Raw genomic sequence first — 72089 nt, forward strand, 5'->3', positions numbered from 1 at the left:
CCCTTAGTTTCAAGGTTCTAAACTCTTTAGGTAACCTTGTTGAGTGTAACCAATCAAAATGTAAAATTTGTTTTACCCCCACTCCCCTAAGATATAATATGACACCCTGCTTTGGCATGACCCATCACAAATATCGAAGGTTTCATCGGGTTTTTGATCAGAAAAGCAACCTCAATATTACCGGGACCTAGATTCATTATGTTGTGATTAAATAGTGAACTCTAGCACATCATCACAAAACATCAATAAAATCTAACATGCATAAAATACTGAATGCATAAACAAGACATAGCATGACCCCTAATCCTAAGAAAACTAATAAAGTAAATGCTCCTAGTTGAATCATCATGGATCTCATCCACCTTACTCCTTTGAGCCTTCACTTCATGGGCTTCTTGGATTAACTGCAACCTGTAATTTAACTCTATTCTATCTACTACTTAAATAAAATGAAATAAAATTACAAAAATACTTTATCGGTACATAGACTGTACTAAGATTACAAAAATACATCACGATGCGCAAATCGAATTTAGCAATCTACTGGGCCATACTAGTCATTATATAGCAATAAATAACATCATATATTATAAAATTGCCACATAATAAATCACTCATCATGCTTTCCTAAACTACAACATCGAATGTTCACAATTAAGAAAACATGACATCTAAATATCTCATATTTTAATTAATGCAATTAGATAATATCATATATTATTCATGATTATCAATAAAATATCGTATATTTTAAATTAGTCATGAGATAGAATCAAATCTTATTTTAATCTTAAAAGATAAATCATATTTATCCTCAAAGATTATCCTAACAAATTAGGAAATTCTACCCTAATTACTAACCAATCAAAAAATTTTAAATCAATTAAATCCAAAAATAATTATGGGATAATCACATTATTTAAATCAATCTTTATCTTTTTGGAATATGCTCAAAAATTCTAACAAATCCTATCCAAAATTAATAACTTTAATTTAGGATAATTATCAAAAACCAACTTTTGAAATTTGATTTTATCTCAAAATAAAATCAGATTTTATTTTGAAAATCTTTAAAACAAAATAATTTAATTAAAAGACTTTTTTTTTTTTTTTTTGAAATCTGCTGCCACGTCAGCCAGGGGAAGCCCAGCCAACGCAGCAGCTAGCAGAACCGCAGGTAGGCATTTCAGCCCACCCGCAGTTATCGGCAGCCGAGGAAACCGCCTGAACACCATCCGACCAGAGACGGTTCCTTGCGCCGCCGACAACACGAAATCACCCCTACTACGGAAGGTTGCCGCGCCACTGTGGCCAGGCGAAGCCCAGCTGTAGGGAATAATTTTAAGCTTTAACCCCTAGCTTGAACCCCACTGTGATCATACACTAAAGTACGGTGGCGTCCAAAAAGGAAGAAGATAGAGCAAAAGAGTCGCCAAAAAGTTTTTAAGGAACTTGTAAACCGTTCATAGGATGAAGGTTACACCCCTTAACGATCCAAGAGATCGTCAACTCCATAAGGTCTAGAACCAAATAAGGGTTCGGGGATGATGGTACAAATCCAACCTAAAAGAGATTGAACCTGCCCTAATAATAGGCCTCTACTTTATTCTGATCGTATTCATGTGCGCTTTCTGATTAACATGCAATCATTAGGATTAACCCTAAACCTGTTTAATCTATGTTGGTTGAATTTAATGCACAAATAAATCTATTATTGGTGATCACTTGAATTATAATCACAATTAACCCTAAACAAGATTATTAATTATCTTATTAAGCATGATTACAAGTACCAATTCCCTTTAACATGCATAAAAGGTGATCAAGCAATAACAATAACGTATCAAGCAACATAATAAATAACCATAACAATAATTATAATCGTTATCAAAATAATAATAATAATAATAATATTCATAATCATCATAAATTATAACAATTATAATCATAATTATGTTCATGTTAATATTAAAGCATAATAAAAGCAAGATCCTAGGCATGATACTAACAAGATTAATAACAAACCCTAGCATGTCACTAAGCAATAAAAATCAAGTCTTTAACCCTAACATGATACTAAAAATCATAAATATTAGGAAGAACATAGGAAGCATCATACTTTTAATCATACTTAATATTAAAGTTACCCTAGACATGATACTAGGAATCAAAATAACAATCTAAGCATGATTTCTATATCATAATATCAATTAAACCATTAAAGTACTTACTTTGACGCTTCGTACCTCTTTCTAATAACAAAATACACACGTTAGTAACTTCAAGGAAAAATAATAATCAAAGCAATTAAATTAAATAATTGAAAGAGAGATTTGGGACCAAACCCTCAGAAATTAAAACCTTTCACGTCTAGGGCGAAGGCAACTTCGAATATGGCTAGGTGTATCTAGATCTTGCGAATGCAGAATTTTGTATGAAAACAAAGTAAGGAAGAATTGAATTTTTTAGGAGATGAATGAATTAGAGAATGCTAAAGAATTAATGATTGTTGATGAAAGCTTGCGAATGAAGAGAATTGGTGAATGAAAACGGAGTTTTTGATACGATATTTATAGAGAAAATCAGCCAAAAAAGATAATTTAACAAAACAGAGTCTGACGCTCAGGAAACAGAACTGGCGCCAACCCTGGCTAGCTGGCGCCAGGCACCAATGGCTAGCGCCAAGCGCCAAGCCTGGTTCCAGGCGCCAAGGCCTGGGGTTGGACGCCAAGCTTGATTTCAACGCGTTTTCGAATATCTGATAAATTTCCCGTATTGGAGGATAAAATAATATAATTTCTTCGAAAATGCTATTTGATTTTGATTAAAACTCTGAAAAGTCAACAAAGTCAACTTATCAATGCTAATTGAATTAGGAATGAAAAGAACCTTCTAGAAGATTCTAGAAGACTAAAACCATTCCTAATTGCATTAGGAATGATAAATCATATTAGGCCCTCCCCTAGATCATTGGGCCGCACATAAAGCTCAAACCGGGCCCAGTTTAGTAAATTGGCCATAACTTCCCCAATATTCATCGGAATTGGGCATATAATATATCATTGGAAAGGTCTTTGCAAGCCCCATCCAACTACACCATTATTGGACCCATATCATGGACCAACCAAACTGGATTGGCTGTTTTCTTAAAATAAAGTTTTCAAAAAAACAGAGAGAAAAGAAAAGAAAATAAAAAACTTTCCGCAACACTAGACCTTCCACACTTTCGTTTCATTCGATTATGATTTGACGTGAAAGGTACTCATCACTGGGTTTGGTTTTGGGGAGACACAAATGGGTGTCTACAGAAGCCCCCACTTTGACTGAGTTTGGAGAAACGTAAATTTCGAAAACAAAAGTCAAAGTATTGATAGGGATGGAGAATGATTCAGAACGTTCTGCGATCCTAAATCAATCTTGTAACGCCGATACCTGCAAAACTAGCGTTAGTTAAACAGATAGAAGAGTTAAGAAACGCGTATCTTCCACCGTCGAGCACACGTCTCTTAAAGTAACCGATTGTTTTGATGACCTCCTGCAAGCTAGAGAATGTCATCCCGCTTGAAAACCGCTACGCCTGTAACTGCTTCCAAATTAGAAGATTGCTTCGCCTGAAACTATCCTCTCTGCAATGATAGTACTCCACATCCTAGGGAACACTATCGAAGATTATTTCTCTTGAAACAATCCTCATCCGCCTTGATAATATTCCACATCCTAGGAAATACCATCGAAGATTATTTCGCTTGAAATAATCCTCAGCCGCATTGATAATATTCCACATCCTAGGGAATACTATCGAAGATTATTTCGCTTGAAATAATCCTCATGTTGTTCGTGACAACTCTCCGCAAGCTAGGGAACGCTGTCGAAGATATCTTCTCTTGAAGTCATCCTCTTTTGATACGATAATTTTCCAAAGGAAATTACCGAAGATCCACGCTTGTCGATCTTTTAAAAGTTCGCCTGAATTTTGCTTCCGCTATGCCTGTACGTCGGCGCTCTTTTTCTTTGAACCTGTATGTCGGTGCCTTTTACTCTTGAACCTATATGTTGGTGCCTTTTGCTCTTGAACCTATATGTCAGTGCCCTTTGCTAATGAGCCAATGCTTAGACGCTTTAAGCTAAGTGAGACGATCTCTTATCAGGTCGATCACTTTATGTAATCAAGCCGATTACTTAAATCATGTCAAATTGCTTAGAGGGGCTAACTGGCGTACCAAGGAACCCGAAATTGCTGTATGAGGTCGAAATAACTGCTCTGAGATGCTTTGAGCTCTGTCGCTGCTAAGATGTTTCTGGCGCCAAGAATTGGAGTAGGGTCCTCCCTATTATGCTGCACCTGTATTTATTTTGACTATAGAACTTTGCCAATCTTTTTAATTATCTTAGGGTTGACCTAAGGCTTAGCATTGCTTGACTCGTTTACTTGACACAACTCAAGGTATAAACTTGACTCGATGTGATTGACTGACTCAAGGTTGACTCGACTCAAAGTGAAATGACATGTGTGACTCAAATCAAAGTGATATGACATGACATGACTCAATTTGTACATGACTCGTGTGTGCATTGTAATGTGATCGTGCGACTCGAAAATGCAAAAAAAAAAAAATTTCCGTCATTTTTGTGGAGGGTACCGACTTTCTCCCGAAAAAGAAAGACGCGAAAAAGAATCGAAAGTTTGAAGATGCATGTTGAATGAGCTTAGTCAAATGTTGTTTGATACTATCTCTCAAGGTTCAAGGATTAATTCATCCTAGGCTATCTCAACTGTTGACTCCATGATGAAAGTATTTGGGTAACTTAGGCACGGAGGCTAAGCACTTCATACTTCGTGATGCAATGACAATTATGAGTGATTTTGACGAAGCATGCTTCAGCGTTAAGATTTCATGACAAAGGGTTCCTAAGGGAAGGTATATTTGGTCATGTATCTGTGTAGTGTGTGAAAGTGACACTAAAGTTAGGCCGCAAGGGCTAAGTGTGTGGAAAAATATATTGAAAAGAGTCAAATGGTGGTGACTCTTAGGCTAGGTAAGCTAATGATGTAGGGATCAAGCCCCCAAGTCTAGCTCTAAGTGAATAGGGATGAGCATTGGAGATCCCTTGATATGATCATGGTGTAAGTGTGTGAATGTGAATATGAATGCATGTTTATTACGGCCGCACCTCGATGTGAGGTTGCCTACGTATCCGTTAGGAATCAGGTCGAACGTAGCTCTAGCCAAACCTCGCACAAGTGTGTGTATACCTCAAAAAGGTCTTTTAAGGGTTGTAACGTGGTTAGGCTAAAGGTTATAGAAGAAGAAGGGGATAAAGGCTCAAGACCCTAGATAAGCCCCCAGGGTGTGCAACTTCGCTTTTGAATCTTTGTATTTTCATGCTTGAATTTCTATTCTTTTTTAGCTCTTTTTGCTTTAGCATTTATTTTACTTTTGCAAGTGTGGGCAATCCCGATCATGCGGTCTATCACTCAGTTGGCATTCATGTTTCTCAGGCACGGTACCGAGCACACAATAAGAGACGCAATCTGAGACGTGTTCTTATCGAAGATATTTTCATATCAAAGACATTGGAACACTTGCCCTTTTGTACACTTTTATTTATTTATTTTGCTTTTATTTTTATTTTGATCTTTTGAAATCACTCAAGCTTTTTTTTAGAATTGCGTGAGTTGCACACCATCCCATCCCAAGGTTAGGTAGATGTAGGTTGAAAAAAGAAGGGTCTATCATTAGACGAGGCTCAAATTGGTTTATGAAGAAAGGATTGTAAATTTGAAAGGTGAAAGGAGATATGACGTGGCTACAAGGGGTGTCTCAAATCATTGGTATACCTTGTGCTTAATTCGACATTTTTTTTATTATTTTTTTTTTAAATGCAATATAATGAAATGATCATATGCAAGGAAATAAGTGCTCATTTTATTAAAGGAAAAGAAAGAAAATAATCTACAAAATTAATCTAAGGAGAATAAAAAGGTACCTATGCTAGACTTATTGGGGAAAGGGTAAATAAAAAAGAAATAGAAAAAAGGAGGTCGCGAAATCTTATCGTTGAAGCTCGCCTCTTGTCTTGTGTTGTTTCCTTTATCATCACTCGCTCTTCTTGTTAACTGGAGGCATGGGAAGCTTGTTATTATCAATCAAATGTTGGATAGCCTCCTTTAGCTTCCAACAGCTCTCAGTAGCATGACCCCTACCTTGGTGGTACTTGCAGTGTTTGTTTGGATTCCAACTAGGCAATCTCTTTTCAGGTGCGGGATCTTGAATAGGTCCAATGGGAGTAATGAGTCCTTTGGCATGGAGTCGATCGAAGGCAGTATCGTAGCTCATCCCAATGGGGGTGAAGTCTTTCCTTAGTTGCTTCTTATATCCTTGGTTATTCATGGCTAAAACTTCACTGAGATCAAAGGTACTAACATTGTTACTAGAGTGGGCGTTTTCGGAAGAAGAAGGATTGTCGCTCTTCTTTCCTTTCCAGCCACCGTGGTTACTATTGTTAGTAGCTTTTTGCTTTGCGAGGTCGTCTTCGATTTCAATTCCGATGTCATAAACGACCTTGAAAGTATTCAAGTTGTGTTGATATTTTAAATGCTTCGAATACTTTTCTTGGAGATTCTTGATAAACATCCTCACAGACTCCTTTTCGGTGGGGACCTCAATCATCTTGGCGGAAGTTTCCCTCCATTTATTAAAGAAAGAAGTAAAGCCTTCATTCTCTTTTTGTCTTAGCATCTCAAGTTGTCTATGGTCGGTTTCAACTTGAATATTACACTTGTACCTATCAATGAAAGCGTTTACTATCGATTCCCAGGTAGAAGTTTTCTTCTTGTCAAGGGAGAAGTACCATTGTTGGCAAACGGTTTCAAGAGATAGTGGGAACAGAGAGGGGAAAACCTTCTTATCGATACCCTTAATGTTCATTATAGTTTCGAAAGCTCTTAAATGGAAGTAAGGGTTATCTGTTGCCTTGAATTTAGGGATGTCAGTGGCGTTGAACTTATGTGGAAGAAGTTCCTTGTCCAGCGAGACTCCTTGTGAACTCATGCCCTGAAATTTGTAGTCACTAGATAGCTTGCTCAAGCTTTCTTGCATGAGGTTCATTTGTTGTTGCTTCACGGGATCATCAACCTTGAGGGTGAGTAGCTTCAGTGTTTCAGTCATGGTAACCAATTGGTTCCTAAGCTCATTGACTTCTTCTTGAGTTGCCATTATCTTTTTAGCCTTCCTCTTTTGACGAATTAGTTTATCAAAAAGTGAGACTTGAATAAAGAGGTTGTCCTTGATTAATCGCCCTTCTCTCCTCGACCAAGTACTGTGGAAAAGGAATTTGGGGATATTCATTATTAGTTATTTGACTCAAACTCTATTCAACATGCAATGGAAGGAGGATGTGAAGAAAGATTGGAATAGAATGTGATGTGTCTATTTTATATAGTATTTTACCCCCGTCCCTTGGTCATAATTAGTAGTGCTTTTGGATCTTTAGAGCCACTTTTATTACTAATTGGTGTTTTCTAGTGTTTTCGTAGATTTGGTTGACTTTTGCAGGGATTTATGCTTTTGGAGTATTTTCCCGAGATATTTTGAAGCAATCACGAGCATTGGAGAAACACGACCAGATTTTATAGCCCAGGGCTGGTTAGAGCCATCGAACCGGTGATTAAGGGCTCGGTATAGGTGATACCGGGGCATTTGGACCGAGTATTCAAGACCTAAAGAGGAAACCCAGATTGGCCCGAAGAATTGGAGCCCAATCGTAGTCCAAATAGTGGCCCAAGAGAGCCGCCCGGCCAAAAAGGCTGGCGCCCGGAGGCGCGCCCGGCCGGGCGGGAGAAGCAAAGGTCGGCGCCCGGCCAAAAAGGCTGGCGCCCGGAGGCGCGCCCGGCCAGGCGAGAGAAGCAAAGGCTGGCGCCCAAAGGCGCGCCCGATCGGGCGGTGCCTCGCCCGATCGGGCGCGTATATTTCTTAGGAGATGTTTAACGTAGTTTTAATTTGTTTTAATTTAGGATTTTGTACGGAGTATAAATACTCCTCCGTAATACGATTTTAGTATCATCTCTTCTTCTTCTCTTTACTCTTTCTTTACTCTCTTAATTATTTTCTTAGAATCCTTTCTCTCAACTTTTGTTCTTAATTCTACTCTTAATTCCAGATTACTTTTTGGTAACAATTTCTTCCCCTTTAACTTCAGTTATTTTATTTGCTTCCTTGATTATGCTTTTATTTATTTATTTGATTAATTTAGTTTTAATTATGTGTGAGTAGTTTTATTTCTAGGGTTTATGGGGATCCATAAATAATATGAAGGGGTAATTTATTGTTGTTGATTGTCAATGCTAGATTAATTTCCTATTGATTGATTTAATGCTCTGTGACTAGATTAGGCCTATCTTTTATGCATGAGTTTGACAATATTGATTCGAGAATCGAGAGATGAGAATTAATGTTTAGGTCTAGTTTCAATAGGCAAGTTAATTTATAAATGGTTAAGTCAAGATTCGAGAGATGAGATTTAATACCGGTAAATTAATTGTGTGATTGTAATACGTAGCGAGAGCCCTTTACAATCTGGTTAATTGATGCATTGATGATTGACTATTATTGATTATTGGTATTGCATGATAATTTCTTATTGGATTGTTTTAATGTTTTACAATTGCGGCTTGTAAAAGTATAGCAATATTAAATTGATGAATCGAGCAGATGTTAATTTGATATTAAAGGCTAATTTCAATAAGAACTTAGATCTAGTAAATTGCGAGAGCCTGTTAGATCTATGTTGATTAATAAATTGCGAGAGCCTGTTAATCATGTTATTTATGCAATGTCATTATTTATGCAATGTCAATGATTGGTTACTATGTTTTACCCTGGAGTATTATTTATTGGTGAACCTATGCCCTATATCCTTTCATATATTGTTTTCTTCCTATTCTCAACCTTAGTAGTTTAGTTTCTTACTTAATTATAAATATTGGTTACTTCATAATCTAGATTAATTTAGTTAATTAGGAATAGAAAGACTTGTTTCCCTGTGGAGATCGACTCTACTTCCCTATCTGCTTTAGTTAGAGGACTTAGGAATTATTTTTGATTAGGGGATACAACTTTACCCTGTCAGAATGTGAAGAAAAATGATGTAGATGGAGGGATATGAAGAATTAGGAATAAAATGTACCCCTAACTTAAACGACGGAAAAGACCGACTCATGCATGAACCTAAGACATGGCCATGGTGATGTGTACTCAAAGTGTGTGCTAAGACTAGTGAGTGTAGGTGACATGTTAAGACTCGTGTCATGACCATGTGGCTAGACTATGTAACTAGACTCAAGCAAAGACTAAGTTAAGACTTCACGTATATGCATTAAACTGGACAAACTGTGGTATTTTAGTCATAACTTTTGATCTGCGACTCTGATTGGGATGAAACCAACTCCAAATTAAAGAAAAACCTCGGGGCTACAGATCCATAGGTTGTACGACTAGTATTTCTTTCTAGAACTCCAGCTATGACCAAAACAAGTTGACGTTTGTGCAGTATACGGGAATAAAAATCCGGGTTGACTTAAAGGAACTATGACTCGATTTTATGTTTATTTATTAGCTCAAAATAATTAATTAATTAAACAAATTCCTTTAGTCATTAATTAGTTTATTTAGTCTTAACACAAGTCAAACGAACGGTTAGGAAAAATCACATAGAGTATGCACAACAAATAATGCACAATTAGTCAAGTAGGCACCATATGATGCAATGAGTTTGGAACCTAACCATGGCTCTAGTTCTCTAAAATTCGGGATATGGTTTAGTCGAAGAGGGTCCATGGTTAATTGTCCGGATGAACCGCGCGGAAGCCTAACCATGAAGGGTTGGCGCGAGTGGATGGGACACCGCGAGTTTAGAAAAACTCGCTTCCATGGTTTGGTGAATTCAACATTCTCGGATGTACCCTTTGTTGCATAGAGCGTTCAATCAGGTAGATGGAGCATGAATTCCTAGAGGGTTATGTCCATATGTAGAACACATATGGGTTTCAGAAAAGTGAGAAAAAATTCAATCAGGAAGTAGGATCGAGCAAACAATACGAAAAACCGGTCGAAATTAGAACGCATATTTCTGGCTCGGTATTGGGGGAAATTGGCGCCAGCAATCAGAGACTGGCGCCAGATTTTAACTGTAGCGCCTGGCGCCAATACTGGCGTCTGACGCTACGGCTAAAATTCTGGCGCCAAGCTCTGGCCCCTGACGCTACGTCCCACATGCCTCAGCAGCTTTTTGTGCTCGATAAAATTTTCCAGTTTCGCGCGGTGTTATTTCGGTCCTAGTTGTGAAAGATATTCTCAAATTTCCTACGTGTAAAATCCTATGTTTTTAACTCATTACGGATGGTCTTTCCAATGAGATCTGTTTTATGCATATGACAATAATGTTAATCAAAATTACGCACATGAAATACTTAGAACTTTTCGAGTCTCATCCACTCATTCTAAATCATTGCCGAAAAAAATTCAGGAATTAAAATAGAAATCCTCCCCAGTGGAGTCGCCAAAAAACTGTAGGGAATAATTTCAAGCTTTAACCCCTAGCTTGAACCCCATTGTGATCATACACTAAAGTACGGTGGCGTCCAAAAGGGAAGAAGATAGAGCAAAAGAGTCGCCAACAAGTTTTTAAGGAACTTGTAAACCGTTCATAGGATGAAGGTTACACCCCTTAACGATCCAAGAGATCGTCAACTCCATAAGGTCTAGAACCAAATAAGGGTTCGGGGATGATGGTACAAATCCAACCTAAAAGAGATTGAACCTGCCCTAATAATAGGCCTCTACTTTATTCTGATCGTATTCATGTGCGCTTTCTGATTAACATGCAATCATTAGGATTAACCCTAAACCTGTTTAATCTATGTTGGTTGAATTTAATGCACAAATAAATTTATTATTGGTGATCACTTGAATTATAATCACAATTAACCCTAAACAAGATTATTAATTATCTTATTAAGCATGATTACAAGTATCAATTCCCTTTAACATGCATAAAAGGTGATCAAGCAATAACAATAACGTATCAAGCAACATAATAAATAACCATAACAATAATTATAATCATTATCAAAATAATAATAATAATAATATTCATAATCATCATAAATTATAACAATTATAATCATAATCATGTTCATGTTAATATTAAAGCATAATAAAAGCAAGATCCTAGGCATGATACTAACAAGATTAATAACAAACCCTAGCATGTCACTAAGCAATAAAAATCAAGTCTTTAACCCTAACATGATACTAAAAATCATAAATATTAGGAAGAACATAGGAAGCATCGTACTTTTAATCATACTTAATATTAAAGTTACCCTAGACATGATACTAGGAATCAAAATAACAATCTAAGCATGATTTCTATATCATAATATCAATTAAACCATTAAAGTACTTACTTTGACGCTTCGTACCTCTTTCTAATAACAAAATACACACGTTAGTAACTTCAAGGAAAAATAATAATCAAAGCAGTTAAATTAAATAATTGAAAGAGAGATTTGGGACCAAACCCTCAGAAATTAAAACCTTTCACGTCTAGGGCGAAGGCAACTTCGAATATGGCTAGGTGTATCTAGATCTTGCGAATGCGGAATTTTGTATGAAAACAAAGTAAGAAAGAATTGAATGTTTTAGGAGATGAATGAATTAGAGAATGCTAAAGAATTAATGATTGTTGATGAAAGCTTGCGAATGAAGAGAATTGGTGAATGAAAACGGAGTTTTTGATACGATATTTATAGAGAAAATCAGCCAAAAAAGATAATTTAACAAAACAGAGTCTGACGCTCAGGAAACAGAGCTGGCGCCAACCCTGGCTAGCTGGCGCCAGGCACCAATGGCTAGCGCCAGGCGCCAAGCCTGGTTCCAGGCGCCAAGGCCTGGGGTTGGACGCCAAGCTTGATTTCAACGCGTTTTCGAAAATCTGATAAATTTCCCGTACTGGAGGATAAAATAATATAATTTCTTCGAAAATGCTATTTGATTTTGATTAAAACTCTGAAAAGTCAACAAAGTCAACTTATCAATGCTAATTGAATTAGGAATGAAAAGAACCTTTTAGAAGATTCTAGAAGACTAAAACCATTCCTAATTGCATTAGGAATGATAAATCATATTAGGCCCTCCCCTAGATCATTGGGCCGCACATAAAGCTCAAACCGGACCCAGTTTAGTAAATTGGCCATAACTTCCTCAATATTCATCGGAATTGGGCTTATAATATATCATTGGAAAGGTCTTTGCAAGCCCCATCCAAATACACCATTATTGGACCCATATCATGGACCAACCAAACTGGATTTGCTGTTTTCTTAAAATAAAGTTTTCAAAAAAACAGAGAGAAAAGAAAAGAAAATAAAAAACTTTCCGCAACACTAGACCTTCCACACTTTCGTTTCATTCGATTATGATTCGACGTGAAAGTTACTCATCACTGGGTTTGGTTTTGGGGAGACACAAATGGGTGTCTACACCAGCCATACGCGTTGCCCTCCCTTCTGGTGGCAGAACACTCGGCTGCAGTGATAGTGGCGCAACAGTTGCGCCCCTATCCCGCTGCCATCTGCGCCCTCCCACCCTTCCCTTTGACCACATGGGCAACCGCCGAGGCCACCTGACGGTGGTTCGTCCACCCAGCCACGGCTGCCCCCTCCCAAAACAAATCTTTTCTTTTTTTTTTTTTGAGAGTTTAATTTAATTAAACAACTTTTGCAAAATTAAATTAAATTAGGTCTATTGAATTAAAACATACATTTATGCCTAATTCAATTTTGAAATCAAATTCATAATTCAATTTCAAATCTAGGGTTCTTCAAAAAATTAATTCAATTTTAATCTAACTCCTAAATTAAAATATTGATCATATAAAATCATATTTTATGTATCAAATGAATCTAATTTAAATTATGAAGCATAAATTATTCGAAAAACATTAAAATTAAGCACAAAAATCAAAATTTAGGGCTTTATTTCAATTAAAAATTTTCGAAAAAACTAGGGATAAATTCGGATTTTGCTAGAACAATTGAGCAATTAAATCATATTTAATCATATCCCAAAAATTAAATCTCCATTTAATGTAAAGATTGAACCATAATTAATTATTCTCCATCCTAATTGAATTAAAATTGTGGACTATCAAAGAATTATAGTCGATATGCGTAAATGCAATAGGCTAATTGATACCACTGTAGGAGTTTATAGGTACTACGCAGCGGAAATAAACATGAATCATATTCATACAGTACCTAATCCCAAGATCTAATGCGTAACACATAAAGATCATATAATCGTACCTTTGAAGCGTGATTCCACGTGCGATCGAGCAAGAACAATGGGAGATAAAGAACCCTAAGCGTGATTCCTCTACTTGGTCCACAGGCACAGATTAAGACCTCCACTAATGCTAGTTAGTTGCAATTGAACCCTTCAATTGACCTTCAACGGAGAAGTGCGAGCAACTAACCACCATGAACCACCACACGCGCCACCAAGGGTGGCCGGCCGTACGGACAAGGGGAGGAGAGAGATAGCCGTGAGATAGAGGAATTAGGGTTTTTGGGATTGGTTGCCTTGGTGTCAAAATACACTGTGTGTGAATTATGACTGCTTTCTTGCAACCCTAGGCATGGATCTTATTTATAGATCTCATCTCTAAATAAGAGCCCATGTCAAAAGCCCAAAACTTAATTCCAATCTAACTATGCTAGCCCAATCCATTTCATGATTAGTTAAATGCTCATGAGGCCCATTAATTGGCCTCTAACTTGCTTAACCCGATACCCTTGTGTGTGATCTCATAGGATCCATTCTAGCGGGCTTTGGACTATTTGACCAGTCCAAAGATCATCTCTCATAGTCTAGCAACAGATGATGACGCCCCAAGAGAACGAACTTATTATCTCCATAATAGTGATCCTTGATATATCTAGTAATTGCACTTATCGAAGACACAACTCCTTCAGATTTGTGGGGCACATCAAGAGACTATTATTCATAAGCTTTTTTATTGCAAGGCTGCTGCTGAAATTTGGGGATATAGTGGCTTGATTGATCAGTTGGCTGATGCTCCAACTGAATCTTTTGTCGCAAAATGGGAGTGGCTACACAGGAAGGTCAAGACCAGTGTGCTGCTGCGTATGGTAGCCTTGATGTGGGCTTTATGGCGCTGTCGTAATCTGTAGATTTTTTATGGTGAAGTTCCTGATGTGGTGATGCTAGCTGCGGAGTATTGCAAATTAGTGTAAGATTATGAGGAATATGCATCAAAGGTTTTCAAACCTTTGGTGCAGCAGGTGTAGGCCAGCAGCGTAGTATGGAAATGCCCACCTCTAGGGTGCATTAAGGCAATTGTTGATGCCCATGTTCCGAGTGGGGGTTGGCTGGTCTAGGGGTTGTCTTTAGGGATGATAAGGGATGCCTTATTATGACAGCAACGAAGAAGGTGGAACGATCAACCCCCGAGTGTGTGGAGGCACAAGCTGTGTGATATGCGCTAAGGTTGGCTCTTCGATTTGGTTACATTAATTTGTGGGTGGAGTCGGATGCTATAACTGTAATCAAAGCTATTTCCTCTCATGAAGTTGGTCTTTCTCCTATTCACTTAGTCTACGATGATATTAGAGTTGATAGAGCAAGTTTTAATGTTTGTTTATTTTCACATACTAAGAGGAGTTGTAATACCGTAGCTCATCTCATAGCTAGGGGTGATACGAGTGGAAATGCAGAGTATATTCGCTTTAGCAATATCCCACAAAGTATTGTAACATTGTCCGATATGGTCCTTTCCTCTTAATATATGATGCTCTATGTTTCCTTTCAAAAAAAAAATACTAAAACAGAAGTTGTTGACATCATCATTGCCCACGTGCCGATTTCTCAGTAAAAAAATTCCCACCTAAATGCAATGATGATGTCATCTCATATATATATATGAAAGCTACCATATTTAACACTTTTGAAATTTAAATATTGGAATCTTCTAAATTACAACTAAAATCTATCAATTTATCGTAGAAAATTGAAACAATTTTAAATAGCACACTAATAAATGACCTCCTACATTGAAATATGAATTAGACAACATTGATCCGATACTATATTATAAGTTTGATTAAAATAAAAAAATTTAAAATTACAAAATATACGTAATTCTTATTTATATTCATGTATAATAGCGATTTATTTTTTAAATGTATAAATTAAAAATAGGCTTTATATAAACCGTGCATTGCACGGGTTCTAATGTAGTTAATACTAAAGTAACAACTGCTGACATCATCTTTTTTTAAAATTGTACTCGTGTCAGCTTCTCCTTAAATTTTTTCCCGCCTAAACTTTTTTTATCTTCCAATTTTCTTTATTTATTTTATTTTTTATTTATTTTTTATTTATTTTAGAAAAGCTAAATATTGACTGCAAAAATACTTTTATCTTAAGTTAATTACATATAGCTAATCTTAAGGAAAACAAATATTTACCCTGTATATATGTGATTACTCCGTCTGATTACAAATTCCACTGAATTATGTTGTAAACATGATTTTTTTTTTTTCATTATACAGAGTACTATTTAAATTTTTTTAGTTTGATGTTGGTTAATACAAAGGTTTTACATATTTTGAGTGATAATATGACTTGAAAATGCATGTATACAATTACAAATTCTTTTTATTATATTCGTGCATCGCACGGGAGCTAATCTAGTTAGACTTATTATTTTAATCCGTGTGGGATTTTATGCTAATTTATTGACTTTTTTGTATTATTTTGTATATGTTTTTTATAGTAGGATATTTTCAGGGGAAGCCCCAGTTAATCTCTGATATAAACAAAATTTGTTTATCACATGACATTTTGGTAAATAAATCAATAACTTTATCCAGTCATCATCACTATGGAACCCACTTTTATTCAAAAAGTTGATTATTTACAAAATTGTCATGTAATAAACAAATTTTGTGTATCTCAGAGATTAATTTGTATCTATCCATATTTTGATTGTTGTGAATTACTTTACTATTTAATTATTTTTTGAAATAACTTAACTATTTAATTTGTTGAAGCAAAAAGATGGTAGAAGTTAAATTATTTTAGGAAAAATTGCAAAAAAATAATACTGCCTCCGATATTTTTTTAGTTGCAACTTTAGGGTATTATTTGAGAGATATAAAATATTCTAATGAAGTTGTAGCAAAAAAAAAATCCGAGGTTGTACAACCTTTGACCCGTTCTTTTTTAATAATACAACCTTTGGATTAAACATTAGGAAAAATTGCGCGGAATAATCCGACCTTTGGCTCATCCGCTCAAAATAATCCCACCTATTGATTATTTTTAAATAATCCGACTTTTATACCCAATCCGCTTAAAATGGTCCCAACCGGTCATGTAACCTGTAATAACAAGTTACTTGACACGTGTCACCCTATGATTTGTCAAAAAAATAAAAATAAAATAAAATAAATTTTAAAAAAAGTTAAATGTTTTTTTTTATTTCAGTTAAATGTTTTTTTTTTAAAAAAAATAAATAAAATTAATAGTTATTTAAATACCACCAGTCCACCACCAGCCCAAGTGGCTCTGGTCACTCCGGTCACCCAGCCAAGTGGCTCCGGTCACCTAGACCATCGGCGCCGGCAGCGCGCCTAAACCCCCTTCCCTGAACCCCGCCTCCCTCCCTCACGTCTCACGAAACCACCGTCTCCCTCCCTCCCTCCCTCACAAAACCACCAACCAAACCTCTAACTCTAGTGCTGGCGTCGCAACGACCACCACCCTCCCTTCCGGCAAGCCCACGAAATCCAGGAATAGGCGAGGTTTCCGTCCCCTGATCCCATCACGATCCCAGCCCCCTCCCCGTCCCCGTCTTTACGGCCACGCCCCCCGTTCCCTGCCCCTTTTAAGGTCGCGCCGTCCTCCCCGACCTCAATTCAGGCCGCCTGAAACTGATTGATATCCCAACCCAACCCCAAAACCCTTTCAAAAATCGAAACCCACCACGCGAACGCAATTCAGGCCGCGCAACCTCAATTCATCCAGCGTGGTGGGTGGTTTCGATTTTCGAAAGGGTTTTGGGGTTGGGTTGAGATATTAGTCGGTTTCAGCCGGCGGGGGATTTGGGTCTGGGTGGAGCGGTGATTTCCGGTCTGGGTAGGGTGGTAGCTCTAGGGTATGGGTTTGGGTGGTGGTGGGGATGGTGGTGGTTGTGGTGTGGCTTAGGTGGTTGTTTTTTTTATTTTTAACTTTTGTATATTCTTTTACTTTTTTTATTGTTATTTTTTTTTTATTATTTTGGACGAATCAAGTTATGACACGTGTATATTGAACTTTTAAAAAAAATGTACCTCTTCAACCGGTTACTGGTCACCCAGGACTATTTTGAGCGGATTGGATATAAAGGTCGGATTATTAAAAAATAATCCAAAGGTGGGATTATTTTAAGCGGATGAGCCAAAGGTCAGATTATTCCGGGCAATTTTTCCTAAACATTAATATTACAACCTTTTGAAGTGATCATTTTAAACAGGCAAAAACCGATTGATAACCTATTTTTACAACTTACCTTCACACGTGTCATCGTTTTATTGGTTTTGTAAATTTAATTTGATTTTCAAAAATTTATTCAATTTTTTAAAACTTTTATAAGATATTATATAATTAAAAATTAATAATTATTATTATAATTAAAATAAATAAAAAAAACCACCAACCTACCACCACCTTCCTGCCACCTTTCCCTCCCCCCCTCCCCTGCACGCAACTCCCTTCGCCCAACCTAAAAAGGGAACAGTCGGCGTCCAGCTCACCAGGGCAAAACTCCCACACACAGCCCCAATTCCACCCCTTTACAACCACCACAGCAAAGTTCCACCACCAAAAACTCCCACTAACCACAGCCGACGAACTGCAACCAACACTATCCTTCACGAACAGCAGCCTTGCTGTCGTTCCCGTTCCTCACACCGACAATAAAAGCCCCGCCGCATCACCAATTCCTTAATTGCACTTCAAACCACAGTCAACGCTTCTCTCCATTTAGGGTGCAATTTTGGGCGCGATTTTAGGCGAAAATTTGGGCTGATTCTCAAGCGGGTTATTCAGGCGAAATGGTGCAGTTTTAGGCGAAAATTTGGGCTGATTCTCAAGCGGGTTATTCAGGCAAAATGGTGCAGTTTTTGGGTGTTTCTGGTGCGATTTATTAGGCGCTCTTCTAGGGGTTTAGACTTTGGTTTTCAGGCAGCCGACCAGTTCCTTGGTGGGGGAGATGGGCTGCATGCAGGGAAGGAGGAGAGGTGGTGGCGGCAGGGTGGTAAGAGGTGTTGGCAGCTTGGAATTTTTTTTTATTATTATTATTGTTAATTATTTTATCAAACAATTAAAAGGTTAATTAAATGTTAAACAATTTCAATTTAAATTTCAAAATCTTTTTTTCAAAAAAAAAAAAATTTTCTTAAATTTAAAACCAATTACATGACTACATATGTCATGGTAATTGGTTCAGCAGGTTATAAGTTTTGTTTAAATTCAACACCCTCAAAGATTTTAATATTAATGAATCCGAAAATTGGATTCTAATAATCCAATCTTTGCATGGTCTTAGTTTATTAATCCAACCTTTTGATTATTCGACAATAATCCAAGCTTTTGGAGACATTCTATTCTATTAGGTCCAGCAGGTTACTTAACTTATAACAACTAGCCTTCTGACCTGTGCAATGCACGGTTTGTTAATAGAAAATTGCATTGAGAGATGAGTGAGGAAATACTAATAAATAATTGTGAGTGTAATATGTAAATGAAAACATAATTAAAGAAATAAAAATTTTGGGACTATAATTTGAAATGAATTAATAGAAAGAAGTTGGAGGGACTAAAATCAAAGAGAGAAAATACAAAGGTTAAATTAAAGAGGGGAGATGAAGATGAAGTGTTTAATGAAAGAGTTAAGAAAAATTGTATAATTAAAAATAAAAAATGTAAAACGACATGTGGCACATTGAGTTGAAAAGGAAGATAGGGAAGTGTAATTAGAATGATGACATATGTCTTTTTTGGTTATCATTTTTAAATACTAACTAAGTATAGATAAGTCACTCGCCATGTGTCGCATTATCATTTGTCCAAAAATAATTGATTTTTCTTTTAAAAAACTTTAATTTAAAAATTATAAAAAATAAATAAAAAAAAAAAAAAAAAAAAAAAAAAAAAAAAAACCTTTTTTTTCCCCTTTTTTCTCTTCACCTTCCTCCCTTTCCTATTTCCACACCTCCATGGCTCCATGAATGCTCCCATTTCCAGCCAGACCTTTGCCCACCACACTACCACCTCCGGCAATAAGGAACCCCACCCTAACAACCACATCAGATCACTATTCCCGCAACATCACCATCCACACCTCTCGCAACTCATCACAAACCCATAGACGGCCCTGCTACAGTGCTACAACTCCAAACAACAGCCTAACACCGCAACAACCCAGTCGCACCAGCCACCATAACAACCCAGCCGCACCTCATGCACCAGCCTAACACTACAACTCTTAGCGCACCACCAGCTTCGCCCACCACCAACTCCATAAATTGCTCCAATTTACCACCTGTAAACATAAATTCGACACTAATTACAACAATTTCGGCCTTTAATTGTGGTAATTTGGCAAGGAGAATCTTTAATCTTCCAGAAAAGGGACGTTAGGGGAGGGGGAGGGAGTGGCCGAAAAGGGGAGGGGTTGCCGGATGGGGATTCAGGCTGCCAGAATCAATGGGGGATATTTAGTTCAATATTTTTTTTAAGTTAAAAAACTGAAAAATGTACTACCTCTGTTTCATATTATTTGTAACGATTTGATATTTTTATGTCAAATCGTTGCAAATAAAATGAAACAGAGGAAGTATTAAAATTTTATTAAAAAAAAAATTTACCTGAAGAATAGGTAGCAGGTCACCTTGGCCTAATAAAATAGAGCACCCCCAAAGCTTGGATTATTCTAGAATAATCGAAAGGTTGGATAAATAAGATAAGACCGACCAAAGGTTGGATTATTAGAATCAAATTATCTAAAGGTTGTATTATTAAAAAAGAATGGACCAAAGATTGTCTTATTTTTTTTGCAATTTTCCATTATTTTATTACATTTAATAGGTAAAGGAACTTATATTATACATAGTGAATACACATAGTTACATATGTGGCTGGTCATACCGTGTAACCAAAGTTACATGGTCTGCGATTACTCGATTAGGGGTTACGTGGTGTGTGTTTGCTGGTCACACCGTGTGACGTGTAATATTGGTTTCAAAGTAAAGTGATAAAATAAAAATGCTTCGTGTGATGACTCAAGCTCGAAGTAGACCCAACCCATTAACCCGACCCAAATCAACCAACCCACCGACCCGAGCACAACCTAGTGTAATGTACTTTATAGTCCTATCTATATCTATTATTAGACGAACCGTACCTGGAATAATGCACTTTGGGCCCCAAGTTGAGTTGACTCCTAAGAAAGTCCAAAGGACACGGTCACTTGCAATATGAGCTGTGATTCAATATCACCGCCATTTTCTCTACTCAATCCTCACCTTCACCTATATATACTTACATTCGTAACACATCTAGCTCATACCATTTCTAAATTCTAATCATATTTAATCAATTAGGTGCTTGTATCTTCCCATTATTCTAGCTGTTCTTCAACAAATTTTAAGGTAGGTTTTTACTTATGTCCGTGCATGCAAATCATCATATTCCTCTACTATACGTATAGTAAATCATGTATTTTATTACGGTCTTACGAGAAGATATCCTTAATCAAATTCATATATTTTACTTCTTCAAAAATAAAAAATACTTACATAAAATTTAAAACTCATATTTTATTTATATACTATTATTTTGTTTTATATTATCTTGGTTTCTTAACAATTTTCGTTTTTACTTGTTTTTATCATTTTCACTTTATTCTATTTTTAAAAATCTTCCCATCTTTGTCTCTTTTACTCTACAATATTCTTATATGTCTTTCCACTCACTCTTTTTCACTTTTTATGGGTATTTTTTTTTCTTTTTAACCAATCTCTTCCTATATATTTCTCTTATTTTATCAACCTTTTCCGTACAATTATTTACTACACACTTCCTCTTCAATAGCTTTCAGAAACATAGGTAGAATTTACAATCAAGTTATAAACTTTTGCAATTTATATGCTCTTTATGAAACTAATTAAATTACGTGTGAGTAAAAAGTTTCTGCATTCAACAATTTCTTATACACTATGTTCATATGTCACTAAATTAAATTCTTATAAAAATAAATAATTAAATTAATTAACTAATTATAATAAAATAAATACTTGTATATATTTTACGATTTGAACCCCCACTAGTGATGTAGGACCAAGTACGTTGCTCTTACTACTTTATTCTCCTTTTCAATTTTAAATAAGACAACGTTTTTTTGTCTCAATTTTAACACTTGATAAATTATAAATACTTGTGCATGCAACGTCTACTATACTACTAATATGCATATGTTTTATGATGAAACCTTTAATTTACAAATTGTAATTAATCAATTATTGATAAACAAGTTGTTGTATTGACATACATATTTATTGGAACAGGCTGGAAACTATGAGATCACTTCCCATGCAAATGTTGAAACAAGCACAACCATTACTAAAAATGCCAACAAGGTTGTTACGAAAAGAAGTGCTAAACCCGTGGAAGCATCAAAGGGACAAGGTTGTGTTCGTAATGGGGGCTACCGGCACAGGAAAGTCTCGTCTCTCAATCGACCTAGCCAATGCTTTTCCTGCAGAAATAATAAATTCAGATAAGATCCAGGTTTACAAAGGGTTGGACGTAATAACCAACAAGATGACAAAAGAAGAACAATGTGGAATCCCTCACCACTTGCTAGGCATAGTAGATCAACATGTTGACTACACGGCTAAAGACTTCTCCCTCATGGCCACACATGCAGTGGAATCAATTCTCCATAAAGACAAACTCCCAATCATCGTTGGCGGATCCAACTCATACATCGAGTCATTGATTTCAAGCCCTAAATTCGGGTTTAAATCAAAGTATGATTGTTGTTTCCTATGGGTGGACGTGTGTGCACCAATTCTATATAAATACGTGTCACATAGAGTCGATAAAATGGTTAAATCAGGTTTAGTAGATGAGGTCCGAGAAATATTTGACCCATGCAACACGGATTACACTAGAGGAATACGACGGGCAATTGGAGTGCCCGAATTAGACACATATTTCAGGACCAAGCATTATTTAGATGAATCGAGTCGGGTCGAACAGCTTCATTCTGCCATAAATGAGATAAAGGGTAACACGTGCATATTAGCAAACAAACAATTGCAAAATATCAACAAATTGAAGTACGTGAAAGGGTGGAATATAAATCGAATTGATGCAACTGAGGTATTCAAGAAGTGTGACAAAGAAGTTGCTGATGAAACTTGGATGAAAACGGTGACCCGACCATCAATCAAAGTTTTGACCCGTTTTCTTAATAATAACATTGATTTGGAGTCCAATTTCTCTACAAGAGTAGTAACAAGGAGTATGATTGGAAATAATAATCATGTGATTGTTACAAACTGATTAATTAATTAATTAAGCTAGTATAGTACGTGCATATATGTCCAAAATAATTTGTTTATTGCTTAATTGGTTGGTTATTTAATTAGCTATGATATTAAATGACTCTTGTAGCTGTGCCTTTGTGGGAAGAGAAAATAGCTCTCCAATATGAAAATACAGAAAAAGATGTATTGTTGCTGTTGTTTTGTTAGTACTACACATATAATCATTGTATTGAAAATAATTGTATTTAGTCTAATACAGAGAAATGATATAACACATTCGTACAAAGTACTTAGCTTAATGAATTCCAATAAAATAATTTTAAAAAATAAATGTTATCGTGTGATATGTTGTTTAGTACTCTGTATACTTTGATAAAGTATATTTAATTCGCCACGAACTACCTAGCAAGCTAAGCACAAACTTTTATAAAATGGAATTGTAGGCATCATATATTGAAACAGTCTGCCCTAACATGTGTTAATATGCTTGGCAAATCATAGGATAGAATTGGTGAATTGAACTTGACTTTATATTAATTAGGGAAGGGATAAAGTACGAAGCTGCCAACAAGTATTTTACGAAACTTGTAGATTGTTCATGAATCATTAAATACAACTACGAAAGAAACAAAACCGAAGGCAACTACAATTTAGGCCCTGTTTGATTCACCTTAATTTTGCTGAACTGAAATTATTTTTACTAAACTTAACTTATTTTTACTGAACTGAACTTAATTTTACTGAACTAAAATTATTTTTACTGAACTGAAATTATTTTTACTGATTTTCTATTATAATTCTTGTTTAAGAAAACTGAATTTTACTGAACTAAACTTATTTTTACTGAACTGAAATTATTTTTACTGAACTGAAATTAATTTTACTGAACTGAACTTATTTTTACTGAATTGAAATTATTTTTACTTAATATTATTTTTTTAAGGTAAATCAAACAGGGCCTTAGTCCATAAAGATTACACCTCATTTACAATGCATGAGGTTGTTAAATCCATGTGGTCATGATACACAATAGGAGGAGTCGGGATGATGGTATTATTATTTATTATTTATTTATTTATTTATTTTTTTGAATAGTGATGGTACTAAATTGAATCAAAAAGACAATGTTGAAATATATGGGCTTCAGTAAATATAAGGGGCGAAAGAAAATTAATTCGACTAAAATAAATAAAGGAAGGCCCAATTAAAAGGTTTGGGCTAAAATTAAAATGGCTAATGGACTTTAAAATAAAAAAGGATTGGGCTAACAATAAAATTTCAAGCAATTTATTAATCCAACACGCAATCCGGTCCAAATGGGGTGAAGAATAATTATCATATGTTTTGGGAGACACATTTAGTAGGTGTGTACAAAGGTGTACAATAAATTTTGTACATTACTTGTAATTTTGTAAAGTTAGTTCTAAAATAAACAAAAGTTACCTGAGTATAAATGAAAGTTACCTAAATTTAAATAAAAGTAATCTATGCTTTACTAATAAAGTTTACCCTCTTAATTAAAAGAAATAAACACCAGGCCCTAAAATTCGCCTAAAGTTGCAGATGAGGTAAGAGCTGTCAAAAGCTTACCCGGCCTGAAAAATTTACCCGAATCTGATTATCAATCGACCTGTTTGAACCTGGAAAAATGGTGACTTGAACTCGATATGACCCAACTTGAAATCAATCCTAGACCCGAGGTAACCCGAGTATTTTAGACACAAACTCAAACATGAACCTGGAAATGACCAGACCTGGATATAACCCGTAAACTATTGATTTGAACCAAACCCGATCTGAACCGAAATTGACCCAAATCTGTTTTAACCCATCAAAACCCAAATATAACCCGACCCGAATTCAACCCGACCTGCAACTAACCTGACCATAATTCAACCCGATCTATCACTAACTCGACCCGAAATCAACTCGACTTGTTATTGACCCGAAATTAATTCAACCTGACCAGTTCTTACCCATTTCGATCTCACCTGACCTATTATTAACTTGACCCGATTCCAAATCACCTTAAATTCAATTTAGACCTCCTTATTAAAATATAGTTACATAGTTACATATACTTCTTTCTAAAGTATATCTACTAAAAATATGATGTTCACATCACAAATAAGAATATAAGATTATATTATATGAAATTCATGACAATTTGTGTGTGTCATTTGTGTTGCTGCTGCTTGTGCAAACGAGTTACTATGAGAAGTTTAATAGTCAAATAGTTCAATACATGCCACTCCTTACATAGACTAATTATAGCAATTTGCTCATTTTTAAGTGTTAGCAGAATATATTTAGCATTGAATCCCTAAAATTATTGTACTGTATATATCTATATTATTGTAAATATTGACTAGCTAAATAAAGATATATACAATAACTATTGTTATTATAAAGATTACTTAGGGGTTACTTTGTCCCGCTAAAGCTTCCCTCCTCTTTTTTCATTTTCCCTCTATTAGAAGATGAGTTGGCATGATTTCATTGGTGGTGTACAAAATGTTTTTGTACACTATGTGTACCCCTGTCCTTTCTCGATTTAGATGGTTGTATGATTATCTAAAATTTACAAATGTCAATATGTGAATCATTTGTCGTTTTTTCTCTCTCCTTTAACCATTTGTTCTCTCCATGTGATTTATAATTTTTTGTCATTTTCACATTATTTTAAAAATCACTATTCACTCACTTAATATTTCACGTGGATCATTTTCTCTCTCCTCTACATTCAATGTGAAATTACATACTAAATATTGCCTAATAAATGTATAAATGTCTGTGCGTGAACTGTTTGTCCTTTTTTTTTTTCTCCTCTGTGTCCCACTACTTTCTTATAGTTTCATATAAATCACTAGTCATTTTTGTATTTCTTTTAAATATAAAGTTGAATAATTTTTCCATTTTTCCATTATTAATTTTTTTTAGTAGTAGAATTGGACACAATAGCGGTCTATTAGGTCACCATGTTCTAAATGATATTTTATAAATGGTTGCCACATCATTTATATGTATATAATGTGGTGAAAATCAAAACTTATAATGAGAACCTATAATTAAATTAAACCTTTATATTTTCATTAATGATCAATCTAAATCTTACTCGTGCCATTAATGACAATATCATAATATTGCAATCTTTTTTTTTTTTGATATACAAAGTAATTAACTTAAATATTATTTTTCTTACTTTTCAAACCAAATTAACATAAACTAATCTCACACTATTATAGCTGAAGATATTGAGGAATTAAATTATTTATTGTTAATGCTCCTTAGTTACTTAATGATTGTCAATGTGTTTTGTTCAATAAAAAAAAAATCATGTACATAGATTTATAAAATTGGATTTTTAGTTTTTAATCATGATCTATTTTAACATTATTTTACTTTATATATAACACATTAGTTATCGATTATCAATTTATAGGCGGTTAGTTACTATCATCCCTTTGTTAGTTTTGGTGATGACAAAGTCATCATTGTTAATTTTAGTCTTGAAGGAGGCTCCCCATTTTTAATGTTTGGGGTAAGCAAAATCCTCCATCTTGCACTCTCTGTTGGTAGAGTTGCAAGAAGGGAACTTGCATTTGGTTGCCAGGTTTCCCATAGGGTCGTGAAAAAGCACGACTCTCTTTGTTTGCACCGAGACACTTAGGAAGTAGCTTTGATTTTCGATCCCTAAGAGTGGAGTTGTGTCAGAGGTCCTTTTATCGACAATAGGGTGCTTACAATTTTCGGTTGTTTCGTCTCTCTTCAACGTCCACCACAAATTGGTTTCCGGCTCAATGCAAGTTCCGATCTCCTTCTTTGAGTTCAACCTGCGGTTATGGTCCTTCTCGAGCTCTTCAGTTAATTTGGCGACTCTAGGTCCACTTTTTCGTATTGGTAGGATTTCTGTGGTTGTCCAAGCTCCACAGCGAATGTTATGGTGTAAAGCACTTGTGGTTTTCTCATTCACTTCGATTCTCCAGTGATAAGTGGCAAGGCTTGTATGGGGTTTGTTTTGGTGTGCTACCTCAGCTTTAGTACTCAAGTTTTTCTTTTGTTGTTTAAGTGTGTCTGATTGTTCTTTAGTTCTCTTAGGTTGTAATTTGCTTTTATTTATATAGTTCTCATTGTAAAAAAAAAATTATAATAAAAAAATTATAAGCTATCAACGAGTTGTCACAATTCTTGGAGGAAGTAGTGATTAATGAAGTCTTGATATGCATGGGGCCCATGTGAAAAAGTTACCGCTTAGAAGACTAATAATCCTGCCCAAGTACACACAACCCACTAATTGGTGTGATTATTTTCATTTATTGAATGCATAATTATGATGAACTTGTAGTAGAAGAGTGCATGTCATAAATTTCTTAAATATTAATAATTCCAATTTTTTGTCTCTTTACTTGAACCTAATGAATATAAGTGGAATTAAAAAAAAGTGGAATTAAAAAAAAAAAGGGAAATTTTTTGTGGTAACATTATAGTTTTTAGTTTTCTCAGTGGTAAATTGCAAAAATTCTTATTATCTCTAATAAACCTAAATTTTTATATTGAGCTAACTATGACATTAATGATTAATTCTAGTTAAATATTTAACTATAGTTAGTTAATTCATTTTTTTATTATCATTTTTTTACTTAAAAAAAAAAATAAACAAAAGCCACCCATTCCCCCACCAACCAGCCACCATTCTCCGCCCCCACCCACGCCGGCACCCAGCCTCTCTCTTGCTAGCGCGCCGACCTCCCCCTCCCCCTCCCCCTCCCCCTCCCCCTCCCCCTAAGCCGACAGCAGCCAAGATCGCAACCATACCACAACATCAATCAGCCAACCACCTTCCCTGCCCTCAATTCCGACCTTCACTTTCATCGTCGGCATCTTTTTTCAATCAATTTGCTTCCAATTGGGCCTTTTCTCTCTTCGTCGAGATTTGATGGGTGGTTTATTTGTTGTCGTTCTTCCAAATTGGGATTTGCAAGAGAGAAATTGGGGATTTTTTTAGGGTTAGGGTTACAGGTGAGAAATCGTGAGTTGGATTTTGAGAATTTGGGAATTGGGGAATCGGGGAAAGGAAGTTCGACAAAGGAATCGGGAATTGAGTTAGAGAATTGGGAATCTGGAATCGAGAATTGAGAATTGAGAAATCGGAAATTTGGATAGAGAAATTGGGAATCCAAGTCAGGCGGGGGGGTTGCAGATTTCGGGGGTGGGGGATGAGCAGTGGGAGGATTTTGTGGGTGGGGGAACGGTTTCTTGTGTTTTCGGGGAAGGGGAGTAGGTGTGGGATGGTCGTCGGCATCGGGAAAGGAGTTTGGGTGCCGGCAACGAGGTGAGGTGGCGCCGACGGGGGAGGGGGCTAGGGCCGGCAGGGGCACCAGGTTCGTTTTTTTTATATATAAAATTAATTTAATTATTTAAAAAATATTAAAACTAACCATGGTTAATAAATTTAAATTAAAATAAGTATTATCTTTGGTAATAAAAAATTCAGGTTACTAGAGATAACAAGAATTTTTGCAATTTACCACTAAGAAAACTAAAAACTAAAGTGTTATCAAAGAAAATTTCCCAAAAAAAAAAATTACTATATTTTTTTCCTTTTTGATAATTCCTTAACCAACTTTTCCCTTCTTTTACATCAAAAGCGAAATATTTGGCTTATCCCTTAACTCTCCGTAAGCTTCTCAACCTCCTTCAAACAATCATCTTCTCAACTTTATTTTTCATATCCTTTCTCAAAATTTTTCTTTTATCCCCTTACACAATCGAATTAATAGAAAATTATCTTTCCCTCAACCAATATTTAACAGACTCAATTCCAGATACAAAAAGTATGCATAGTTTTCAATTTTATGCACCATCTTCCAAAATTCGTCATTTCCCTACATCATTCTCAATTCTTCGTCGACAACAACAAAAGTCAAAGCCTCAATGGTGGACAAAGATCCATGATCCTCGTAGCGAATTGATTACTAGTTGGAATAACCTCTTCTTAATTACATGCCTAATTACTCTATTTCTTGATCCTCTATACTTCTATGTTCCTACAATATGTGGTTATGCTTGTCTTAACACGAATTTCGAGTTATTAATCATTGTGACTCTTATTAGAACCATTTGTGATTTCCTTTACCTTGTGCATATTTTCTTAAAATTTCGAACTGCCTTTATTTCAAGAAATTCTAGAGTTTTTGGACGCAAGGAGCTTGTTATGGACCCTAAAGCTATTGCTGCTAGGTATTTGACGTCCGATTTTATAATTGATGTTGCTGCAATGCTTCCTTTACCTCAGGTATTATTCATGAACAATTACATTTATAATGTGAAGTTCATGTCAATAGCTATAGTTCGCTTATAGTTCATGTCATTATGTGTTACATCTTAAAATTTCAAAATTTTGTTATATAACACTGTAATTGCACTACATTATATTTATAACCTAATGCAAAATGAGTACAAATATTTACTAATTATATTGATTACAGACAATGATTTGGTTTATCGTCCCGGCATTAAGAAGTGGAACTAAAGCTCATACAAATCACACTGTGGCTCTTATTGTACTTGTTCAATTCATTCCTCGTTTGTTCGTAATGATTCCGTTGAACCAAAAGATTGTGAACTCTACAGGAATTGCAGCAAAAAATGCATGGTCTGGAGCAGTTTATAATATGCTTCTTTTTATATTGGCTGGCCATGTAAGAACCCCTAATTATTGTTCTTCAAATTTTTACTAATTGCTTTAAAAGGAATATCATATCATTTATATTAAATTTTTAGTAGCTAATAATTTATTTATGATACTCCCTATGTCCCTTTATTTATGCCCCATTTAACTATGTGCGATCTCCAAGACACGTATTCAAACGTTTATATCTCCATTCTCATATGCAAAAAAAAATTATAAAAAGTTGATATTAGTTAAATTTACAATGAGACGAATCAAACAAGATTCCACTTGACTATATTTCTTTTGTAGAACATCGTGAATTTATGGTCAAAGTTTTTTCAAAGTTTGACCCATATTTTGGTAACAGGGCAAAAAAATAGGGACAGAGAGAGTATATGAAGTATATGGAGAAAATTTAGTCACTAATTATGTCAATTGGTTAACGACTTACTCAATTACGGAAAGGTAGATTACATATGTCATAAGAATTAAATGACATACATAGAATTTATATATATAGCAATGTTAGCGAAGTACTTCTAGCAATCACAAATGTAATTCTATTTTGATTGTTCACATTTGTCAATGTATTACTTTGACCATACAAATCTATAGTTCCATATTAGTAAAAAAAAAATACAATTTAATATTAATAAACTACTCATTGAAACAAATCAAATAAGATCTACATAATGTTGTATTTTATATACGTACTGAGAGTAAACTAGAAGATTATCTCATCTTAGAAATAGTGTATGTTAAGATAACAAATGGGAACAACAAAAAGAATCGTAGATAGTAACATATAATCTTATAAGTATTTCTTTACAATGGTATCATGCAATGTTTTTATACAACATCCCTTTTTTCATGACAATTCACAGGTGATAGGAGGCATATGGTATTTATGGGCACTACAACGAGTACATACCTGTTGGACAATAGAATGTTTAAGGCAAAGAAGTTCAAGAAAATTTCCATGCAAACCATCATTTTTTGATATAGAGAACAAAAACCTGCCAGCTCGAAAAAAATGGTTAGAAAGATCTGACGTTCTTACGAATTGTAACCCTCGAAATAAAGATCACAAATTCACCTTTGGAATGTTTGGTCGAATTATAACCGATGATGTTGTCTCTGCTGGTTTCACCCAAACTTATTTCTATTGTCTTTGGTGGGGGTTGAAGACCTTAAGGTATTTTCTTTCCTTAGTTTTACTTCTGAAATTTTGCCAACAACTACCATTTAAATGACAATTTTATAGAATAACCATCATTTAAAAAAATAACCCACAAAACACTACAACTTTAAATAACACTATTACTTTTTTTTTCCTTTGCCACTTCCATTTTCTTCTCATTTGGCGTTGGGAGTAGTAAAAGTTCTAATTTTTATATTAAATAGGCTCACTTTTCAAACAAATAAAATAATTATAAAAGTGGCATAGAAAAAATGGACAAGGTAATTAATAAAGAGGCAATTAGGAAGAAATTAAAGGATGCTGATGAAAAATTGAAACATGGTTGGAAAAATTCATTTGGGGGAAAATAGTTTATAAACTTGTATGAAAAAAAAGAGAAAAGTAATAAATATATAATCGACACATTTAGGGATTACAACCAAGACCCAACCACCTGATTTCTTCTTCTTAAATACAAAATCCTACATAATTAATACGGATTTCCAAAAAAAAATCTTAATATTACACACGTTTTTGTTTATAATATAAGAGTAATACAAAGTATTATAATTAATATTTTATTTCACGTAATTATTTTATAAAATAGCATAAAAGTTTATAATTTTGTTTTAAAGATATATAGATGTGGGTATGACTTATTAGGTGGGGATGGATCGAGTATGAAGTTGGGCGGGTGGGGCGGGGCAGGGATGGGGCGGGTACAACTTAAACTCCACTCCCATCACCTATGGCGGGTATGGTTTATTATCCCCATCCCCATCCCCGCACCACAACCCGCCAAACCGAGATGCATCCCCGCCCCACTGGGACGGGGATGGGGCGGGTCTCCTACTTAACCCGTCCCATTGACATCCCTACGACATATTCACTAAGTGGAAAATTGTTTGAAATATTATATCTATAAATGAAAAAAATTCTAAATTGATTGAACTATTAAACTTTACTATTTGGTAAGTGAGAAGAACAAAAAGGATTAGAGTGTGTACATATATTTGGATACTTGATTGTTTATAATACGCTGAAAAACCATCATCACAATCTGGATTAACTTGACGATTTTGTAAGTAATAATCTTTTTGTTTTTGTAAGTAATTATAATTGGTATTTTATGAGCTAATCTAAAGTTATATTATTATATAATTTATTGATTTTTTTATATTTTTATCATAGTTCTTATGGGCAAAATATACAAAATAGCACCTACGTTGAGGAAACACTATTTTGCAGTTTTATTTGTGTGATGGGTCTATTCCTTTTTTCGCACTTAATTGGTCAAGTTCAGGTAATACATTGTACTTACTTCTTTGTTTCATATTACTTGAAATGTTCATTTAAGCACATTTACCAATGTAAGATTTCAATGTGCATATCAATGCTTACCTCAAAGCTAAGTTTAACCATTAGTTATATAAAAAATTGGTTTTTTTTTTTTTTTTTTTTTTTTTTTTTTTTTTTTTTTTTTTTTTTTTTTTTTGTAAATGATCTATAATACTCCGTGATTTCTCTTTTAGATGCATATATAGACATGTACAAAGTGAAACAATGATACTTATTGTAATAGGATTGAATTAATTAAATATAAATAGTAAAGTTATTGATTTAATTATATGAACTCAGATGAATTAAATAAAAAGATAAGTTGAATGAACAAGCTTAAGTAGAGGGGAATAAGAAAGGTCTGGAAGACATAATGTACTAGGAAAAAAATTATGAAAATAAATTGTTGGGGGGGGGGGGGGGGAGATTATGTGTATTTGAATGTGAGTAAACTATAATCTAGTAGGTCTAGTACACAAGGCCTAGCTACAGGGGTTGGCCGATTGGCCCTCAATAGATTTAAAACCCTGGATACGCCCCTAAGGAGAGGTGAAAGTAAATTTTTGTCTTTAATTGAAAGGAAGAAGGGAGGAAAGCAATTAAGGAGAGAAATGGAAAAGCTCATAATTAGTAAAATTATTACCCTTTTCTATTTAAATCAAAGTCTCACTTAATTATGGTTGGATTTTAAAAAATATGCCCTTTCCAATTAGTTAATTGTAGGGCTTGTTCTCTTACGTTGAAATTCAATTCAGTTCAGTTCAGTTCAGCTCAGCTCAGTTCAGTTCAGCTCCTAATTTCCTTCTCTTAAAAAATATTCATTTCAGTTTTGTTCAGTTCAGTTCAGCTCAGTTCAGTTCAGTTCAACTGAGTTCAGTCAATGAGAACAGGCCAGTAGTGGTTAGCAGAAGATGAAAATGAGATAATTTTTAGAATAAAAATAAAATACTATACTCCTATCTCGATCTCTCGTTGTTTAGCTAAATTAAATACACAAAGAGATTAATAAAAAGATTGACAATTAGGATGATTAACAAAAAGATTAACAATTAGAATAATATGACAAAAAGCTTCCGATAGAGATATTCTTAAGGTAATTGAAGAATAATGGTCAAATGTTAAATTCAAATATCGAGGCGGAAATGTTTGTTATCTGATTTACATGTGACTTATTCCAATTTAAAGAGAGAAGAGAAATTTGGATTGACCTCTTTTTACGAGCTTGTATCGACTAGATGAAATTCTCCTATTTAGATGTTTGGAGTTAATACACTTATCACCAATTGCTTTTGGGATGAAACTTTTTACGGAATTGTAAGTGGACAAAATTTTGTACATCGAGTTGCTCTGACTGATTTTACATCTACTACAAATGTTAACATTAAAAAAAAAAAACAAAATTAATTAAAATATTGAGAAATGTATAAAAATAACATGACTTTTTTTTTTTTAATACTAAGTGAGAAATTTGTATTAAGTAGTAAAATTATTTCATGTTATAATTTTTTTTGAGTAATTAACCTTGTATTGTTCTTTTATTTTTCTTAGAATTATCATATGATCTCATATTGCAGAATTATCTTCAATCTATAATGACCAGAATTGAAGAATGGAGGATAAAAAGAAGAGATACAGAGGAATGGATGCAACATAGACAACTTCCAGAGGAACTAAGGGATCGAATCCGACGATTTGTTCAATATAAGTGGCTTGCGACAAGAGGAGTTGATGAAGAGTCTATTCTACAATCATTGCCCTTAGATATTCGACGAGAGATTCAAAAACATTTATGTTTGGGTCTTGTTCGCCGGGTAAGTTATTTTTTCTTAAGTATTGCATTTTCATATGGTTAATTAATACAAAATTTATTCTTTATGTGGATTTAATTTTCATTTAGTCAAAATAAATAATTAAATTGGCTAGTTTGATTAAGTTCGATAATAAACTCCTCTAGTATTAAATAATGTATTAACTTAGAGATCAATACAATAAGATACTAAGTATATCTCACTAAACCATTTTTTTTATTAAGAAGATTGTCTTAATTTGTTTGTCTGTCAGAGCAACTACAATGGTTGGCTAATTTATTTAATAGCTTGGCATGCCACATCAACTTCTTAAGCTACAACAATTCAAGCTATTTGTTGCTACAATGGTTAAGCTAGTTGTAAATTAATTTATTTTCAAATTAATAATATTTTTTATCTAATAAATAATTGCCAAGCTAATTAGCTCTACAAAGCTAATTTGCTTTCCAAAGCTAATCAACAAGATTTGCAACAATGGTGTAGCTACTAGCTTAAGATTTTTAATATTTGCAAGCTAGTCCCTTTTCCCAACCATTGGAGTTGCTCTCATGGTCATTGTCATAGAAGAGATGGTAGTTAAAAAAAAATATAACTACCTCAAACTATCACTACTATTTGCATTTTTTTTCTTTTTCTTCTTCTTCTTTTTGTTTTTTTTTTTGGTGTGTGTAGACATAATTAGTTTTTTTTTTTAATGGCACATGTTCCTTTTTGTAGGTTCCTTTCTTTGCACAAATGGATGATCAACTATTGGATGCTATATGTGAACGTCTAATACCGTCCTTAAGCACCAAAGACACGTACATAGCTCGAGAAGGAGATCCTGTTTCGGAGATGATGTTCATAATAAGAGGGCAACTGGAAAGCTCCACTACATATGGTGGTCGGTCGGGTTTCTTTAACTCTATTACTCTTCGCCAAGGCGACTTTTGCGGTGAAGAGTTATTAACATGGGCTATATTACCAACTACTACAACTCTAAACCTTCCATCCTCAACAAGAAAAGTAAAAGCCATCACTGAAGTCGAAGCATTTTCCTTACGAGCTGACGACCTTAAATATGTAGCAACTCAGTTTAAGCGTCTACAAAGCAAAAAGCTTCAACATTCTTTTAGGTACTATTCTCATCAATGGAGGACATGGGGAGCATGTTTTATACAAGCTGCTTGGCAGCGTCATCAAAAGAGGAAGTTGGCTGAAGATTTGACAAGACATGAAAATTACTTTTATTATATTATGGATGATGATGACGAAAATAATGAGGATGAGATCATGTATAGCGAAGGTGACCCATTGATTTTTAAGCACAATAATGAAGATGATGATAATGATAAACACCAACAACCACTTAAAGCTACAATTCTAGCTTCTAAATTTGCTGCAAATACTAAAAGAGGGGCAAATCAAAAGGTGAAAATTGTTGATACTTCTTCTCATCATGAACTAAAGATGCCTAAGATTTTTAAGCCAGAAGATCCCGACTTTTTTTGACCAATATTTCATGTAATCTACTATATACTAATTAATTATCAATCATTGATTAATACTGAGGTAAAATTATTAAATTACCTCTCGCCTATAGTGTTTATTATAGGTAGTCTCGACAAACTAAGATTATTTTGAGCTGTGCTATTGGGTTATGTCATTTTTAATTTTTGAGAAGGTTTTGTGTGAGTTTATTTCACGTGAGTCCGGTTTATAATGCATACATCATCCTCCTACCCACTTTCATTGCCCAGCCCCTATCGGCGGCCGACGACCTTCTCCCTCCCAACCCTCGCTGCCGGCAACCCTCGCCCACCCATCCTTGGGTGCCGGTGACCCTGCATACGAAGTTTCTGAATTTTTGTTATTTATGGACAGCTCTAATAACCCAATTGCTGGATAAGTATTATAAATCTTTTGAGTTCTGATTGATATGATTAGGTGGCAGTATTAAGGGCACTAAATGGTATTAGACTTGCTATGTTATACCTTCAAATTAGGAAAAAATAAAAAGAGCCAACCTTTGATGGAAGAGATAGGTGTCTGGAAGATTGGATGAACTTGCGAAAGAAAAGACTATTCTTCATCATATTATTCTGTCGAAAAAACATGCAATTTTAAGAAATTTGAAGAGATCTTAATGGAGGGAATGTGCTTTGGCAAAACTAACCTAATATATATGATATATATAACCTAATATATATATATATATGACAACGGGCAACATTCCGTCGTGAACTCTGATTATCCATTTTGTTCGGAATGCTAGCGGGAGAACTTGTCTACGGGTGGGGAATGGGAGGAGTGAGAAGAAGTACCCCAAAGGCTAGTTCTTCTTCCATTTCTTTCCTGAGGGAAAGTCAATCTGGCAGCAAAAGAGCTAATAGCTAGGGAAAGGTACCTCTTCCTAACTACAGATAGGGAAGTAGTCTTGGCTGTTAGCTACGTATGACTACAGACCGTTGAGTGCTCAATCATCACTTAAGAAAGACCTCCTAGCTCGACTTCTGCCTCTGTATGGTTCACTCTTATATATATATATATATATATATATATATATATATATATATATATATATATATATATATATATAAATTTTGTGACAATTATATATATAACCTATTTTGTGACAATTATAATATAAATTTTGGTATTTATAATCTAATATCTAAGCATTATAATCTTATTTCTAATAATTAAGACCTAATATCTGTTAAATATTTCTAATGCCTGATAATTATAATCTAATATCTGACCATTATTATCTAATTTCTGACACTTATAATCTAATATCTGACTATTATTATCTAATTTCTGACAATTAAGAATTTTTTTTGCTCAAATTTTTTTTTTTAATTTTTTTTTTCTGTTTGTATGACCGGACTCACGTGAGTCCGTTCTACACAATACTATGTGTTAATTTTTTGTTTAATTGTTACTTTGTGTGGTTCACATGTTAATAATCGTGAGGAGAACTTCTTCATATGGTGAAAAGGGTGCATGACAAGAAAGAAAAGGGGGATGGGGCAGAAAATCGAGTACAAATAATCATAAATAGGCCAATCTATTACTTATTACCGACAAAAGGTATAAGACATATGCATCAAGGCTTTGTGCGTGAAAGCAAAAATTTAGAGGCTTTGATGCTTCTAAATTAAACAAGAAGCTAAGTTGAATAAATATTGTTCTAATAAACAACTAGTGTGTAGTCCGGGCGTTGCACCGGTTTCTATCTTAATTAGACCTTGTGATTATCAATTATATACATTTATATTCATGTTTATAACATAGCTTATGATTGGCTTAGATGGTTAAGTAACTATCTTTCTTATAAAATGTTGGATGTTCGAATCCCCGACCCTTATCATCATTTTTTATATGAAGCAATATTCTAGTTGATTGCGTAGTGATGATGTGGCATAATGAGAAATGGAGTAGGTGACGTGGCGTGGTCTACGTGGCACATAGACGTTTTTAGTAACGCCTTTTAATATATTAGTATAGATATAAATATATAAGGAAAATTTGTCAAATGAAATCATTGAAAGCACTCATTTTGTCGATTGCAGCATTTTTAGAAAAAATATTGCAAATTGAAACATAAAACTTATTACTAACCTGTTAATTGATATCATTTTTTTTTATTTTCCTACCGAAATCACTTGAGAATGGCATCATGATTTTGACATTCCTTAGCTTTGTTAGGCTTTGCAAATAGAATACTGTAAAGAGCTTTGTGTAGAAAAGCATAAAATTAATTAATAAGGAAATAGGGGAGAGATTTGGGGTATTTTACCACCTAACTTGTTTCCAAAAATGTTGAATTCATGAATGTTGGAGAGTTGATCTCAACCCAATAATTCTGATAGAATATGCATCTGTACTCATTATTATATTTTAGGAAAAATTGTCAGGAACTACCCGCTTAATAGGTCATTTTGTCAACAACTACTCGTTTAAATTTTTTATCAAAAAAACTACCCACCACTAAATTTTAAAAGTTTGACTAGCACTACCCATTTTGGTTTTTCGGCAACAAAATCCGGTGACTGAGGTTCACTTTTATTTTTTCTTCCATAATTTAAACATGAAATGATGAATCACTCAATTAAGAAGCCAAAACAAGTGCATTTAACATCAATTTAAGCATTGCATATTTCTTAATTAAAATCACAATTACTTTCGCCTTCTTTAATTGGGGAAATATTAAAAATTTTGTGCTTCTAGGGTGAGACGCTGTAAAGGAGATTAGGTTGTTAATACGAGGTTTAGGCTTAAGTTTTTGAAGAAAAAAAATAAAATTCGGCCACACTTGCCGGATTTTGTTGCTGGAGAACCAAAATGGGTAGTGCTATTCAAACTTTTTAAATTTAATGGGTAGTTTTTTTTTATAAAAATTTTAACCGAGTAGTTGTTGACAAAATGACCTATTAGGTGGGTGGTTCTTGACAATTTTTCCTATATTTTATTACTACCTCCGTTTCTTATTATATTCAACAAAGGGGTATTATTTGTGAGACATAAAATATTCCTTTGTTGCACACAATAAGAAACGGAGGTAATATTATTTTATATATTAAAAAACATTCCTAAAATAGAATATGTGTCATGTGTCACCCTAGTTATTCCATAAATGAAGCGTGAGAAGGTAGATCAAACGATCAACACTCTTCAAGATTACATTGGATAAGATGTAGATCAAGGTGTTTAAGGAAGAAGATAATTAAAGACAATACGATGGAGGAAATTAAGGAAGTTGTCTGGAAAGTTGTAAGAAAGTAATAAGAATTTTGGGGTGTCATGTGGAAGTGGTTCAATGAGAAGCAATTGTGCTTGAAGAGGAAATAGTGGCTAGAAAGTAAAGGTAAAGAAGTTGGGAAGATGTTGTAGAAGGTAAGGTCTTCGAGGACAAGCTTAAATTAAAGATGTTGCTTTGAAATCTATCTAGAGATTCCATTGTAGGACTTTAGATACTCTAAGAGAAATTTCATGAATTGTATTCATAAGCATCTAATAACCAAGATAATTGCATAACACATAAAGAACATATAAATTGTACCTTTGAAGCATGATTCCATGTGCGATCGAGCAAGAAAAATGGGAGATAAAAAACCCCGAGCGTGATTTCTCTACTTGGTCCACGAGTACAAGTTAAACCTCCACTAATGCTAGTTAGTCGTGATTGAACGCTTCAATCAACCTTCAACGGAGAAGAGAGACACAAACTAACCACGAGCTACCACGACGAACACCACGAGCCACCACAAGGGGGCATCGGACGTACGGACGTGAGGAGAGAAGGGAGGGTCATGAGTGAGGAGAGAGAAAAGGAAGTTTAGGGTTTTTGGAAAACTGGTTGTCTTGTTTCATAATTAACTGACTGTTACTTGTGAATTAATTCAACCCTAGGCATCAATCTTATTTATAGATCATATCTCTAAATAAGAGTCCATGTCAAGCCTAAAGTCCTAACCCTAATCAAACTACTCTATCCCAATACTCCATGTCATATGTCATGATCTCATGAGGCCCATTAATTGGTCTCTTACTTGCTTAACCCAATATCCTTGTTGTACGTGTTACCTCATAGGATCCATTCTATTGGGCTTTGGACTATTTAACTAGCCCAAATATCATTTGTCATATCTAACACAAAACAATGACGACCCAAAAGAATGAACTTATTATCTCCATAATAGTGATCCTTGATATATATTGTAATTGCACTTATCGAAGACATAATTATATTCCTTCAATCTCCTACTTGTCTGAGACAAGTGCACAATATTCAAATTCTTTAAGACAATGTGCGTCGATTTGATAATATGATTGCATCTCATGTTGTGATCATATTAATATACAAATATTTTCTTGAAATCTAAGTTAGAATTACAAAACAAATGATTACTACGTAATCCATTTGAGTACGGCCATGCATTTTTAGAATTCTCCCTCTTCAAGGGGCCAAGACACATTCATAATTAAATAGGTAGACTCAATCAAATCTTGTAACAACCAAAGCTCCCACTCAACTCTTGAAGCAACCTGGAAACATCCGTAATAATCTCCAGTTACGGGTAGACATTTGAGCGTACCATAGTTGAATCAATCATTGAATGGTATCAGTGTTCCACTCATGTCAAAGGAATCCACTTATATATCCGGAAGCTCAATACTTGAACTTCAAAGTAGGTCTATAGTTCGATCATGCATCATTCATGCATATCCATGTGATTGACCGAGCATCACTACACTCCTATACCCCATGAAAATGCGCTATCCAATCAATCTTACATGCTAGTCCATTTATTGAAATCATTTATGTCCACTTTAATGATTTCAAACTAGGAACTTAAATAATATATGAATTTTTTTCACTTGTGGGGTTTCATTCACCAGGTCTTCAACCTGATGAGCCTATCAATTCATAATTATTTTGGACATTTTATTTAATATAAAAACCATGATTAAATAAGATTGAAACTTTGTTTCAATTGATAAACATAATTCTGCAAGTTAATGTATTACTTTTTTGATATGCTTTCTCAAAACATATATACAACTTAAATTACATATCTTGTCTCAATCCAATAATCTTAGTATGACTTTCACACCTTGATCATGGAAGGGGTTTAGTAAGTACTTCATGAGACATTTTCATACATATGATTTGCAACTTCTAAATTTTATAATAATATTCATCTCCATACACTAAGAATCTTCCTTCTTCCTTTCGCAAGGAACTTAGGAATTTCTAATTTGTATTCCAACGTTACATTGGATTTCGATTGAAATCTATCATCACTTGTTCTTAAAACGCGTGAATCAAATAGATGAGTATAGTCCATGCCATGCATGATGCATCCTTTGCTAAATGCATAAAAAGCATCAATCAAAACATTAATTTCATCAACCTTTCTCAAAGCATTGAATCTTGTTAAGCTTTGTGTCATGTTACATGGGATTGAAACTCTTTTCAATATAATGTTGAATCATATAAGAATCTTCTCAATATAAGATTCTTAACCAAGCTCAAACATCCTTCGATACCTATCTTTATGGATCTTGAATCCCAACTATACTCATCTTCCTCTTCAAGGTTATTCATACAAAATGCATTAGCCATTACTTTACTCTTCAAGCAATGAATAATTGCTTTTTATACTAGACCAAAAAGAGTTAATAGCTCCCACTAAACATCTTGTATACATAACACCTTCATTTATGAGAACATCAAACAATTTTGACTAACTCACAAAAATTAATAACACTAACTCCATGATGCTTACTCCAATCCATAAAAGGATCTTTTATGCATCCCTAGGATTATTGGATTTTCAAAATCATTCTGATTGTATCATAAATAAATATTCTTTCATGAACAATTTCAAGAAAGTGTTTTGAAATCCATCTACCAAATCTCATAAGGTAGTAATCAATAAAATATCTTTAATAGACCTTTGCAACGTGACATAATGTAAAGGTTTCATCATAGTCATAGTCATACTATGAATTAGTTGAATCCTTTAACAAGTCTTTACTTTGTTTAGAAAGCACTTTTTCTTTCTTGTCTGTTTTGCTTATAATGGGTCTCACCTAGTTAGGCAAATTAATCAAGTGTCATACACTTGCTTACAGACTTAGAATCTATTTCAAATTTAATGGTTTTTTTTAAACCTCTTGGAGTTATAACTTGTCAAATCATCTTTATTACTTGCATAATCATCATGTTACAAAATAAATATTTTAGATCTCTTAGTCAATATGAAATCATAATTCTTTGGCTAAGTTTTAGATATGTTATTCATCATTGTGGGTCTTTATGCAACAATTGAAACTTATACAACAACTTTGTTTAGTTTTCAATGAGAAACGATAATAGAGGATGTGCATTGGGAATGTACTACCTTCAACACTTAGTATTATTCCCATTACACTTAATGAGACCATGCGTTTTCATTTTAAACATGAGGTGAATCATGCTCATATTGTTGCTTTTATTCGATAACTTCTCAAATTTCTTCAAGATTTTCAAATTAACTTTTCTTGAACTATTTCAAGGCTCTCAAACTCTTTCGAGATTCTTATACTCCCACTTGCCTTTTGAAGAGGCATATTTAGCATAGGGTGAACCAACCATGGTTTGAACCATGTTTGTTTGTTGCTTTTCTCTAACTCTTTCAAGATTTACACTACTCCCACTTGACCTTTTGGAATGACATATTTTTCATAAAGGCATTTACTTGAGAAACAAAAATATTGTGCTAAGTATGACTTGTGTAATAGTACCCCGTGCTTTGTATAGGAATCGAACGTGTATCAAACGGTTTAATACACCTTTTATTCCTTGCATTGTACATACAAAGGCTTTAAAAGAAATTTTCTTATCCATATCACATATGATGCCTTTGCTACATTTTATTTGACATATGTATCTTTGTTTAGCTTCGTAGTTTATCTTAAAATTATATCCCTTGACTAATGGTTAGAAGGTAGGTGATTTTCATCTATTATCAAAATATATCTCATATAGATTGATAGCTCCTTTATAGAAGCTTCAGAAGGTTTTCTTTCCAAGTTTGTTGTAAAACGATTTCACAACTCTTTGATGTTTATCAAGGTCTTGCTCGGATTAAATTCTCATTATTAAGATCATATTGCAATATTTTGAATGTGGTGCCAAGTAAATGTTTGACTCAAACTTTCACCATTACACTCATATTGTAATGTATTTATTATATCGCCAAACTGATTCTGAACTTCATACTAGACTTTTGAACTTTTCAAAAAATTTCACACTTTAGCTTCAACTAAACACAAGTGATCATATCACAAATGAAGTTTCATTGTCCGTCTCTAGCCTTTAAACCTTAGGTTTTCTTAAATCAATATGTATTAGACCTTGAGTTCATATCATCATTTCTCTAAACGATTACTTTGTCAAAATTTTCAAATTAGAATGATATTTAGATACATCAATATATTCACAATGTAATGGTATTGAAAGTCCATCCCTTTGGATCTTCCGCATGCAATGTTCATTTTCATTCGAATGAATTGATATTTTGAGATAATTTATAAATTTATATATATATATATATATATATATATATATATATATATATATATATATATATATCAATAAATAATCAAAGCTTGAATAATGAACAAAAAAAATACATAAAAAAAGTTCATTTCATAAAGTTTTAAATTCATATTACAACTAAAAAAGTACTAAATTTATTACAATTGCTCCCGACGAGTTTTCATGTTTTGATAACGATTTACAATATCATCCATGCTAACATTGTAAAACAAATCTCTTTCTAGATAAGTAATCAAACAATCATTCAACATTTGATCTCTCATGCTATTACGCAATTTATCTTTCACTTGCGTCATTCTGGAAAATACCCTTTCTACACTTGTCGTTGCAACGGGAAGAATCAACACCAACTTCAAAAGTAAGTAGACTCGACCATGAGTTTCAAACTTTCCCGTTTCAACAAGTTTCATAGAAAGTTCACTTAGACCCTTCAAATTCTAAAATCTCTCATCATTTCGAACATCAACAATGAAATTTTCAAGTGAATGTTCAAAAAATAATAACTCGGAGCTTGAAAATTCATCGAGATAAAACTTGGCAAGTTGAACTAATTTTCTTTTGTCAAAAGAATGAAACCGATTTGCAGGATTAAAGCAAGATATACACAAAAGTAATTCCTTACTTACCTCGGGAAATCGATTTTCAAGTTCTTGTAATTGAAGATCAATGACACTTAGAAAAACTTCAACTCTAAAATGACGAAGATTAGTCACTTGTGGGCCTTTACCTCTATATATTCTCCTCCCAGGAACAATATATCGCCCCTCCATGTTTGGAACCTCAATGTCATATTTAGCCATTAATGAAGTGTCTTTTTCCATATGTGAATCCCATCCTTCATCTCTCAACTTTTGCGAACTAGTCTTGGTTACATCAACCATGACCATTGCATTTACAATGTCTTGATCATGTTTTTGCAATGCCACATTCAACGCATTTGTAATGCCAAATATATCAACCATCAAGTGTGCCACAAACACAAAATTAAATGACATCAACAAGTGTGTAATAGATTGTGCTTTATTCGAATCAAGTGTATCAGATACTTTTGCAATGGAATCAATTGAAAAAAGTATTGAAGGATATAAATCAAGCACATTCAAAATGGTATTAAAGTGAGATCCCCAACGAGTATCACAAGGTCTACATAAGCCACGTTCTTGATTTAAACTAGTTCCCGATTCAATTTTACCCAAGGATAATGCTTCTACAACCCCTTGACGTTGTTTTTCTTAAAGAAATTATTTCCTCTTAGGTGAACCTCCCACAAATTTCAAGAGAGGTGTAAGTACATCAACAAAAAGCCAACCACAATTTGAGTTTTTCTTAGCAAGAGCAACTTATGTCAATTGAATTTGATGAGAAAAGCAATGAACAAAGTATGCTTGAGAACATTCATTCAAAATTAGAGTTTTAAGGTCATTGATTGAACCTTGCATATTACTTGCCCCATCATAACCCTGACCTCAAACTTGTGAGAAAGTTAAAGAATGTTCCATGAGTAATGATTCAATAGCAGTTTTGAGAGTCAAAGAAGTAGTATCAAGACCATGCACAATACCTAGAAAATGCCCACATACTTCCCCCCTTTTATTAACAAATCTCAAACAAAGTGCCATTTGTTCCTTATCGGAAACATCTGCAGATTCATCAGCAAGAATAGCAAAAAAAACACCATCAAGTTCATCCAGTATTGCTTTAATTGTTTCTTTTGCACAACCATTGATTATATCTTTTTGGACACTTGGAGAAGTAAGTTGACAATTACCAGGGGCCATTTTAAAAACAACTTTGGAATACTCAGGATCATGGTTTGAAAGAAGAGTTAATAACGAAAGAAAGTTACCTCTAGACAATGAACTTTCCTTTTCAGCATGACCACGAAAAGGCAACCCATGGAACAATAGCCATCTAATAGTTTCAATTGAAGTTTCCAATCTCTTACGATAGGCACTCATGGTTTCTGCTGTTTGTTTTGATAAAGCGGTGGCAATGCTACTAATTTGATTCATGAAATAATTCATAGCAATCACAACATTATTTTGAGCACTCTAGTGTCCAACAACATGCTTTACAATTGTATCTCTTCTATTCCAATATCTGAAACCTCCATTAACAAAAGCATCGGCTCTCGCTGTTTACCATCCTTAAATAGATAGAAAATGAAACAAGAGGCAACATCTTTATCAACACTATACTCAAGCCAAGTTGGCCAAGTATCAAACCATTTACCACAAAATTGACGTTTTTTTGGCCCGAAAAGTGTTTGAGGAAACACATGATCTTTAGGTTGACATGGCTTTCTTTGAATGTATGTTCTCCGCACTAAATCCCTATCATCGGGATGAAAATCACACATCCTTATTCTTTTACCGGGGTCTTGTGGAAGATTAACAATATCAAGTGCACTTAATCTTCCTTCACCAATTTGAGCACTAGGATTCGAACCACCTTGGGGAAAAGATTGGCCATCTTCATTTTGAGGGAAATTGTGAGATGGGGAAGAATGTTGTTCACTTTCATGATGTAAAGGTGTATTTGGTTCACTTTCTTGGGAATTTTGTTCATTTTCTTGTAGTGAAGGAGGATTTGGTTCACTTCTTGAGGAGGTAGATCATTTAGTGGAGGAGGAGTATCATTTTGTGGAGGGGGAGGATTTAAAGTAGACACTTTTTTAGTAAAAAACTTGATATATCTCGAGTTGTTTTTCTTTTCATTCTGAAATTGAAGTTAAAGGTTGAATTAGATTAATCAATCTAAATAATTCTTGCTAGTTTTCTACTAAAACATATAAGTATTAAAGTATAGATACATCTAAATAAAATAAATAAACTTCAATTCACAAATCTCAATAAACCAATTATTTCAATGTAAATTGCAACGTTAATTCCCATAATCCCATTCATGAATAACAAATATACAATTAAAAAAGTAAATAATCTATCAATTAAAAACCCTAGAACAAATAATCAATCCAAATTTCTAAAGAGTAAAGACTAAAGCAAAACCTTCAAATAATCATTTATAAACTGAATAAGAACAACAATATAAAGCTTTTAAACAATTAGCATTAGGAATTACTTAGAAAGAAGTCAAGAACAATCATAAAAATACCCAAATTTGAATTTAAAAATTAGGGATTTAATTAAGGTTAGTAAATTACCTGATTAATTAGTTTATAGTGGGGAGTAGGGGACAATCGGATAGTAAGAAAGATAGACCGAGTCGCGGTCGATCTCACGGAGGTTGTCGGCCGGCGTTGAGGGGTCTGACTTCTTGGCATCTCGACGAAGCTTGTGAAATGTGAACGTTGTGGTGGGTACTAATTTTGTAAGGAGAAAGAAAATGACTGATTGTTTTGTTTCCTTTCAATAAATTAAAAAAAAATTAATTACTTGTTATTTGGTTGGATTCACGTGACTAAGAGGAATAGGGGTTTGGGATTAGTCATTATTTTTTTGTCAGAAAATTTCTCCTCCAGGCTTCAGTGATCAGTACTACGTAAATTTATTATACTATTGATTTTTTTAATTTTTTATAAAATAATAGTGGGTCCGCCATTGTATAGAACTGGTTTCTCTATATCTACCATATAGAATTTTTAAACCTATTTAGCTTTTTTAAAACACATTGTGACTCAATAAAGCATAGAATAACATTTACTCCATATTTTTGAATCTTCAATGCTTAGTCATTACTAACATTGAATGGATATGTTTTGATAATGGCAAGAATAAATAACATTTATTTAATTCTAGCCAATAACTAGGTAAGGTGAGAAAGTAAGCTTCTACTTGTAGATTCTACTTGCTTGTGAAGTAGCAACACTTCTAAACTTGTAGATTTTTTTTATCCCTTAGCCAGACTTCTTCATTTAATTCAACCACATTCTCAATGAGAGAACTAAACATTACATCACATGTCCAAGAAGTAGTAATATGCTAAAACAATTTCTATAATATACTTCTTAAATTGAAACATTTCCATTCTTTTACCCTCCAACTGTATGAGGTAGTTTCTAATCAATTGGAATTGGTCCATTTAATTTGAAACATTTGTTATTCATAACAATTTTTAGCATATAATTAAGTAGTTTTAGGTTCTAGAGGTAGCAACTTGCTTGCATTTCTTGGCCTATAACTTCTTAATGCAATCATCATATATTCTTAGACCTTTCCTTTTGAGTCACTTAGAACACTTCTCTTAGGTTCAAAATGATGATTTTTTTAACTTCTTCAAGCACTTTTCATGATTTTGCTAAGTCTTATTCAATCATTATTCATATTAGAGTTTAATCAACTATTTAACTCCATATGAAGTAGATGAAGAATAATGTCATTTGATCAACTTTTAATCATAAGATTTCTAATCAGTTTCTTATATTTAATCATATTGAAGTTAAGAGATTTTATTGGACTTATAGACTTGTCTTTTGGAGGATTTGTACCTCCCATCTCATTATATCCCTTGAAACACTTTTCAAATTGAAGATGTGTTGGCATTTTACTCAAACATTTTGAATAAAACCAACCTTAAAAATGTGACATGGGTTTTAAAACTTGCATTTTAGAACAATTTTAGCAAAATTGGAATATAGGTTTATGGATTATCTTTTACCCTTTTGAGAATGTTTCTCAACTTTATTTTCAATTGAGGAGATTATATATAATAATAAAATTAGAACGAAATATTACTTGTAAATAAACGCAAAATTCAGTTATGTTTATCTGTAAAGCACCTAAATTAAAGTTATAGGTTACTTTAACACTTTATTCAAAATGTGTGTCCCAATTGAATTAAGTGATTCCAAGATCCTTTATTTGTGTAATAGTTGACCAGATTGAGGCCCCTAGCTGTCATCAAGGATTACATTTTCAAGGTGAGTAAACTCTAACTGATTGTGATTCCTACAACTCTTTGTTGAATAATTAACCATCTCTTGTTTAATTATTACTGTTAGGAATTCGGGACCGAAAACAAGCAATAATAAACAACAATGCCAAAGAACATTAAAAACAACACAAGCAATTTATGGGTAACTTTGTTACCCTTCTCAAAGACAATCTCACTATTGCATTTAAGCTACAAAACCACAATTACAAACACTCTTAATGAGCTCACAAGCTCTCTAGTATTTGCACTCATAAGCTACTAACAACTACTCACTCTCTTATGTTTTCACTCAAAACCTTAGAGTAAGTATTATGTTTTCCTCACAACTACAATGCTTTTGTGACCACTCTTCTCATGATTAGTGATACTACAAGAAGACCCATGCTATATAGCACTCTACCAAGTTTGGCTTATTCTACAAGCCAACTACAAAGTGTACAAAGCACACTACCACAAAAGGAACCAAGTCAACACTTGGCTTACTCTACACACTACCTTGCATGGCTTATTCCACACACTACTAATTGCTTGTCTTATTCTACAAGCTATCCTACTAGTGTTATTAGTGAGTCTTGAACACAAAAAATCACCCCCTCAAGACGACTATCCCTAAGTCCCTAACACCAAGACCGGCCTTCTACAACACCACCTTAAGGTGGCAATTAACTACAAACATACAAAAGGCTCTCATAGATTTGTACTCTCATCTAGCTAACACCAACACAAGGTTTAGCTACTAGAACCTAACCACTATTGAGCATCCACAATGTGTTAACGAATCATGCCGCCAAACCTTCAAGTATGGAGGACTTTCGACCCAAGACCATGCCTTGAACCGCCGCCGACAACTACCACATTAACACCTCCATGAGGTCATTCAATTGACCTCGCTTCTTTGGATATGTTTGTTCAACACTAACAAAAAACATCCTTACTCAAATACTCATGAAGTTACTCACATAAACTCCATGAACCTTCTTCCTCAACCTTCAACTTCCTTTTGTGGTAGTGTGCTTTGTACACTTTGTAGTTGGCTTGTAGAATAAGCCAAACTTGGTAGAGTGCTATATAAGCTATAGCATGGGTCTTCTTGTAGTATCACTAATCATGAGAAGAGTGGTCACACAAGAATTGTAGTTGTGAGGAAAACATAATGCTTACTCTAAGATTTTGAGTGAAAACATAAGAGAGTGAGTAGTTGTTAGTAGCTTGTGAGTGCAAATACTAGAGAGCTTGTGAGCTCATTAAGAGTGTTTGTAATTGTGGTTTTGTAGATTAAATTCAATAGTGAGATTGTCTTTGAGAAGGGTAACAAAGTTACCCATAAATTGCTTGTGTTGTTTTTAATGTTCTTTGGCATTGTTGTTTATTATTGCTTGTTTTTGGTCCCGAATTCCTAACAATTACCCTTTGCTTCAAGGCTCTAAACTCTTAGGTAACCTTGTTGAGTACAACCAACTAAATGTGTAGAACGTGACCTACCCAAAATTACCCAAGATAACAAGTGACACTCTGCTGAGACCGACCCATCACTCATGATTGAAGGATTGTTGGGTATATAATTGGAAAATCAACCTCAATATTACCGGGACCTAGATTTATTATGTTGTGATTATTTAGTGAACTCTAGCGCATCATCACAGGCATAAATAAAATCTAACATGCATAATCTACTAATGCATAAATAAAATGACATAGTATGACCCCTTAATCCTATGCAAAACTAATAAAGCAAAACTCCCACTTGAACCTTTATGGATCTCATCCATCTAGCTCCTTTAAGTTATGCCTTTACTCCATTGGTTTCTTGGATTGTAATGATATTATATTCTATCTACTACTTAAATAAAATAAAATGAAATACATAAATACTTACCGGTACGCAGATCGTATTTAGATTACAAAAATACGACACGATGCGCAGATCGTATTTAAAATCTAAGGGTCATACTAGTCTATATATAGCAATATTATATCATATATAATAAATTGCCACATAATAAATCACTCATCATGCTTTCCTAAACTATAACATCGAATGTTCATAATTAAGGAACATGACATCTAAATATCTAATATTTTATTAAGTTACCGCTATTAGATAATATCATATATTATTTATTACCAATCATAAAATATCATATATTCTATTTTAGGTATGAGATAGAATCAAATCTTATTTCTATTATGGAAGATAAATCATATTTATTTTCCATGATTATCCTAAACTAATTTAGGAGATTCTATCCTAATTGCTCGCCAATCACAATATTTAAAATCAAATGTATATATCCTAAAATAATTATGGGATAATCATATAATTTAAATCAATCTTTATCTTTTTGGAATCTTGCTCAACAATCCTTAAAAAATTCAAAGATTACAACAAATTTTAAAATTTGAAATTATCTTAAATGAAATTAGATTTTATTTATAATTAAATAAAATAATGATTTTAGTAGAACAATTTTTATAAAAAAAAAAAATTTGTTTGCCTCGTCAGCCAAGGAAGAACCCCAACCAACGCAGCAACAGGAAACTGCAACCGCAAGTCCGTAACTAGGAATAACCCAGCCACGACACAAGCTACAACCCTGACCGGAACATTTTCTATCGTCACTCAGTGGGCTCCTACCGCCGGAATCGCCTTCTTCCTCGCCTGAACTCATCGGCTCCGTCCGAGGGCTGGCGTAGCGTAGAGGTTGAAGCCTAGCCACCAGCATAATACGGCTGCAGCAGTTTGACAATGCAACCGTTGAACTTTGTTGCTGCTGTTGCCTTTCCGCCAGCCACGCCTTCTCTGCTCTTCTCTTCAACCAATTGGGCAGCCACCGAGGCCACCTGACGGTGGTTCATCCACCCAGCCACGACTGCCCCTTCCTAAAAATTAAATCTTTTGTTTTTTGTTTTTGTTTTTTTTTTTTTTTTTTGAAATTTAATCTACTTAAACACCTTTTGTAAAATTAAATTAAATTAAGTCTTTTGAATTAAAACATAACATTTATACCTAATTCAATTTTAAAATTAAATTCATAATTCAATTTCAAATCTAGGGTTCTTCACAAAATTAATTTAAATTTAATCTAACACTTAGGTAAAATTATTGATTATACAAAAATCATATTTTATGTATTTAATTAAATTTATCACGCATAAATATTTGAAATTATCAAAACTAAGCACAAAAATCAAAACTTTTAGGGCTTTATTTCAATCAAAATTTTCGAAAACTAGGGCTTAATTCAGATTTTGGTAGAAAAATTTAACAATTTAAATCACATTTAAACAATTCAAAAAATTAAATCTCCATTTAATAAAGAATGAACCATAATTTAATTATTCTCCCTCCTAATTGAATTAAAATTGTGGACATTCAAAGAATTAATAACTCAATATGTGTAAATGCATAAGCTAATTGATACCACTGTAAGACTTTAGATACTCTAAGTGGAATTTCATGAATCGTATTCATAAGCATCTAATAACCAAGATCTTGCATAATACATAAAGAACATATAATTGTATCTTTGAAGCGTGATTCCACGTGTAGCAAGAACAATGGTAGATAAAGAACCCTAAGCATGATTCCTCTACTTGGTCCACGGGCACAAGTTAAACCTCCACTAATGCTAGTTAGTCGTGATTGAACGCTTCAATCAACATTCAGCGGAGAAGAGAGACACGAAGTAACCACGAGCCACCACAACAAACACCAGGAGCCACCACAAGGGGGCACCAGCCGTACGGACATGAGGAGAGAGGAGAGGGTCGTGAGTGAGGAGAGAGAAAAGGGAGCTTAGAGTTTTGGGAAAATTAGTTGCCTAATTTCACAATTCACTGACTGTTAATGGTGACTTAATTCAACCCTAGGCATGGATCTTATTTATAGATCATATCTCTAAATAAGAGTCCATGTCAAGCCCAAAGTTCTAACCCTAATCAAACTATTCTAGCCCAACATTCCATGTGATATATCATGATCTCACGAGGCCCATTAGTGGGCTTCTTACTTGTTTAACCCAATACCCTTGTTGTGTGACCTAATATGATCTATTGTATTGGGATTTTGATTATTTAACTAGCCCAAATATCATTTTCATATCTAGCACCAAACAATGATGACCGAAAAAATTGAACTTATTATCTCCACAATAATGATTCTTGATATATCTAGTAATTGCACTTATCGAAGACATAATTCCTTCATCCATACCATGAAAATTGTAGTCATCGGCAAAGGATTCAAAGGCAAGTAAGGTTGTGTGTCAGGGTTGTTGAGTGTGGCTAAGATGTGATGAGAGTGAAGAAGAGGAGGGTGAAGTGTAGGATTAGAGGTGGTGGATGGGTGGCTTGTTAGACATTGATGGTTGTGAATAGAAGTTAAATAATGTATAGTTACTACAATAAAAGAGTAAAAGTAAAAGGGAGGAGAAAATGAAAATGCAGGACATAAATGAAAATGGGTGTTAATTAAAAAGTTAGATATATTCTTTTTAGGCAGTAATTGCCAATGTAGATGCTTATTCTGGCCGCATTTGACATATTTTTTAAAATAAAAATGTAAAAACTACAACTGATAAGAGTTTAGATTTCATTATTCCTTCTTCTAAGCCTCTTTTTTTTTTTTGGGAGATATCTAAAATCTTTGGTGAAAACTTAAGATTGTGGAACATGATATTTTTCAAATTAAAAGACCAACTTAATCAAAAGCTTATGCCGATAGCTAGAGCCTAAATAATTGGTTTTATATACTCTGTCACACTCTCACACGTATTGAAAGCCTTTTGGACTTAAAGTTTTCATCTTAGGGTAGCCCTCTTATACCTAGTGTCAAATATCATATTAAAGGAAAAATTTAGCTAAAACTTAAAGTTGGTATTTAGAGCCTCATGATTGGTCTAATACTCGGTCAATAATATAATGAACGCGCACCAAATTACGTTAAGGGTGGACACACAAAAATTGCCATCTCATGTGCTTAAAGGGCCAATAAAACTTAAAAAAAAAAAAAAAAAAAAAAAAAAAGTGAAAGTATTAAAAAATTCTCAGTTTAAGACAGAACTGCACTGTCAACACAATTAAACAGTAAACCAAATTTTACCGAATTTAAGCTCAACTTAGCTTAGAGCCTTTGTCCTCCCTACCATAATTACTTTTAGTAATCTCTTTTTAAAAACAAAGAGAAAATTACAAATAATTTTTTGCCTACTCGAGTCATTCAAACAACCCACCATACCACACTCTAGTGTGCATTATCGCACTTGACCTCATAAGCACTTGCATTTGACTTCAACACAAGCTATTTTAAATATGCTTACTTACAAAGCTAAGGTAATAGACAATGAAATCCTAACAATATGTGCACTGCCAGTTGATAAACTGGTAACGTGTTTCCCATGACTATTTGAGCTTTTAATCTTTAAAAAAAATGTACGTGAAAAACTCCTACTCAAAATGGAAATGTGATTGTGTTAATTAGTCATTGGGAGATGAATTATTTCGTGATCTATAAAGATAACTAGGTTAAATCATGTGCCATGCACGGTCATAATTAAATTTTACAATAAATAAATAATAAATATGGTGTTAATTCAACAATAATTTATCCAAAAAAATTATTTGTAAGAAAATAATTTAAATTAAATGTAACGATTATTGAATTGGATTGTATAAAAAAATATATATATAGTAATAGAAACCTAGAAGATATAAGGTTTTATATAAGAAAATTAAATTATTAGCTTAGGTAATTAGGTTAGTACCCATATACGAACTCATATACATTTGTCCTTAAATTTTTGACAAACTTTGATCGGCATCATATGAAAATTTCTTTGAGTTCATTTTACTTTAAGATGATTAGTATTCCGTAATCAACTTTTTAAATATATTTTTAGTGAGTATTAGGTTTTTTTAAAATAAAATAAAACAATCACATAAATGTTTAGAACAATTAGATTTAATTTTCCAATATATGTTATGTACGAAGTATACTACTACCTCCGTTTTTATTTAGTTGACACCTTTTGACTTTAGCACTATTCACACACCTTCCTTTGACCGTGTTTAGTGCTTTATACGTAATGAAAAAAATAGTCATGTGAGATCTTGTTAGTTTCGTCACGTTATATACTTTCAAAGTATCAACTTTTTATAATTTTTGTTTATCGATAATTAAAGATATTAATGATTGAATAAGTGCATTGGCAAACGTGACTAAAGAAACGTGTCAACTAAAAAGAAACGGAGGAAGTATAACAAAATTATTTTGTTCTTAAAAACATTATGTATAGTTTTAAGATTAATACTCCGTACAAAGTATGCTACCAAAATGATTTTTCCTTAAAATTGATATTGATAATATTATAATAATCTTGAAAAATAATATATTCCAATACCTTAATCAGGAAATGACAAGTGTCATTCTTTTTTATTCCTTAGTATAAGCTTATTGATCTTAGGCAAGGATACTTCCACCAAACACAATCCGTATAATAATGGAGAACATCCTACATATTACTTTGTTTCCATATAAATTGATTTATACGAAATATTTCATCTCCTAAACAACACAATTACGATCTACCTTAGTCAATGAATATTCCCTTTCTGAAATTACAATAAGGAAAGAATTCTCAACCGTTGAAAATACTTCTGAATCTTAGACAAGTAATAGACCATGTTCAGTAAGTAGACTTTTTTTTTAGACTTTTTATTTTGTTTCTTGTATTGATTCTGTTTTGAGTACTAGCTTAATGTGTTCATAGTTAACTCCTCTATGAAAAACACTTTGCCAATCTATACAACTACTCATGAACATTTACAACAATCAAACTAACATTAAATCCTATATATCCTAGAGATTTTCAATACTCTTCAAGTCTTGAACCTTTCCTTGATAAAAAACAATTGGATACACTTCATTCTGCGTTGTCAAGAAGGCTAAAACACTTCAAAGACTTGTATAGTGTTGTTATCACTCATAAGACATAGTTGATAAAACAAAGCTAATTTAAGCAAAAATCAGCTAAGATGTTTGTCATCATTTCAAATAGTTACACAGTTTATCATGGGTTTTTAGTAGTGCTGTCAAATTTCAAACCGAAACCGTTTAACTTCTAGAAACCAACCGACCCAACTGAGAACCGAACCGATTAAAAATCGATTTTTTTGAAATCGAAAACCGACCCGAACCGTGTTTAAGTATACCCAAAACCAAACCGATCCAAATAATGTCAAACCGTATAAGAACCAAACCCGTTATCAAACCGAACCAGTTTTAAACCGAACTGAAATTAAACCGAATCGAAAAATAACCAAACCGTTTCTAACCCGAAACCGTTTGAACCGAGCTGACATAAAATCCATTTAAATTGAATCGTTAACAAACTGCAACCCGTTTGCACCGAATCGTGTACAAACCAAACTGTTTATAAACCGAACCACTGACAAACTGAACCGCCTATAAATCAAACCATGATTTTAATGTCACAACAACTCATCAAATCATTATTATGACATATCAATTGAATGATTAAATAAGAAGCATATAATAACCTGGTTGTAAAACAATAATACATTAATACACTAAACTTTTATAAATTACTTTGTAATAAATTAGTAAGATCAGTATGGCTAAACTTGAAAATAACATGATATGTATTTATAAAATCAATGAGAAATTTGTATATAATATGATGCCTAAATATGAAGTGATGAAGTCTCGACTTAATGTAAAACTTGTTAACCAGCAAAAGGTTAGCAAGTACTATCAAATTTCAAACCAAAATCGTTTAACTGCCCGAAACCAAACGACCCGATAAAAACAGATTTTTGAAATAAAAAACCGACCCGAATCGTAATTTCGTAAACGCGAAATGGAATCGATCCGAATAACAATAAACTGTTTAAGAGCCGAACTCGTTAACGAACTGAACCATATATAAACCAAACTAAAATAAAACTAAACCGAAAAAGAAGTGAACCATTTCTAACTCAAAACCGCTTTCAACCCGGAGTTGTTTGAACCGGTATAAAAAACTTTTTTGTAACACCCCGACCCAAAACAAATTAGGGAGCAGCCTGTTGTCACGAAATGCGCATCAAGGACCAACAATTGTTCCCACAGACCAACACAAGTCCTTTCGGCGCATTTTTTCCTCACTCATGCGCACCCCGAGAAAACTTTCCAAGATGTCACCTATCCCAAGATTACTCCTAACCAGGCACACTTAACTATGGAGTATCTTAGCATATGAGCTCTTGAAAAGGAAGATGCATCTTGTTGATATGAGTAGTATATCAAATCCTTGTTAAAGCAATCATGAAGGGTATTACATTTTTACACCAAACCGTTAACAAACCACAACCTGTCTGCACCAAACCGTTCACCACTTAGACCGTTTAAAACCTGAACCGAATTAAAACCACTCAAGAATAAACCAAAACCAAATCTAACCAATAATTAATTAAAGGAAATTTTGTCAAAAAGAAACCATTTATAGCAGCTATTTTGTTGGGAAAAAAACCTTATAAAAAATTTTTACAAGGAGAGACAAGATTGTAAATTTTTTTTGTTGAAAACAACCAAGGGTAACAATCCGGCATTGATGGCTGTTTTCCAGCGTTGACCCAACATGTGCCGATCACGTGTCCTATATTTTTTTTTCTAATCCCACCAAATTTATTCTAAATCACCCCACTAATTTCCCTCTAAGTCTCTCTTTTTAATTTTCCCCTTTTTACTCTTATTTCCCCTCTTCTTCTCTTTCATGTCTCCTCTTTGCATGAATTGTCCTGGATTTTTGAATTAATCCCAGAAATAGTGTTCGACAAATAAATTTGACTACAGTAAAAAGGTGTTTAATTGTTGGCTAGTTCATCAAATTTGCAGGTATGTGAAAAATTAAATCTTTTTACCCTTTTTTAATTTGCGCTAATTGCTGTTATTAATCTCAATTACGCAACATTCATGGTGTTCCAGTTAGGATCCGACAGCCCGATTCCTAGATCCAAAGCCCGAGCTCGAAACCCGTTGAGCCCCTATTGTCTAGATGAGAACCTACACAAAGAATAGAGATTAGCTAACCCCGGGGTGGATCCAGGAATAATCACTACGATGACAAAGTCAGAAAGTGTTTAAGATGATAAGAAGAGAGAGAAAGTAAGAGAGAGAGAGAGAGAGAGAGAAAGAAAGAGTGTAATAAATGCTACCTTTACTATGGGATAAAACCTGATTATTTATAGCTCTTCCAAATGACAGGTGGCTGCATGGCATGCAATCTATCTTGCACCAAGTGTCAAATTGCTGCTGCCACGTGCCGATTGCTGTCAGACCGATATGTCTGCTTTTTGTGTAAATGCCGATATGGTTAATTAGCAGTTGCCGAGGATCCGAATCCAGTTAAGATATCGACCTTTATGTGTAATCGACCCTTTTTCCATATCTCCCTATACAACTAGCCCCCCAAGTGAGGATGTTGAATTGGAAGTCGACCTTCTCACTTTATGGTCTCAGATGTTAATGGTTGAATGTTGTTTCTTGCACTATGTCGAGCCCTTTTTTTGTTGTGATGAGTTGTAATATTTAGGTTGACTTCTTGTAAAATATTTGTAACATATTATTTACAAATTTAGTGGTTGTATGACCGGGAGCCAAAAAACTCCGTTTACCCCCTAAGTGACCTCGTGCGCTGATAGTAGACAAGGTCCGCTATAGAAAAATGAATGGGAGCGAAAAAACTCTAGTTTCTCCCCTAAGTGACCTTGTGTGCCGATAGCAGACAAGGTCTTATTTAGGAAAACAAATGGGAGCAAAAAATCTCTATTCCCCCCCCCCAAGTGACCTTGTGTGCCGATAGCAGACAAGGTCTTCTTTAGAAAAACAAATGGAAGTAAAAAAAACTACGTTTTCCCCTCCAAGTGACCTTGTGTGATGATAGCAGACAAGGTCTACTTTAGAAAAACAAATCGAAGCAAAAAAACTCCATTTTCCCCGCCAAGAGATCTTGTATGCCGATAGCAGACAAGGTCTACTTTAGAAAAACAAATGGGAGTAAATAAAAAAAATACGTTTTCCCCTCCAAGTGACCTTGTGTGATGATAGCAGACAAGGTCTACTTTAATTAGAAAAACAAATGGAAGCAAAAAAACTCCATTTTCCCCGCCAAGAGACCTTGTGTGCCGATAGCAGACAAGGTCTATTTTAGAAAAACAAATAGGCATGAAAAAACTCTGTCCCCCCCCCCCCCAAGTGACCTTGTGTGCCGATAGCAGTCAAGGTCTACTTTAGAAAAAAAAAAATGGGAGCGAAAAAACTCCGTTTTCCCCCCAAGTGACCTTGTGTGCCGATAGCAAACAAGGTCTACTTTAGAAAAACAAATGGGAGGGAAAAACTCTGTTCCCCCCCCCCCCCCAAAGTGACCCTGTTTGCCGATAGAAGACAAGGTCTACTCTAAAAAAACAAATGGGAACGAAAAAACACCGTTTCCCCGAAAGGAATGGTATCCTTCGAACAAGTGTACTATTCCATTAGTGGGTTCAGAATTATAGAAAGCAAATATATTCAGTAAGACGAAGTGATCGGAATGCCTGGGTGGAGGCCGCTTACGATCAGTAATATTAATGCATAATTAATATTACAGCTTAATCTTGACTGAACCCTTCGGGTCAAACCCAAACTACTAACGAACCGAAGCGACTAATTAATTATGAATTAATTAATAATTCAACCGAGTAATTAATATTTAGACGTCGGGAATTCGAGCTTAGAGCGTCGAAACCGAACGTCGGAAGTCGAGTCGAAAAATAGTAAAAGACGAGACATGAAAATAATAATAAATCAACAAGACCAAAATACCCCTAGCATCGGAATGCCCCGAGAAAACCGAGTGCTAGGGGCATTTGATATAGCATGGTGGCTAGCATGCGCACCAAGCCGAGCCTAGGCTGGCTGGTGCGTGCTAGCGCACCAATGCTGGGCCAAGGCGCGCAAGGAGTAGCAGCCCGCATCTTTGATGTGTGGCTCGCTGGCTGAGAGCACGAGCAGCTCGCACAAGCTGCTGGGATTGCTGTCTAGCAGCGCTAGCAGCCCACACGCTTGTGTTGGGCCTGCTGGAAGACGCGCATGGCAGCCCACCTTGGGTGCCTTGGTGCCCAAGTGTGGTGCCATGTGGCGCGATTTTAGTGGAGCTTAAGGAGGTGTGTTGGCCGCTTTTTGGAGAGGGAGTGGGGAGCAAGTTTGGTCCCCCCTCCTCCAAATGGTCCTCACCTAACCTCTCTCATGAGTTCGCCACTTGTTGATTTATTACTAGTTTGATTATTAATTTTATTTTAGCTTTAAAATAAAATGGAAAAATCAAATTCTCCCACATTGATGGGAGAGCTTTTTCACTCTCTTATTTTCCCTTTAAATACCCAAGTTGGGGTATTGGGAAAATTACTTGAGTGAGAGTTGAAAAAGGCATCACCATTGTGAAAACCTTTAAACTCATTTAATCACTCGGGTTTTAGGTCGGGCCTTGCTAACTCCAAGGCATTGGACCATTTTTCGGTGGTCGGGTTGTGGGTGGACTATTGTAGGAGGCCGTCGTATTTTCGAGGCTTGCTTTCGAAGTAAGAGCCCGTTCCGTTTGGGCGAAGCACGCTCCAAAGGTAATTTTCTTGTCTTAATCTTTTGATTAATTTATTTATGCTTTATGGTTTTATTAATTGCGAGTGGTTCTTTGGGTCGGGGTCGTTTCCGCGGTAAGTTGGACTTACCAAACCCCAACAGCGATATCAGAGCCACGCTCGTTTATTTTTAAAATCATAATATTTTCAAGGTGATTTTTATGGCTTAACTTTTCTGGTTTAAGTTGCTAATTAGATTAGTAGCTCGTATTATCTATTTTAACCTCATATTTAAGCTACCTTCAGCCCCGAACCCAGATTTCGACCCAAAAATAGTGAATTTTGGGTGGAAATGTGTTCTGGAAATGGTTTATCCTTCCAGAAAACGGTTTTTAGCCAAAAAAAAAAACGACCAGAAATGCTATTTTCGAGGGTTTTTTCCGTTTTTACGAAAAATTTGAAGTCTTTCTAACCTTGAAAATTAATTGCATATTTATGGTGGTTATGTAATTGGTTCAATACATATTTTATATGCAATTTTAAACCTCTTTAGGCATGATTACTTTGTAGTAATTTGTGCTTGATTGCTTGGTTTTATTTTTCACATAATTGCAAACTAATTGCATTAAACGTGAGATTATTGTTCTTTGAGGCTTCCAAGTATTAAAGATTCAATCTTTAATTATGTTAAGTGATTGAAACTTTATATTACTAAATTCCATGAATTTTTGTTAAACTTTGTTGATTTAATCATTTTTTAGTTGATTAGGATCATAAAGTTTAAAACTTTGTGATAGAAAAATTGTTTATCTTCATATTGGAAGATATAATTTTTCAAGGATTCACAAGTATTAAAGTTGGAATCTTTATTGAATTTATGTTCATTTTTCCAACTCCCTCTTATTTTGTCAAAAACTCAAGGTTAATTTAAATTAATAGTGAGTAATTTCCCTATTATTTTTTTTGCACCAAGTTAAACCAATTTAATTAAAGAATGGTTCTTGGGAATTATTTTGGTTACATGCACTTTAAAAATTTTATTTAAGTTAGACTTGTTTAAATTTTTTTATTTTTGCTCTAATGAATTAGTTCTAAAATTAATTTAGAATTAAATATTATGTCACGCAAATTTGGGATCAAAATCCCGAGGCTATGGCACGCAAAACGAGGCAACACATCACTTGGCTAGCCGGGCTGCATATCAGCCTGCATGTGGCTGCCAAGGATGCAGCCCCGAGCTTGCGCGCGAGCCGATGCGTGGCTGCTGCTTGCTGCCAGCAGCATGGCGCGCCAGCAAGCACCAAGCAGCAGCCAGCGCAGCAGCAGCAAGATGTTGTGAGCGCCTGTGCGTGCTGCCTTGCGTGGCTGGCCGCGGCTGGTGCAAGCATGGGCTAATGGTACATCGCTTGAGACTTGGTGCATGCGTCGTATAATTAAAGGTATGCATAGACGTTGCTTGCAAAGCAATGTAGTGCATGAGTTCGTACAACATGGTCATCAAGGGCCACGTTATTGATGTGTGAAAGTTCGCTGATGTGGGCGGTGTAACACTTAGCGACATCGGGCCCACTCCCACGTTCATTGAGCATCAAACGGTTGTGTAAAATGTGAGCACTCCATGTCTTTGTGCTAGGCACTTAGACATTTTGGACTACGTATTTTTGCTTAAATTTTCGTTTTAATTATTTTATTAGCATAATTTGGTTTTAATTATTTTAATAAATTTTGGAGGCTAGGCCTCGGTATTGAGCGGTATTGGCAAAATTTATTTTGACAAATTTTGGGATTTACCGGCTTAATTAATTGGATTAATTAAGTTGGATGCGGAATTTAGTGGGAGCTTCAAATGTTAATTGCGCTTATTTACATAACCGGTTAAAGCAACTTTGACTAGTTTTAATTAGGCGTGTTAATTGGATTAACCACCTAGATTAGTTACTAGTTCACGCGTGTTTATGCATTGTTACTTGTTTATCGTTGTAAAATGCATGGGCCGTTCACAAATAGTGAATGGATGAATGGAATGTATATTCTCTCACAGGTTTTATGAAATGGCAACTAGTGGGGCCCGATTGGATAGAAAATACGGAATGCGATCCGTGATGTATTTTTGTAAATCTAAATACGGTCTGCGTACCATTGAGTATTGTTGTACCTTAATATTTAGATTAGTCCTAATCGTAGATACTAGTAGTTGCATTTAATTATGGTCAAGTCTTGAAGATGGAGGTTCTTGGAAGACATAGCCATGAAGTTGCAAATGAAGACCTTTTGAAGATTTGAAGATCTCAAGTGGTCATGCTAGTTGCCAAATGCATCTCTATTTATGTCTCTCGATATATATATATATATATATATATATATATATATATATATATATATGTGTGTGTGTGTGTGTGTGTGTGTGTGTGTGTGTGTGTGTGTGTGTGTGTGTGTGTGTGTGTTTATGTATATGAATTATATGTTAGATGCATGTTTAGGATTTTAAATGTTGTGATGATTAATTAAGTTCACTTAAATCAACCAACATAGAAACCCTAGGTCCCTAAATATTGAGTAAAACTTGCCATTCCAAAACAACACTTACCAACCGAACGAGGGTAGTGGTGGGCTACGCCAAAGCGAGGCATCACTACCTCTCCTAGGAGCGTAAGGCATACCAGGTATGCAAGTTGGTTTTGGTTGTACTCAACGATATGAGTGATGGAGTCCTAACATGTCGTGGCAAAGTGAATAAATTGTTGAGAGAGCATTAGATGCGACGATTTATTCAACCAGGAGTGGCTTGGAGCCATTAGCAAAGCGTTGCTTACCTTAGGAGACTCTTAGCCAAAGTGGGAGTTCATTGGCTCAGTGGGAGCTAAGAGACTCAATGGGAGCTCACCAGCTTAGCAAGAGCTAGGTGGTTGAGTGGGAGATTAATGGCTCATTAAAGGCTAAGATAGCTCAAGTGGGAGCTAACTGTTTGTTTTACAACGAACTTTTACCCAAAGACAATATACATGTCTCTTTGTAAGCATTCAAGTGAGACCATGGGCATTACCTCCACAACCTAATTGAGAACATAGTGTTTAATTTGTTGCTCTAAGTGGTGTCTTTCTGGAAAGTAACACGTTTCCAAAACGACAAGTGGGAGGAAAATGAACTCGATGACAATCGAGCTTAGCAACGAACAAGAACTGAGAATCTCGGGTGAGAATGCTTGATCAAGAATAATAAAAAAGACTTTACAAGTGCCTTAAAAGAGAATTCATTACTCACAAAACATCAGAAATGTTGGATTAAGATCAACATAATAAAAGGGCTTTGGAAGCGCCTTGAAACTCAGTGGTTGATGCAATTGCCCCGTATAGGTATAGAATTCACCAAAGGCTTGGATTGAATACTATAAATTTCTATTAAGTTATAAATAAACCTAATACTTACAAACATACTATTTACTATTAGATAGTAAAGGAATAATGTCTTGTAAGATAGCTACGACAAATCCAAATTCCGAATAATGGTTAGAGGCCATGAAAATCCGAAACAGAACCCATGTTTGAAAATCATGTTTGAAACTTGATTAAATTGCATAAAGGGTGAAAGACCCATCGATTGCAAATAAGTTTTCAAGTAGAAAACTAACAAATGTGGAAATGTATATGCATACATAGCTAGATTGGATAAAAAGGATACAATTAAATTCACGGAGTTGATTTAAATAAAAACCTATTCACCAATCGGAATGCTAAAGTCTTTTCGTGATTGTTTTAGCAAAATTACTCATATGAAATATGGCAAAATAGATACCAAAACCGCCTTCCCAAAATAGGATTTTGGAAGTGACTATGGAATAGTCTAAGGGTTTTGAAAATCTAAATAATGCTAGATTTGAAAGCAAGCTTAAGGAATCCGTCATAGGATTAAAGGAAGCATTGCATATAGGAATTGGAACGTGTTTTCTCATAAAGTTAATAAGAGGATTTGAAAGTATTTTTTGACAATGGACCAAAAAAAAGACGATACTTAGTACGTATTGGGTATTAAGTTCTATTGTATAGACTTGATAAAATGTTTGATCGTGTAAAGGAGTTTACCGTGTTAAACATGAATTGAAGGACTTTGAAAGACTTTCGACCCATATAATGTATAAAACTAAGTAAATGTTTGAACTAAGTATAAGCTAGGCTAAATACTAAGTTAAACATGAAAGACTCTAATAGAGACTTTCAACCATATCACACAACAAACTGTTTAGCAAAGACTCGGTGAAACTGAATGAGCTAAAATGACAAATTGATGGAATAATATTGAGAATTACTCTACAATTTAATCCATCATGTACGCTGTGATATGGAATCGTCGCAGGACTTACTTGCTTAGAGCATGTGAAGTATATATGTAGTGCCAATCAACTTGAATCTATGTAATAGATCGTCAGATTATGGACAAGAACATCCAAAGTACTTGGATAAGTAACAGGATGAGTTCTTGACTTGTGGAAACAAATACAATTTGAGAATTGATGTTGCAAGCACAAGCCTTAATAAGGATTAGATCCTTAACAAGGAAGCTGTTTATAAGCACGAGCTAATAATAAGTCGTGGATTGAGAATGGTAACATGGACGTGGATCCATGTGTAATGTGCAGGAATTTAAGGAAAATTTCCATGATCACAAGATTAGGGTATCCCAAATCATTATGATCCGTTTGGAATGAAACCCAAGCAAAGCATCATCAGGAAGTCTACTAAAATATATGTAGAGAATATTATTGCCTTAATGGCAATAATAAAGAATATGTTCTATGGAAAGTTCGTTGCTGAACGTTAATGATTGTAGGTTGTCAAGTTGAAGGTCTCAATCATGAAAATGAGTGGGAGCCATCACTTGGACAATAAATCCTAAATCACATATAATCCATGACACTCTCAAATTTTATCATCTTATTATGAAAGTGATCGGTAATGAAGATGCTAAGATTAGCAAAGTAATTATAACTAAACCTATGCAATGAGTGAACGAGAACATTCACAATTGCATGAAAGAAATCAAACATATTAGATATGGGTGTGATTTCTATAATGTTTTATAAAGAGTGATACTCTTAAAACATTCGGAAAAATCATTTATCATAAGATGAACCATTCAGGTTTTGGAGTAATTTAAAATTTCATGCAATTTTATCACTCCGTTTGCTATTTAATTGTGGTTTAGAATTAAATAATGAGTCCATTCGATTCTTAGAATATTCAAAATAGGGTATCAAGACCAGTCTTGGTAAGGAAAAACCTATTAAGTGAACGTTGAATATTATAATCGAAAATTGTCCCTAATTAAGGTCATTTAAGCGATGGACGATTAATGACCAATTGAGATTAGTGTGTAGTCTGATTTATAGCACTGTTTCTTGTGCTACAAGGACATGATTGTCATAAATCATTTGCACAGGTATTGGTTTAGAACCATACTGGATCGACCTTTGAGAATACTTTAAGAGATTAAAAATCGTCATAAGTACACTTCTCATTATGGCTATCGGAACCTTTTTCCTCGACCATGAGTATTTTGAGTTCTCTTGTATGAGTACTAGTCCGCTTTGATGTTGTCAAACGTCTTCCGTAATAGGGGATTGTAACGGCAACACTCGGGCGCCTAGCTAGGTCCTCTCAGTAAGAGGAGCTACATTACAAGACTGGGAATGTCCCCCTAATAAAATAGGGAAGATGTCTTTGTTGTATACAAGGCCTCTCGTAGAGCGAGACTTTAAAAATGCATGGCCGTGCTTTGATGGATTTTAGAAATCATCTGTTTATTGACAATCGAACTCGGAATCGAGAAACACTTCGGGACGTAATAAGGATGACGAAATATTCTTACCTTATAGTTCATGAAGCGACATTAAGTTACATAGGAATAAGGTTGTACACTAAATGCGCACTTGCCCGGAAGGACAAGTGGGAGATTAAAAGGAAGGGTGTCCTTCGAACAAGTGTACTATTCCGTTAGTGGGTTCAAAATTATTAGAAAGATAATATATTCAGTAAGATCAAGTGATCGGAATGCCTGGGTGGAGGCCGCTTCCGATCAGTAATATTAATGCATAATTAATATTACAGCTTAATCTTGAATGAACCGTTCGGGTCACACCCAAGCAACTAACGAACCAAAGCGACTAATCAATTATGAATTAATTAATAAGTCAACCGAGTAATTAATATTTAGAAGTCGGGAATTCGAGCTTAGAGCGTCGAAACCGAACGTCGGAAGTCGAGTCGAAAAATAGTAAAAGACGAGACATGAAAATAATAATAAATTAACAAGACCAAAATACCCCTAGCATAGGAATGTCCCGAGCAAACCGATTGCTAGGGGCATTTGATATAGCATGGTGGCTAGCATGCGCACCAAGCCGAGCCTAGGCTGGCTGGTGCGTGCTAGCTCACCAATGCTAGCATCGCAAGGCTAGCCGCGCCAATGCTGGGCCAAGGCACGCAAGGAGCAGCAGCTCTCATCAGCAGCCCACATCTTTGATGCGTGGCTCGCTTGTTGAGAGCACGAGCAGCTTGCACAAGCTGTTGGGCTTGCTGGCTAGCAGCGCTAGCAGCCCGCACGCTTGTGCTGGGCCTGCTGGCAGCCGCGCATAGCAGCCCACCTTGGGTGCCTTGGTGCCTAAGTGTGGTGCCATGTGGCGCGATTTTAGTGGATCTTAAGGAGGTGTGTTGGCCGCTTTTTTTAGAGGGGTGGGGAGCAAGTTTGGTTCCCTCCCCTCCTCCAAATGGTCCTCACCTAACCTCTCTCATGAGCTTGCCACTTGTTGATTTATTACTAGTTTGATTATTAATTTTATTTTAGCTTTAAAATAAAATGGAAAAATCAAATTCTCCCACATTGATGGGAGAGCTTTTTCACTCTCTTATTTTCCCTATAAATACCCAAGTTGGGGTATTGGGAAAACTACTTGAGTGAGAGTTGAAAAAGGCATCACCATTGTGAAAACCTTTAAACTCATTTAATCACTCGGGTTTTAGGTCGGGCCTTGCTAACTCCAAGACATTGGACCATTTTTTGGTGGTCGGGTTGTGGGTGGACTATTGTAGGAGGCCGTCGTATTTTCGAGGCTTGCTTTCAAAGTAAGAGCCCGTTCCGTTTGGGCGAAGCACGCTCCAAAGGTAATTATCTTGTCTTCATCTTTTGATTAATTTATTTATGCTTTATGGTTTTATTAATTGCGAGTGGTTCTTTGGGTCGGGGTCGTTTCCGCGGTAAGTTCGACTTACCAAACCCCAACATTCCCCCCCCCAAGTGACCCTGTGTGCCAATAGCAGACAAGGCCTACTTTAGAAAAACACATGGGAGCGAAAAAACTCTGATCTGTTCCCCCCCCCCCAAGTGACCTAGTGTGCCGAATACAGACAAGGTTTACTTTAGAAAAACAAATGGGAGATAAAAAAACTCCGTGTTCTCCCCCAAGTAACCTTGTGTGACTATAGCAGACAAGGTCTTCTTTAGAAAAACAAATGGGAGCGAAAAAACTTCGGTTCCCCCCCCCCCCCAAGTGACCTTGTGTGCCGATAGCAGACAAGGTCTACTTTATAAAAACAAATGGGAGCGAATAAAACTTCGTTTTCCCTCAAGTGACCTTGTGTGTCGAATGTAGACAAGGTCTACTTATTTGGTGAACGCCGACTGTAAACTGGAAAGCCAATCGTTTATGTAATAACCGTTCAAATTGAAAAGCGGGTAAATTATGAGGTTGTCTGACACGTGTCATTAATCTAACAATTTTAATTTTCAAATTGCAAATAACCCTAACCGTTGGATTTCTGACATTGTAGTCACATCAAACGTCACCTTTTTAAAACCCCCTTTTCAATCCATATTTCATTTATTCTCATTTCTCTTGTAAAAAACCAAGGTCTGAGCGAATTTTCGAGATATTCTTAACATCCGCGTAGCAATTGCCGTTCTTTTTTGAAGCACAATCGAGTTTTCGTCACGTCTCCACTGCGGCCAAGTAGTTTAAGGTATTTACAAACTCTCAATTTCAATTTGCATGCTTTCGACTATTTTTTTCGATTTTAGTTCTTAGGTTGATATATTAAATTTTCGGTATAGTATTGAGGAAGAACAACCTACCCTTAGCACTATTAGGCGTCGCCTTATTAGGCAATCTTTGGGGAAAGATCTCGGCCGAAATAAAGGGGGTACCTCTTCTCTTTGTGATAATATTGACGACCCTGTTCAGCCATTATTTGCGGAAGAACAACGAGAGGCTTTTTATCATCATAAGATATTGGCAAAATGCGAGAGGGAAGTTTGTCCTACTAACTCTAATATCCCTAAGGACGTCGAAATCCTTGACGTTGAACCAATTAGTGTTCATTACCATTTACGAAGCTTCACCGATAAGCCTAATATTGACCAGTACGGTACCAACGTCGGTAATATTCAAGTTAATACCGCTACTATGCCAACGGTAAAACAGACCAGATATCAGCCTGATGTTGCTGCCGACATGCTAGGGCCTAGCACAAGAGCTGAGCCTAGCAAGAAAACTGGACAAGCTCAAGTTGTCAATTCCTCAAGCTCTAAGTCTGAGAGAGGCTCTAAATCCCTTGTTCATGACTCCATCGTTAGGTCTGTATTAAATGATGATGACGATACTGGGGAAGAGGCTAACCAAGAGGAAAACGCCGAGAGTCCATGAAGAGCTAAAATGATAGACCGGAGTATAATTCCGAGACTAATGATGCAGATTATTGGCATGCCCTCAACCTTCCGTCCAACAGCATGGTTGCTGAAGCCAAAATCAGTAATAACTTGTTATCACTGGCAGAGGAAAAGGAGTACTGCTAAAAAGCTAAGAGATTTTACCGTTTGCCAGATGGTTATGAACTCAAGCATCCTCCTTCATATTCCACTGTCCTTGACTGTCCTGAAGGCCATGTTGCCATCTACGCCAAGCATTTTGAGTTCGGTCTCCGTTTTCCTCTCCATCCCTTTATCGCCAAAATCTTCAGGCCTTGGAATGTTTGTCTTGTTCAGCTTACTCCCCCTACAATTCGCGCTGTAGTTGCTCTTTTCTGGGTTTTACTGTGTAAAAAATTTCCCTTAACCTTGAACCTATTCAGGATGTTGATAACTCTCAAACGTGACGGACAGTCTGAAGGTTGGGGGTGTTGTATACGGCCTCCTACAAGTTCACAGTAAACCCAAAGTTGTCTAGCTGCAAAGGCTAGCAAGACAAGTTCTTTTTTATGAGCGTCCCTAATGACTTTCCTATTAGGAGGGCATTCTTTTGGTCTCACCCCCGTTTTGGCCATATTATCGAGAGAGAACGGTATTCAAGAGCGTAGGGCTTTTGATTATTTTAATGCTGAAAAGATTAACATTGGGGGTGGAAAAAGCTAGACTGTTCCTAAGGTGTGGCTTCCGAATGTGAAGAACATTCTAGGCAATGCGCCATTATCTTATATCGTTCTATGCTGGACTGACGATTATGGTACTTACTTCACATTTTGAGTTTTGCTTTTATTTCTTTGTAGTCATAGTTCAAAAAATCTTTTGTATTATTGCTTAATGTTCTTATATGTATGTATATCGGCTGTAATTTGCTCATTGGTTATCATCTCAGTTTTTATTATTGTTGTTATCATTATTTACTCTTTTTTTTTTAAAGAACGAATAATTTGCTGACACTTTCCGTTATGTGTAGGCCCCAAAAAGTTAGACAACAAAGCTCTAGGGTTGTCGTCTGACGGCAAAAGGGTGATTTCACGCTGCCCTCCATCTCCTAGGCCTGCCTTTGATACCCTTGCATCCTTCTATTCTCGCGCCCCTGCTCGAAATCCGAAAACAAGGGCTGAAGAAATGGCCGACGAGAACATAAGGTGAAATCGGCTCCTGGTATCTCTTGCCAATAGGCCCGGTGGAGGAACGACCGCTGTTTCTTCCGGAAAGGAAGATGAGCATCCCTCTAAGCAAGCTAGGGCTGGCTCTCGGGAACAAAGGCCTCCTTCTCCCCTTAAAAATGCTGATCCTGTAACAAACGGTAGCAACGTTGTGCCGACAAAGAATGTCGGCCCGGGTGGCATGGTGATAGAAGATAATACAAACTCTCCACCCCAAGCCCAGGTCACGGCCGCAGTCTCCATCAAACCTCGACATGTTGGACCAGTTGGTTTCGATGTCAGCATTCCGGGCATTACCTATCGAGCCAATCAATGGATTAAACATCAGGAAGGGAAGATTCTTGACAAAGTTCTCAAGAGGGTTGCTGCCCTAAAAGGCCACTCTCGGGACCGATGGCGGCCCGAGATGGACGTATACCGGAACGAACAATCTTTACTAACGATCACTTTGCGATGGGAACCTAGGGTATCGGCTTTTGCAAAACGTAGCCACCCCCGTTGATAGACCGTCAGGCCTAATCGGCCCTGTTGCTGCCCAACACATGCATGATTTGATTAAAGTATGTCTTTAAGTGCCATTTTGATATCTTTACCCTCTCTGCTTTTAATCTCTTTTTTTTTAGTTATTGTTGTATGTTTTACCTCTTTTTTCTTTACTAATTCTCTGGTTAACAGGTTGTCGCTTCTGGGACGGAGCTGGTTGAGATGTATAGGTACTATCAGGAGTAACACCACTTAAGCTCCTCAAGCCAGCAGTCCTTAGAAGCGGCTTTGAAGAATGTTGAGGAGGCTCTTAACGGCATCAAGCTAATAAAGGCCAAGGATGACGTAAAGTTAAAAACTTTACGCGAGAAGGTTGGCAAGGTTACCATCCTTGAGGCAGAGGTGAAACAGCTAAAAAGTCAGCTTTTCGAGAAGAGCACCGCCGCTGACCGGCTTCCTTCCGTGCAAAATGAGCTTTCCAATGCCAAGACCAACATCATCAACTTGGAGGCTAAGATCCAAAATATGGAAGCTGACAAGCCGGGCATTAGTTAAAGGGCAGTCGGCCGTTATTTGACCTCCAAAGAATTCTGCACCAAGCGTCAAGACCGCTTTGACGGAGGATGGACTGCTGCCCAGAGATGTGTGGTCCAAGTTGTTGGTTGGAAGAAGGATGACTGGGCCAAGGTTGAGAAGGCTTTTGCAAATGAAGCCCATAAGATTCCTTCCGGCTTCGATTAACAAGAATTTCCAGACGAGGACCTTCTCAAACTTGAGCCGTCTGTTGATGCCGGCCCCTCTGATCCCATCATTCTGAATTCTCTTAAGCCTGAAGGGGTGGGCAATCATCATCGACGTCATCCTGCGGTTCCTGTGAAATAGGACCTTATCTGCTTTAGTTTCAAGCTTTGAACTTTTAATTTGTTTGTTTTTGACAATGCTGTTTTATCGACATATACGCTTTTTTGTGGTGATGCCTGTCGATTGTCATTTTCTAAGTTTTACTACTTTCTCAAACAATTTTCTTTCTTCTTCTGCATGCAGTGTACATGTGGTTTCTATCTATAATTTTCGCCACGTATTTGGCAAACAACAACTGATACGAATATATCGGACTCAACTCTTTTATGTTTGTAGCCGCACAAATTTCCCTCTAAACATTCACTAATGGTTACTAACGGTTGCAATACTTATCAATGGTTGACAGATAATAACTTTAATTCTTATCTTATGTTCTCTTGTCCCCCCTAGTGCATGTATCTGTGTTCTCGGATATATGCACTAACGAGTCTGATTACAATTTATCTTTGTAGTCTCTGCTTCAACGCATAACGTCGGTCACTTGCTGAGCTATTTTAGTAGCCAGACAAGTACCCTTATTGGCGATCAATGACATGGCTATGACTCAAATCAGCATATACCATGTGTTGATTTTGCCGGTATTATATGTTGAACTGGTAACCTTGTGAGTTAACGAGTACAACTGATCAGGTTGCAAGTGCGTTAAGTTCACGGAAGTGGTTTTCAGATGTCCGTCCCACTTAAAAATGGTCTGTTAAGTGGAGGATGCCTAATACTTGCACAAATGATATAGTCTGATAATCGATTTTTTGCTTTCATTCATAACTGATATTATTTACATGATTACATATTGACATCGTTGTATACTTAGCAAAATGATTCATTTTTCATACAAAGTATTTCTTAAGCAACGCTGTATTCCAGACATTTTTAATGGCTTTCCTTCCATTATTTCTAAATAGTACGACCCTTAAATCACCGTATCCCTGATCCGATATGGACCTTCTCAATTAGCCGTTAACTTTCCATCCTCATTTCCCTTTCTTGTTTCCGTTGTTCTACGCATCACCCAATCTCCTATTCCCAGAGGGTGATGACTGAGTCTTTTGTTATATGCCCTTGACATTCTATCTTTATAAGCCACTGATTTAACTGTCGCTTTTTCTCGTAACTCTAGCAGGAATCCAGTTTCTGTCTCAGCAGCAAATCGTTCTGCTCTTTAAAATAATGTTGTACCCAGAATGTCGGCGATCCTACTTATGTTGGAACCACCGCTTCTGTCCTAAAGACCAAATTGAAGGGGGATTCACCTGTTGCTTCTTTGACAGTTGTTCGGTTTGACCATAGTACTTCTGGAATGAGATCTGCCCATAACCCCTTTTACATCTTCTATCTTCTTTTTAATGGCTGTTATGATCTGCTTATTTGCTGCTTCAGCCTGGCCATTTGATTGTGGATGACATACCGCTACGTATGCAAATTTTACCTTGTACATAGCTAGCAAATCCTTTACCGGTTTACAATCAAACTGTGATCCATGATCGAAAACTATAGGGAATATTTCAAGCATTACCCCGAACTTGAACCCCACTGTGATCATACACTAAAGTACGGTGGCGTTCAAAGGGAAGGAAGCTA

General features: G+C 35.2%; 2 protein-coding genes and 1 pseudogene across 3 annotated transcripts; 2 read left to right on the forward strand and 1 right to left on the reverse strand.

Moving 5' to 3' along the window:
- The first annotated feature begins 20703 nt into the window (after positions 1-20703).
- LOC145614216 (adenylate isopentenyltransferase 5, chloroplastic pseudogene) lies at positions 20704-22864 on the forward strand (annotated as a pseudogene). The gene is made up of 2 exons (XR_014107071.1): positions 20704-20776; positions 21692-22864. The product of XR_014107071.1 is annotated as an adenylate isopentenyltransferase 5, chloroplastic pseudogene (transcript).
- A 5337-nt stretch (positions 22865-28201) lies between these two features.
- LOC145614226 (putative cyclic nucleotide-gated ion channel 16) lies at positions 28202-35248 on the forward strand. Its single transcript, XM_081669248.1, has 6 exons — positions 28202-28973; positions 29167-29379; positions 30236-30546; positions 31723-31834; positions 33444-33680; positions 34395-35248. The coding sequence occupies exons 1-6, from the start codon at positions 28515-28517 to the stop codon at positions 35166-35168; spliced, it is 2106 nt and encodes a 701-aa protein (XP_081525374.1). The 5' UTR covers positions 28202-28514; the 3' UTR covers positions 35169-35248.
- A 7657-nt stretch (positions 35249-42905) lies between these two features.
- Positions 42906-44726, reverse strand: LOC145625148 (uncharacterized). Its single transcript, XM_081678227.1, has 3 exons — positions 44330-44726; positions 43395-43813; positions 42906-43205 (listed from the first exon to the last, which is right to left on the reverse strand). The coding sequence occupies exons 1-3, from the start codon at positions 44724-44726 to the stop codon at positions 42906-42908; spliced, it is 1116 nt and encodes a 371-aa protein (XP_081534353.1).
- Between the last annotated feature and the right edge of the window lie 27363 nt (positions 44727-72089).

This window comes from Chenopodium album, chromosome 3 (assembly GCF_948465745.1).
Source record: "Chenopodium album chromosome 3, dcCheAlbu1.1, whole genome shotgun sequence".
In the NCBI taxonomy this organism is placed as follows: domain Eukaryota; kingdom Viridiplantae; phylum Streptophyta; class Magnoliopsida; order Caryophyllales; family Amaranthaceae; genus Chenopodium; species Chenopodium album.

Excerpts from the sequence above, each read along its gene's own strand:
- LOC145625148 (XM_081678227.1), bottom strand. The coding sequence starts at position 44,726 with ATGAGTGCCTATCGTAAGAGATTGGAAACTTCAATTGAAACTATTAGA. Across the intron at positions 43,814-44,329 it reads AGTATGTGGGCATTTTCTAG|TATCTGATACACTTGATTCG; the intron begins GTATTGTGCATG and ends CCATTGCAAAAG. Across the intron at positions 43,206-43,394 it reads TTGAAAATCGATTTCCCGAG|AATTTGAAGGGTCTAAGTGA; the intron begins GTAAGTAAGGAA and ends GAGAGATTTTAG.
- LOC145614226 (XM_081669248.1), top strand. The coding sequence starts at position 28,515 with ATGCATAGTTTTCAATTTTATGCACCATCTTCCAAAATTCGTCATTTC. Across the intron at positions 30,547-31,722 it reads TGGGGGTTGAAGACCTTAAG|TTCTTATGGGCAAAATATAC; the intron begins GTATTTTCTTTC and ends TTTTTATCATAG. Across the intron at positions 33,681-34,394 it reads GTTTGGGTCTTGTTCGCCGG|GTTCCTTTCTTTGCACAAAT; the intron begins GTAAGTTATTTT and ends TCCTTTTTGTAG.